General features: G+C 40.2%; 1 protein-coding gene and 1 long non-coding RNA gene across 2 annotated transcripts; one reads left to right on the plus strand and one right to left on the minus strand.

The window, feature by feature from the left end:
• Positions 1–4,476: 4,476 nt before the first annotated feature.
• prdm1a (PR domain containing 1a, with ZNF domain) lies at positions 4,477–18,732 on the minus strand. The gene is made up of 7 exons (XM_086312189.1): positions 18,593–18,732; positions 15,197–15,526; positions 13,159–13,278; positions 11,641–11,893; positions 7,146–8,227; positions 6,903–7,031; positions 4,477–6,785 (listed from the first exon to the last, which is right to left on the minus strand). The coding sequence occupies exons 1-7, from the start codon at positions 18,617–18,619 to the stop codon at positions 6,180–6,182; spliced, it is 2,547 nt and encodes an 848-aa protein (XP_086168315.1). The 5' UTR covers positions 18,620–18,732; the 3' UTR covers positions 4,477–6,179.
• Positions 18,733–22,156: 3,424 nt separating this feature from the next.
• Positions 22,157–26,062, plus strand: LOC147319519 (uncharacterized). Its single transcript, XR_015131418.1, has 5 exons — positions 22,157–22,411; positions 23,265–23,399; positions 23,502–23,591; positions 23,723–24,102; positions 25,998–26,062. It is a non-coding gene; the product is annotated as an uncharacterized LOC147319519 (long non-coding RNA).
• Positions 26,063–72,089: the final 46,027 nt, after the last annotated feature.

Below are 72,089 nucleotides of genomic sequence, written 5' to 3' on the forward strand. Positions count from 1 at the left end.
AGTGGAACTCGCTGTGTCAACGGGTGGCTTGAGAAGTTTCCCTGATAGTAATAATAAGATTGAACAAACAGGAAAGAGCGATGAAGTGTGCAAAAGTGAAAGATGCTTAGTCAAAGGGTGGGGGCGCACCGAGTGTTGTTAGTTGAGTGATGAGGTAATGGATTCATACTGCTTTCTCATACAGTGACTTTTTACTCTCGGTGGGATCCTTAATAATATGGAGGTGGAATTTGTTTTATCACTTGTTTTCTGCTTAAGTCAGCTGGCTGCTGTTCAGATTAATTTCAGAAGAAATTAGTTTGATGAAATGACGCTCCTCACTTTAAATGTTTATTTTTAAGTGTGATTTTTTTTAAAGGATTTTGGCTTTCCTAGAATGTATTTCATAAACGTTTCATTCATATTATTGTTTATTATCGGCCCAAAACTTCATATTCCGCCCTTGTTCAACTACCATTTATGTCAATTGAAAGGAAACATAAACTTTAATCACATTTTACATGGGTCTGTGATCTTTCAGTAAAAGATAAAACTCATTATTTCATCATGCAGAAAATACAGTTTAAACCGTGAGCCTCTGGGTGTATATTTCTGTAAATTGAGTGACTGAAAAACCTACTAGTGTAAAAGTCAGAAAACAGCATTAATCAGTAATAATCCCTTTACAGCATTAAACATGGTGGAGGGCCAAAATGCTCAAGGAATGAAAAATAAAGCCAGTGTGGAGTTGCCAAAACCTGCAAATCCTCTTATGTCCACTTCTGCTTTTCAGCAAAAATTCTCATATGTTTAGCATACTACAAAAAAATGTATTTCCTCTCGCCAGTAACTACTTTACTGTTTAAATGTACAGGGTGTGTATTTTTAACATAAGAAATCACAACTTCTGTGTCATATTTTCAACAGGAATGCCCCTGAATTTCCCACTCTGAATGTCAAAGAAGACCCAACAAAGTGCAATCTCACAGTCCAAGATGGTGGACTTGCAGCTTTTCTGTGCGACCATTGGTCAGTATTTGCGACTCAGTAATTTAGCCATTTACTGACCCGGCATTGTCTGTGAACATGCTGCAGCAGGCATTGCATTGTATTGCTAGCGACGGATGAATGGCTCTGTCTTGAAAAGGAGCAAAACAAACCCTGTTTTTTTTTTTTTCTACTTTCTGATTACTAGTACTCGAACTTGGTCAATTCAGGAGTGATGTCACTGCCAGCTTCAGTTTCCAAAGTAAATGGAAAGCATTATGTGGGTGTTGCTGCTTTGAGTGTCAAGAGGTGCCAGGATAGGCAGCTAGCTGCTAGCTAGCAATGAAGTCTACTGAACCAAAATGGACCTCTCTGCAATGTATTGGGTATTTTGGATTTTAAATGCAGGTGATTTTCAGACCACACAAGACATCTGTGACGTACTATTACAGTTTATGGATTTACTGTGCTGATTAGCATTAGCTAATTAATTAGCAATTTTCCAGCTTAGCTAAATATGGTCACATCTGGAGCCACAAAAAAAGAAAACAAAACAAAAACCGAAAAGCTTCAGTTCCAAACTCCAACGCTCCAGAAACACAAGTCCACACACTTGCTGATGATGTCATGTATACGTTTATCTTTTATATACCAGACCCATTAGGTTTTCCCTTAAGACAGCCAAAACTTGTTGGTTGACCTTACTGCTTTTGTACAGACTGTACTGTCCTTGTCCTGTAACATAAAAATGTTTTCCTTCTTCATTATTTGGTACTAACAGGTAGTCCGTTGTCCTTAGCACTCCACGTGTTACACAGTTATGTGATTTCATACAGTGAGTAAACTTGCTGACTTGGGATGCTCTGACTTATTTTAGTATCACACAGAGATTGCAAAAACCACACTGTACTATCACAACAATGTCACTTGTCACAACATAAAAACGAATATATTAAAACATAAGAATTTTCTTTTTCTAACATGTAGCACATATGGCACTCCAATAAACCATGTACTGAATTTTATTGATTTATTTAACACTATCGTTAGTCACCCTTTCAATAAAACACCTCAAAGAGATTCTCATTACTGGAAATACTCACTCACTTAAATACATGTGATTATCGTGCGGGTTAGCTCCTCCGGACAGGACATATGATCCCCACTCGGCCACTGTAAATTTGTTATGATTATCACATGGGCTTTGTGCTAGAGAGCTGGAAGGTTACAGACTGTTTTTATTGTCTGATCCAGTCCAGATAGTTGCGTTCTCACATGCAGCTCTATGTCTAGAAAAGTTTAAGGCTGTGGTGGATTTCTGAAAACAGCTTTGAGTTTAAGATCTAAAAAAATGACTCACTTGTTTGCCTGTCTCCTGCATGGCAGGATAAAAGACAGACCACAGTTAGTGCAGCCCATAGGGCACTGGGAACTGTGTTCCCATTTCCTGCTCTAGTCTTAAAGCTTGGCATTGCACGGAAATAGACATAAAGATTCATGGCTTTCCACTTTTACTGCAGGTTCAGTGATAAAAGTTCGAATGAGTGAGTTGATATGGTGCAAAAAAACAAAATTATTAAAAACAGTAATGTAGCCTGTGATGATTTTTCAGCTGTTTGCATAACATAATGCTTTTCTTTAGGCTGTCCTTTCCCTTAATGTTCAGACGTCATCTTTTACTGCTCTTACTTGATGGGTTTCATCTATGACTGAGCTCTGCTTGTAATGAAAGTAACAGTCACTCTCACACACACATACACATGCAGGTGTTTTCAGTTAATCTGGATGGTTAGACCTTTACTCAGGTTGAAGTTGAGCAGGGCTGTGGTCGGAAATGTGCAGCGTGAGGTCACCATCTTAAATATACAAACAAGAAAGGGGCTACATCAGCATTATTATGTTTTAAAACAAAAGTGATCTCTGTAATCTCCATATGTCATACTAAGCCACCTGAAAACCATAATGCATGACCAGTCAACAGTCATATACACAATACGTGGTCATACTCATTTAACTGTCCCAAAGAAGCACTGTGACAAATCAAGAAAAGGACACACACTGCTTTAAAAGGCCCACTCAAAACCAAGAACATGGGTGCCTGTGTCATCGTTTCCGAGGTCTCAGCGTCTGCTTTTGCACACGTCAGGACTAAACATTGAGAATAGCTTTATCCTGACTCATTTTTGTAGATTAGATTTTCTTTAAATGCATGTATATAAGTATGTATGAACAGTTATAAGAACATGTATCTGACTGTGTGCTTATGTGTACTGTTTGAGGGAAATGTACTGTAGCAAAGTCCTTCTGAAAATTACAGAAAAGTACCTTTACCGGATATTAAAAGTAAACTGTGCCAGCTCATAGGTGTTAAGGAGTCTGAGGGACCTCGCAGTGCCTTAAGTCACATTGTCACGGTTCTGGGTCATTTTGACCCAGCATTTTCAGTTTCTTGTATTTTGGTATTTTTCTGTATTGTGGTTCATTAGTTGTCCTGTTTTGAATATTATAATCCCAAGTTTCAGTGTTATTCTGGTTAAGAGTTTGCCCTTAAGTTTAGTTCAATGTCTAGTCTGTGCCTGTTTTACTTTGAAGGTCCATGTCTCATGTTAGTGTTTCCAGTGTTACTCTCCACTGTGTTGTCATTATGTTTCATTGGAGCTCACCTCATGTGTGTATTTAAGTCCTCAGTCTTCCTGTGTTCAGTGTCACGTCGTCTGTGTTACCTCGTTCTATCTAGTCAGCATAGTTCCTCTGTATCGTCTCTGTTATCTTAATTTTTTCCCAGTGTAGGTTTTCAGTTAGCTGTCACTCCCGTTTGCCTTCGTTTGAGTTGTATTCATGTTATCAGCCACAATAAAGGCTTGTTTTTGGTTTGCAACTCAAGTTCAGTCTCCTCGCCTCTGTCTGTGCCTGGGTCTCACTCACTCCACAGACATCAGGCAAATAAAGTGATAAAGTATTGGTGATGGGCTTTTACAGCCTCTTGAAAGCTCTAGGGTTTTGCAGTCTCCAGTCATATACATCTATTCAGATATTAAGGAATAGATGTTTGCAATTGCACCTATTTTAACTCAGTCAAGAATTATAATAGATTTTCAATTTCTTATAGACAAAATTGACAAATTTCCAGAAGCTCAGGAGACATTAGATCAAAATTTCAGTTTATACTTTGAAAATAGATTTAAATTTTCAGGTTATACATTAATTTGGCCCATAAAAGCAATTGTAAGTAGCTTTGTCTGCTTCTTTTAGGCAGGAATATAACTTGTAGATATATAGTGATGTACTTTCAAGTAGTGATTGTATGAAGTGTTTTTTGATGATTAAATATATGCTACAATTACAGCACATACAGCTATAAATTCAGATAGTAATATAATTATAAAAGGTAAGCATTGCTATTCACCTTTTATCAGATTTTCTGTACAGTTCATGTATAGTTAATGTTTGTTTTTTTTCAACCCCCAAATTAAAATAAAACACACAGAGCCATATCGTTTAGATTTCAACAGTGAAGATTTATATCATAATTTACACATTTTGACATATTCGCTCATAAATAACTATGTAAACAGAATGTAAACAGAGACAGTTTTCAGGGGTATCTCCTCTGGAGTTAAAGCTCTGAACGAAGAAAGACACGCTTTGGTCAAACATTAGTTAGAGAAAAAGACGATGAAACAGAGGAGGAAGCTATGGAGATCAGGGTGTTGGCGTGTAACTGCTAACGAAAACCACAGTTGCACCGTTGTAGTAACATTAAGTTGGGTCTTAATGCCATGATGACCAGTATCATATATATTGTACAAAGTGTGAATGGTGTGAGCATCGGCACTGAAGATATAAAGTAGGACGAGGGGGCCAGTGCATGAAGGAAGGCCGAGGTGCTTTGGTGTAGGCCAGTTCGGTAACGAGATAGTGGACGGGCAGGGTTGAAGAAATGGGCCATTGTTTCTCAACCAAAGTATTAACAAATAACATTAACAACAATAAAATCAAAAACATGAAACACAACGAAAGACCACAGCTAAAGAGTGAACACCTCACCATGTACACAAAATACATCATCCCTTCCCTTCTTCAGCATTTTGATTTCTCAAGTCCTTCCTTTGTTTGGATATTTCCATTTTTTTTGGTGCGCATTTAAAATGAAAGCCAAGCGAACTTTGGTTTCTGGTGTCAACTGTAAATCCCTAAATGTGAGGACGTTCACACCTCTGTTGGGTGTTGACAACGTTAAATAGAAGATAAAACAAAACAAGAGGAGGGACGAGGGAACGGAGGTGGCTTACCAGCCTCCCAAGTCTGTTATGTGCTACACGTTGAGCAGGCTGTGCCTCTTCTTTGGACCACATGAAGAGCTGCACTCCAGTTCAATTTGGTTCTTCTTCTTCAAGTAGCAAAAGAAAGCAAATAAATACAAAACTCCCATCTTCAGCTGTCCTTTTAAATGCAAACACACACAGACACACACTCATCGCATCCACACTGAGGTAACCGTTGTGAAAAATATACAAAAAAATGCCCTTTCTTGTTTCATTTAAATTAAGTAGGCATCAGAAAAGGGCGTAGAGAAGTTATTAAGCAGGGCTGAGTTAAACGTCTTCTTTCTAAATTAACAAATTGCTCTGCCACGCTTTGGCAAGCTCTCTTAAGCCTTTCAACCTGCTATTATTGATTTCTACATTTAAATAGGTAAAACCCTGAAGAATGGATACCCCTGGTTCTATAGGTCAGAGGTCACAAGACAGATATATGCATAGGGAGAGTGACTATCTACAAAGAAATGGCCACAGGAAAAAAAAAAACTATAGAAAATCAATGTAACCATCCCACATATTGCTTTTGAAGACAACAAATAAAAGTAAAATAAATTAAGTATATAACAACAAAACGATCAAAAAACCCCACGGACATCTGAAATTAAAAATAAAATAATACAAGAACAACAATGATAAAAGCATTATATTAATAACATTACAGGTAAATCCTGTGTACATGATTGTCTCTAAGTATAATAAATGCTGAAACCATTAAGTAGTCATGGGACAGTGCAGCCCTGAGTACGTGAGTCCCTGAAAGGTTTAAACCCTGGAGTGGTCATGATGTCACTACTCATGACAACCAGGTAGACATATTTACAGTTGTTGCTCCTGGCAACCCAGTCCACCATGCAGTCTTGGCTCTATGTCTCTCAGGTGCAAAAAGGTCACTTAAGCGTGATCCTCTGATTCCTGCTTGACAGTTATGTTGGCAGGAAGTGGGGGGATGGGACTGCTGTGCCGCATCTTGATGACCGACGTCTCGTTTGGGGACTCGTACGCACCATAACCTGCAGACCGAAGCTCAGTGGTTTTACTCTTGTGGTGGGGATGGAAGTTTGAGGACTTAATGTCACTCTCCCTCCACAGCATCCCCAAAACCTGCTTCTCCAACATGGCTTCCATCTCCACCCCTCCCTGCAACTGCTCCAGTCGCTCAGCGTGTTCACTGACGTCAAAGCGCTCAATCTCCTCATTGGCGCGGTGCACTTCCTCCAAGGCAATCTGGCTTGAAATGGCTGGGCTTCCAGAGCTGGAGCTTGCAGCCAAACAATAGCCCTTCAGGTGAAGTCGCAGGCTACACAGGTGGATGTAGTGGCGATGGCAGTGGGGGCATTTGTGTGGACGCTCGCGGGAGTGCAGGCGCTTGTGCAGCTTAAGGTGGACAAACTGGGTGAACTTAGCAGGACAGAGTTTGCAGTGGTAGGGCTTCTCCCCTGAGTGAAGGCGCAGGTGAGTTTTCAGGTTGCTGGTGCTGCTGAAGCGCTTGTGACAAACCTGAATGATGAGAAGCAAAAAAAGAAACCCTGTCAGAACCCTGTAGAAACCCACCAGTTAACAGTCATCTATGCTCATTAGCACTCTGGTAAAGCAATAAATGTGATATTTTCTCACCTGACATTCATGTGGCTTCTCCCCAGTGTGGACCAGGTAGTGTTTTTGCAGGTGAGCCAGCTGAGTGAAGCCTTTGCTACAGGTTTGACATTTGAAAGGTCTCTCCCCACTGTGGACGCGAAGATGAACCTGCGTGACAAGAAGAGAAAAAAACCCCGTCTCTACATGCTAAAGATAACATTGTGATTCAAAAAGCATGCAGGACTAATAATAAGCTAAAAACACATGACAGCCAAAACCTACCTTCAGGTTTGACAGCTGTCCGAAGGTCTTGCTGCACACGTTGCACTCATATTTGATTTTGCCATTCTGCTTCTTCAGAGGGTAAGGCAGTGCCTTGTAGCCTGCTGAGCCTGCACCACGCTTCACCTTGGTCAGGTTAATTGCCTCGTCATCGTGACAACGCTCGCTGGTGTTGCCCAGCAGGGCTGAGGTAGGCTTAGTGGGCACCTGCTCACTGGGAGGTGCTGTGCCTGCAGTCGGGGAGCCGCTGGAGGGAGCGTGGGCTGAACCATGAGAGTGAGGGTGCCTGGGATAAGTGCTGTGAGGACCTGTTGTGTCTCTCAGAGAAGTAGCAGCTGAGAAGGCACTTGTGGGCCCTGGAAGGAGGAAGTCTCTGTGGCCAGAAATGGAGGAGGGGTGCACAGGGTCAGGTATTAGGAAGCGCCTCTGTGTTTCAGAAGGCAGGAGGGGCACATGATGGGGCAGGAGGTTGCTGTAGAGGGGATACATCCTGGGAAAGATTCCTCCTACAGTTGGGATGCCACCACCAGGGAGAGGATAGTGATGGGGCATAAGATAACGTGAGTAAGGGGCCCCTGGAGGGTAGAAGGGAGAGGAGAGGGGGGCAGACGGTGGGGAATAACCAGGATAGGTTCCCAGTCCGGTGGGATAGAAGGAAGCAGGCGATGGTGCTGCACCAGAGGGGCTTCCGTGAGGGCTGCTCTCTGGGCTGCTCCTTGCTGATGGGCTAGGTGTGGCTGAGGATTGGTTGCCAGGCGAGTGAGTTGAGGGGTAAGCAAGGCGGGCAGCTTTGTGATTGAGGAAGTCCTCAGATATTTGAGGGTGGGCCCTGAGAGGTGGGTAGAGGGCACGAGGGTACAGGAGACGATCGGGGCTGTCGGCACAGCGTGGACGTGTGGGAAGCGGCCTGTTGGGCTCCCTCTTTGTGGACGACGAAGATGAGGTGCCACGCAGAATAGAAAGAACACTGTGTTCTTTCTTTGGTGGGGTGGGGGTCACTGCGACAGGGGATGGGCTGGATGTTTCTTGCACATGCTCCTCATTGCTCACCTGCTGCTGCTTTACCTCCAAAATAGACTGCTCTGAAGGGACAGACAGAGAAAAAAATGGTCAGGGAGGGGTTTGTCAAATCAAAAAAAATGATTTTAAAAACATTTGGCATTTAAATCACAACTTCTTTATAAGAACATAAAAATCTCTGTAGTAGAGATGTGTGCAACTCTGTGTTAAGAAACACCATTAGTAACTCAGGTTTCCTGCTAAAGATATACTAAGAAAAAACTTGGCCTCCACCTGCCCTCCATAAACACACATACACACACCTACACCATGTGACAAGGTACACACACACAGAGGCGCCTCCAGACAAAGGCCTCTGTCTGATTTGTTGACTCTTCCACTTTTGGACAGCACACACACACGTTTGATCAAGCTCCTGCTCTCCTCATTTTCCTGGCCACTTGCTATTGTTTCCGGGTCAAAGGTTAAATTAAAGCGCTTCCTCCTCACTCACTCGCACCTACTGTCTTCTCAGTATGATGAAAGAGTAGATTAGGAGGCGAGCTCACTCACATACACTCTAAAAGCCCCGGGATGTCAGTTCGCAGCACATCTCGGCTGTTAAATTGCCACAGATGGGCTCTTAAAATGCCGTTGTGTATTACCTATAAGCTCATTTAGTGGGCAGTCAAGTTTTTACTACGAGGTCGCCCAGAGGGACATGCGTGTGTGATATTGCAAGTGTGTGTGTTTGAGAGAGACGGAGCATGTCAAAGTTAATCTTAAGTGCCAGTACTGGTGAAATTTGCTTAACTCCTCCTGATTCAGCCCTTCACTCACAGTTGCACACATAGTCAGTGACCCTTTTGTCAGCAGTATAGCGACAGTGTGTAAACACTGAGGTTATCAGTTAGTCTTACTCCTCCTTCTCTACCTCCTCCCTCCATCCCTCTTCTGAAAAACAAACAGGGCAGCCATCTTGGAGATATCAATCTGTCAACACGGCCCTTCTGCCAGGAAGTTCAAGTAGTCAACAGAGGGGGGTAGGAGGTGCAACTCTACCTCTCTCATTCCCTCCTCCACCTTCTTTCTAGTCTTTTTAAGTGGCAAATATATCAGCGTGATTGGCTGACACGCTCGCACACACATGAGCAGCAAGCTTGTGTGCATGTGTTTGAGGTGAAAAGGGTGGCTATAAATATGGTGGCATGTCACGCTCCTGACTGTGTGCGTGTGTGTGGGAAGAGAGAGTGTCTTTGAACACAACGCATGTACACACACACACACACACACACACACACACACATGGATGACAGGTGCTCTCCAGCGCTAACACTTCAAGAGCGCATATGACGGCGACAAAAAGAGAAAAAGGAGAAAGTGAGGGAGTAAAACTGTGGTGCATGCTCACTCATTTTGCTCACACACTTAAACACATACATATGTCTGGTTTTGCTATGACTGCGCTAGAAAGAGCTAAAACCAGAAAGAAAAATATGATACAAACAACTGTCATCGTTGCGCTCCTCGGGAATATAATACAGGTTGTCGCTCGGTTCGGAACAGAAGCTCTAGTGCCTCCTTAAGGACACATGTAACATTTTACAACGAGCAAAACGCAAAACTTTGATGAGAATCTAGTGGGCGGTATCAGAGATTTTAGTTTTTGCAGTGTAGACTAATTTCTCTAAAAATGAAATGGTTTGAAAGCCCCAAAATAATCTAGTGGGTAGGCTACCAAATTATTGCAAAGAGTTAGTTTATAATGGTTATCTAGTGCCTAGATTTGCATTAGCTAGCTACCCTACCAAAACGTGGAACTTATTTAGTATTTAAGCGGTTCATTTCGGGCGCATCTACTTGCATTAGTAGCGAACAAAATGAGTCCACTTCCTCAAGCAACAAATCGGTGAAAAATAACAATATTTTACAACAGTCGATGCCGGTAAAGCAACGTTAAATAGACTAAAATCACTAATAAACTTCGATGACTTAATGGTATCACATTCGGTGCGCAGCATGACTATTAAAATTCAGCAAAGCAGCTTCCTCTTCTTTTACCTTTTGCCCTTTTAACTGAGTTTCAGTTTAACGTTACTTAGTCAGAAAGATTGTGGTTTTTCTTCTTCGTTTTACTCAGCCAATGACATTATTTCTGACAACGTTTGTAAAGCTTAACTGTAGTGGGCAACACCAACAGTCAAATGTTTTACTCATTTTAGGAATGAAAGATCAGTAGAAGTAAAAAAAAAATAAATGAAAAAGGGCTAGAAACTTGTGTGGTAGCTCCAGGACAAAAATGGAGTCAAATGAAACAACTGTTTCTGCTGCAGGTAAGAATCGGTATTCAAGTCACTGGTAGGTCAACAAAGCCTGTGGGGCTTAACTGACAGGGGAACCTAATTAAAGGCAACACTTCTACTGTATACACGCTGAGTTGCGGGGAGGGGAGGCAGGCAAAGGGATCGTGGGTACCTCCTGCCTCTGTGCCCCAGGTCATGCGCATTTTTCCCTGGGCAGTGGAGTCACTCTGGCTGGGTGTGCTAGTTCCTCTGCCAGCTTAACACTACTATTAGCCTGCTGTCACACCTGGAAACCACTCAGCTCCCACTCTCTGCCTTTGTTTTCCTCTTAGCTCGGTCTCCCTTTGATCAGCTCAACTACAGTGAATGAGCGTAGTTAGTCGGCCGTGTTTAAAGGTTGAGATTAAGCTTTTTTATTGGTTAGACTGATTAGTTAAATACCATTAGTATGAAATAAAGCACAAATATTTGAGAACTCTTTTTAATACTTGTTAATGTGCATTTTGCATATACTCTTATGAGAGCAAGTTTTTCCCGTCAAAAGGTCACCGAAAACACGCAGTCAAGCAAACACACTCTCCGACTCTTCTGCAGAGGTTGAGCAAGGTTTTGTGCGTGCACGTGTGTGCGAGCTTTTATGTTAAAAGCGGGTCTTTAAGCGTGTAAGACTGTGGCATTAGGGGCCGTATCCCCTGTCTGTGTAATTACACTGTCACTAGCACACACACACAAGCAAAAATACAACGCTGATACTGACAGAGATGAAAGGTTGTTGGTCTTGTACTTTTGAGTGTGTGTGTGTGTGTGTGTGTGTGTGTGTGTGTGTGTGTGTGTGTGTGTGTGAGAGAGATAATGACAGGCTAATGTTGAGAGAGGAAGGAGACACAGCTATATTCAAAAACACTGCTAGGGTTTAAGAGCGGCGACAGGACACAGTCAAGACAAACACACCTACACTGACTATTGATTTCATGTTTTTTATGTGCGGTGGTCAGTGCATCAGGCGAGTAATAATGCATGCTGCTCTTTCACAGCAAGTGAATGCTGTAGTAAGTTTTAACCACACGAGATGTCAGATAACAAATTATGTTTAACTTCAGAAAGAAAAATTAATGATTAATGTTCCAGTGAATGTCACTACTTCTACTCATCAACTTTGTGGTTTCAAAAAATGTCAAATCACGGGAACTTACTAAGTTTCTGCATCATCAGCTCCCCAGACGGTGGGTAGTGCAGGCGTCGGGCAAAGTCGTGGCAGTACCAGACAAGCAGCTCGGCACCAGCTGGGACAGGCTTCACAGTATAGAAGTAAATCTCCATGCCATTCTGACACGCCGCCAGGTTCTGCTCTGCTGCCGAGTGGGCCGGGTTCACATACCGCATCCAGTTGGAGCGAGTCTCATCCAGGCCATCGACAAAGTGATGAAATTCTCCGTCCACATAAATCTGAAAAGAGAGAGGAAGAAAAAAATAATAGTGAGTTAATTTACCTGAATGTAAGATTACACTGAAGTTAATTTAACAGAAAAAAGGGAGAATAATATAAATCCCTTGTCCTTTGTTCCTTTTTTATGCTTATTCAGGTCTTATGAGAAGAAACAAAGCAGTAACATGCAAAAAACTTATTTCACTCTTATTTCACCCCCTCCTTCACTTATTACATCTTAATTACAATGCTAGCAATTTGATGAATAAACAGGTTAATTTAAGTAGCTAACAAAGCAAATATCTAAATAAGTAACATTACCGCTTAATTAAAATAGTGAACTAGCAAAATTAGGAGAAGAAGTTAAACAACTGGCTAAAATGCTGGTAAAGAAGCAATTCATTGATTAAAAAAAATCAGTCAGAAAACAACTAAACAAGTAAAAACGGCTGCATGTTTGTCAGAATACTTGATTGAAGTAATAAAGCAAAATAATTTACTTATCATGTAGCAAAGAAGTAGCTGCCACCAAGCAGACACCACTGGTTATAAACTGCATCACATACATACATCTTAAATCTTTTCTCGTCTCTTTCTTAATGGTTTCATTCCTTACCATCTCCCTCTCTTCACTTTCATCTCTTTGAGCCAGAAGAACAGACAGAGACAGACAGAGAGTGGTGAGGAGGAGGAGATCCTCTTTTATATTGAAAAGGGAAAGGAAAGACCAACTCATTTTCTGCCTCTCCTCCCCCTTTCTCTCTCTGTCTCTCTCGTTCTCTGTCTTAATAACTCGTTTTTTTCTTGGCTTGGCGTGTGTGTGTGTGTGAGAAAGTGAGATATGAGCATGAATGGAACTGTGGTTAGGTTCACATACTACACACACAGACACACACACACACACAGACATGCACGCACACACACACACACACACACCACACACTGTGTAGGCGGTGGTCAGGTAGATGGTTTTTGAGTATGTGCAGTCGCATTGTCAGTTACTGGTAGTGATGGAGCGTCTTCTGGCGAACAGTGTGTGTCAGTGTGTGTGGACTTACAGGAACGGCAGCGTGACATGCTATTTGTATACGCTGACATCACATCCTCATCTCCGTTCCTTGAACAGACTCACACACACACTCACACACACACAGAAAACAGCAAACCCAATTTCCTGTTCGGTGACTGACTTTAGATGTGCGTGACGTCACAGGAAGGGGTCTCTCCGGCTTCTGAGGAAGTATGTGTTTCTGCTGTTGTGTGTATCTTTGATGTTTGTGCTCACCCTCCAAAAGTATTTGCGGTTGGCGTCTTTGGGGACGCTGTCAGCCGTGTAGATCTCGCCCACCAGGGGACCGAAGCGAGTTCCTTTGGGGATGTACTCCCTGCTGCACACGCCAGCCACCTGCACGATGACACGCACATATAGACAGGTTAGGGAAAAACACGTCAAGGCCAAACAGGATGTTTGAAGTGGATTGGGTGATGATGATGAAGTCTGAAATGTTTGAAGAGGACGTTCAGGTGTGTGGAATATGTGTTTTCATAATATCTGCACAGCCATCTGTAGTACATATCATTAAGTCTCATTAAGTCTTATTTCAAATACAGACTCAGACACACAGTGTCAACCAGCTGTCAACAGAGACAATGATTAATGAACCAGCTCCACACTTGAGTTCATCTGGAGCGTCTGTGTTGGTGTGTGACTGCAAATGGCTGAAGACATAACTAAAATCTCTTTCTTCGAGTCTCTCCCTCTGTCTCTCTCCTTACACCTCTACTGCTTGCCACATCAAACCAAAACCACCGCCACTTCACATGCTTCAAGAGGAAACATTCAGATACTTGGGTAAAAAAAAACCAACAACCATGTTTCTCCTTTTTTCTCACTCTGTCATCTGATTCAATCAAAGAGCAAGAGGTGAGAAGAAGAAAAGGAAGAAGAAGAAAAGCAAGGGATTATGTGGTGACTAGACGTTTGGCTCCAGCCATGGATGGTAGAGAAATGCACTCACACACATTTTCTTCATGCTTAACCCACACAAACAGAAGTCTTTCCCAAACCCCCTCGTTCCCTGATGACATGGGAAATCCCCATTTTTCCCTCAATAGGACCAGACATGAAAATGTGTTAGCATGTGATTAAAAAACCCCCAACTTATTAACAGGCTTTTACAAAGCTCTCTCTCTCACTTTGAACATAATGTAGCTTTCTTTCTAGAAGCTGCCATCCTCAGCCTTACCTTTTTTCCCTCTCTTAAATATTATCTGATAGAATATCAGCTTGTAAAGTTCTCTTCAGCTTCCCACTGCTAATCGCCTGGTGAAAAAAATCAATGACATCACGCAGCTTTACTGGGAACCTCCCAAGTGCCAAAACTGACATTTTCTGAGCGATAGTCATGCATCTTTAAAATACCTTGAAACACAGCATAGAAGTGCTGTGGCTTTTCTACTTTAAAATATCCTATCTGTGACAATCTCTAAAGTGGAAACAAGCTTTTTTTTAAATTGCTTATTTTTGCTCTTAGTCACTTGGATATCTGATTGTTTTCTGGAACATTATTAAATGCTTTTTAACCCTTTGCTGCTGCAAACCACTCTTATCACTCTAAGAGTCATGGTGGTTCTGTTCACTCTCCCTGTTATCAAGTTTCATCCATTGCCTGTTGACATTTTGACTTTGCCACCCCCAGTTAGATCAGTGAAAAAAAGTCTATTACTTTAAGCTTATCTATAATCATGTAGTGGGCGATTGGTTAGTAAAGAAATATTTACAGTACAGGAAATCGTCAAATGCTTCATATGAAGCATTTGAGTGATCAAAGCTCAAATCACACTCTGACACTTTCTCATTCAGCAGTTTTAAGACGAGCAGATGGAAACAGTCTGATGCACTGTGTTGGATGAGAGGCTTGATGGTGCCCCCTGCCTGCATGGTTCGGTATTTCAAGTAGTTTTATGACTTGAAACAATTGCGATCAAGGCGCCATAATTTTTCTCAGATGACACAATCCTTTTCATGGATAGATACAAGCTGATAAAACAGCACTGTAAGTCAAATCTGTTTCTGATGTTTCACACACCCACGCACACATAAATGCCTCTGTGTGTGTGTGTGTGTGTGTGTGTGTGTGAAGTTTTACGAGACCTGACCCCTTTTTTATTACATGACCCATGTCTGACTCACAGTTGTGTGTATGTACAGATGCCTTTCTCTGCCTCAATGTGTATGAAATATTCTGGCTGGAGAGAAAGTTTGTCTGTCTGCCAGCATGTGCCCGTGTGTGTGCGTTTGTGAGTGTGAGAGAGAGTCTGACCTCCTTGCTGCCAGCCAGGTGTTTGAAGGCCAAGTTACGGGGCAGCGAGGCCTCGGCTCTGGTCGTCGACATCATCATGGCATCACCGTCTGGGCCCGCCTCACATGCCGTGTCTTTGACAATATACGTGCACTTCTCTTCAAACTCTGCCTCTGTCCACTGTGTCATGTCTGCTTCCTCCATGTCGACGTCGTTATCTGTCATCGTGCCCGCTCCACCTGAGCCTGTGCTGGTGGCAGAGGAAGCCATCTTGGCTCCGTGGCGTGCGTCGTCCTGCTCCATGGTGTGCGCCCCCTCACTGGTCAACATGGCCGAGCTATGAGAGGTCGCCTGGACAGGAAAGGCAGGAGCGAAAAAGGTTACTTCTGATCACTTTTATCTAAATATTTCCACTAATGGAAGCTCAGCAAGTGAAAAATAGTTGAAATTAAGAAAGACATTGCAAAAATAGAACAAAAAAAGAAAGAAGTAAGAGAAAGAAAGCCGAGTAGATGGAAGAAAGGAAAAGGAAACTAGATCAATCGAGACAGACAGTAAAAAAGCAACAGAAAGGAAGAAGGGACAGCAAGAGGCAAATAAGAAAAAGAAAAAGTTAAAGAAGAGAAAAAAAGAGAAAGTAGAAACTGGGAGTGGTGGGAAAAACTACCACAAGAGAAGGAGATATGGGAGGAAATGATAAGAGGAAAGAAAGAAAAGGATTGGAATGATGTAAGATAAACTCCGAAAGAAGAGATCAGGAAAGACAAAGAGGAGAGGAAGAGATGTGATTATTATGTGTGGTGATTCAGTGAGAAAGGAGGGGGTCTGACTAATGCTACAGTCACACACACACAGACATACACACATATAGACACACTTACACACACGCGTAAATGAACATGCACACTAAGGGAAAGACAGGAAGCTGCTTGTCTTGTCAACTATTTAGACTAAATGTTAACTAATTTGGGAAACAATTAGGGGAAAGAAATGACAAAATTCCAGTCTTCATTTTGTCATGACTCTAGTAAAGACCAGCTCATTTTAATAATAATAATGATCTAATAATCTAAATGCATACCATTTTCCAAATAAAACTCCTAATCCAGCATTGTAATAATTCATTCCTTTGACTACAGTCCCAATCATTTTAATCACCTGAAATGGCCCTTCTGGTCTTACTGGTGTTTGTATTACAAAGCTTTTTTGTTATCAGAATTGAGTGATGTCTTCAAGGTGAAACTGAACATGACTCAGGCTGATATAGGAGCGTAGGATACCTCAGGAGACAACGATCAAGCGCGGTAACGAAAAGCAACTGATGAGGAACTGAGCTTGTGTTCTCACACATAGTGACGAAATATGATTATGAAAATCCCAAACCATATGAAGAACTGTGTGTAGTTTTTACAAGCTGCGCTGTCGATGAGATTTTCCCCTTTACAAAAGATCAAGCGTAAACGAAGTTCTATGCTTGAGCCTCAAAAAATCGACCCGATGTTTAAAAGAACAATATAACAAAAAGTAATTAACGGTCTGAGCAAACTTTCCAAGTGACCTCTTTGTCTCTAACTTTCTTTCTTTTCCTGAAGCAAAGAAAGTTTTCCTGTTTTGTTTGCGGTCGTTTTCTCCCATGCTTTTACTCAGAAAGACAACGACACTGCAACTTGGAGCTTAACTAGCTTACACATGTAAGAAATTTGGACTTTGCTGGATAATGTGATGAATCTACTCAGATTATGTGACGCTAACATCTTCCGTATTTCCTCCCTCTTAATTCCCCCTCCTCCGTGTCTCTCCCTGGGGTTGAAGACAGAGGAAGGAAATGCTGTCTGTGTCTGAATGAAGCTAAAATTGGAAGCAGAGTGGCACTGCAGCGGAACCGGCAAATCATCCCGACTCCCAGCTTGTGTGTGTGTATGTATGTTAGTAATGGACGGGGGAGTGATGAGGAAGGGAGCGTCAAAACTTTTCCATTTGGGGGGCCACAGCAGCGCAAACAAAACTTCAAACGTGATCCCACCCAAGACAATCCCACACACACATACAGGGACAGGCAGATATCCACAAAGGGACAAACATGCTGCTTGTCCCACGCAGAGCAGCAGAAAGCAGCAGATCTTCAGTGAGCACACTCAGGTCTGCAAATGCTTCTGAAGCCACAAAAAAGAATATTTCCCTCACATTCAACAACTTTGTGCTTAAACAGTCAGCACACAGATACTAAAGTTACACATGAAAATAAACTCTATAAACACCCTTAGTTACTGAAAATGTAGACTTATATTTTCAAATTTTAACACTTTTATAGAAGACAACACTTTTGAGCACTTGCAACCAATGCAACTGACTTTCCTGTTCCAGAATTGCAATCAAAAAGTAGTTTCTAAACCCAGAATCTTAAAGTATGTTGACTGTAACAGTCTGACTTGCCAGGCTGTAACAAAGCAAATCACCCAAAATACATTTAAGTATCTTAAAACCACAAAATCTAATTTTTGACTAGCAAAACAATAAAAACTCCAGTGAGAAAGATTTTTCCCAATCAGCGGCTGGATTTTTTTTTTTTACTACAAAGGATACGCTAAGCGAACAACAGGTTCTGCCCAATTTGTTATTAAAATGAAGATCACTTGAAAGTGATCAGTTATGAAAATACAATATTTGATCTCTCTTGAATTTACTTTGCATAACAGCTGCAACATTGAAAACTAATAGTGAAACCAAGAACCAAGAAACAATTCACTGTTTGCACATGTAGAGCAACTGAAAAATATGTAAAAGGCGAATCTGCATACAGGCAGCCAGATTTCACATTAAAATGACATTAAATAACAACATTAAATTCTAAAAACCTGAAAAAACAGACATGAGGAATCATGCCAAGACTGTTTTTTTCTGAAATTCATGTGGGGGAAAAAACACTACTGTTATAACAAAAATCACATGTTTCCATGAACAAACAATGATTGATTTGTAAAAATATGTAGAAAATACGTCAAATATGTGAAAATAACTGAGCTGCTAAACAAACATTGTAATACCTCAGTTTTTCAAACTAGTAAAAGCATCTGCAGCAGCAGCTAACCATTTTAAGAAAAATCTTATTAGAAAAATGAAGTCACGTTGGCTGCAACCTCAAATTTCTAATTAAAAATCGTCCTAATGTTCAGAAAACAAGGCTGAAAATGAGATTAAAATAAGCTTAAAAGTATATTAAACTGGATTAAAAAGCACACACAAAAAAAACCTCTTAAAGTTTTATTTCTACTCTAAATTCTGAAATTTTTATTTAGTTTCTCTAAAACTAAAAGAAAAAAAAAATACAAAAGCAAAAAATCAATCTTTGTTCTTCTGTATCTTTTAGTAAAAATGTAAAAAAAAAATTGAGCATACGAACGAATGCTCCACACTTACTGTATAACTCTGGTCCCATCCACACATAGGGACGTCCGGTCAGATCCTTTCTCCCTGTATGTCTGTGAAGATAGCGTGTGTGTGTGGGACAGGTGCAGTAGTTCTCCGCTCCTTCTGTCCTTCCAGCTCCGGGTGCTGATATCCACACTAATGCGAGTGTGTGTACTCTGAAGTGAGTGTATGTGCGAGACAGAAGTCTATAGCTCCTCCTCTTGGCTCCACCCCCCTCATTCTCTCCTTCCTAACACACACACCAACTTTTCTTTGGAAGGAAGCAGCATGTGCTTTCACCTGAGGCCATAAGCTATACACACACAGAGACGCCGACATACACACAACACTGAAAACACAGCCTTTTGTCCCCCTGCCTGTTTTGTTTTTTGCAGTGATTATGATTATGTGTGAATATAAGTGTGTTTTTTTTGTGTTTAGGAGTTTCTTTCTCTGTGAGTGTGTCCATTCAAAGCATTTAAGGAGTAAACAACAACAACATATGTGTGCGTGAGAGTGTGTGCATGCGTGTGTGTGCATGTATTGGGGGAGGAAACTTTGAGTCACTGTCACAGGACATCCCTCTCTTCCTCAGCTAAACACACACAGTAACACACGCGCGCACGCACGCATACACACACACGCATACACACACACGCATACACACACACACACACACACACACACACACACACACACACACACACACACACACTTTGCGTATACCTCTAGGGGGCAGGACTGGTTTGCTCTTGCTGCTCTTGCAAAAGAACTTAAAAGTACTCTCTCTCTCTCTCTCTTTTATTGTCTCTCCCCCTTTCTCTGTCGCTCTGCATCTTCCCCTTCAAATAACTTGCTCTCTGTCTCTGTCTTTCTCCATATGCTTCTCCCGCTGTCTTTCTTTCTTTTACGTTTTACAATGACTTCATTTCTGTTTTAATAGAAAATGAATTTTGCCTTATTGGCTCACATGCGATTGCACATGTCTGACAGGGAAGAAGAAGAAAGGGCAAAAAGAACAAACTCAAGCAATTACAACTGGTTTATTTTAAGGACAATACGCTGTATCCACTATATCCTAAATGTAAGGAACTCTTCTTTATCTCCTTAGGGCCGGTCAAAGTAATTCTGGAGGAGATTTGAATGTAAAGACATTAAGGCAAATAAACTAAAGTTAGGGTATGTCACTGGAAACTAAGACACTGAAAGACAACACTGTAGTTACCTTTAAAACACATGGTAATATCTATAAACAGATATCAGCATATGAATATGTATAATCAATCTGCAACTGACAAACACCAACTTTACCACTGGAAGTGGTTTGGTGTTCATTGTTTAGCTCAAGTAACCCTTTACACTTTAGCAGGCTCTGGTTGCATGCAGGTAGATATTTCTTTTGAAGAACAAAGTGTACTAACTGTAACAACTATTGCCTTACAGCCACTTAACTTTTTAATACATCTACATTCCTAAACAACGAGTAGATGACAGAACAGGAAATCTTATCTCTTCTGGCTTCACTGAAAGCACAAAAATATTGGTCTTTGCTTCCGGACGTTAAGTCATCAGACAATAGCTGACAGACTGGATCTACAGCGGCACTGGCTGTAGATTACAAAAGAGAAACTGTTCTGTATAATACCCAAAGGTTCTAAGTAAAACAATACACTCTCTCATCAGGATAATTCTGCTGCTTATTGTAAAATATGCTCTCAATGGCAAGATGTTTCTGGCTATAGTTGACATGGGGAAAAATTAAGCCTATGTGAAAACTGCAGTTATTCTAATGGCCACTTCAGGCTGGCTCTGAAATCAAGTCGGCCCTTGAAGATTGATATATTGAAATGCCCAACTTTGCAGCATTTAAAAAGAACCTGCTACAAAAATGATTTTGGCCTTTGGATAGTTTGATAGATGTTGTAGCTAGTGGACGTCTGCCAGGCCTCACCTTTACTGCTTCTTGGCAGTGTTTGCGGTGCCGGTGCTGTTTTCAAATGAATTAACTAAGACAGCAGCAGCCAGAATAAGTTTTCAAAATGAAGAGTCCAAAATCAACGGGTGATATTACGATGGCTATGCATGCATCATTTATACAGTCCACAGGTGTAAGTAAGACAACGGCTTTCGCTCAGTTCTCTCTTGCTATACATTTTGTATCTACTGTCTTTCTTTTTTCTTCCTATACATCCTCTCTCAGCTACCAGTTCAGTGGCATGCATAATTTAACGCACAGCTCTCACTCATTCGGCTTGTTATAACAAAAGCTCACTCTCTTACTAACACTGGAAATTCCCATCTAATTGTCCCCCTGAGTCCCTCAATTTACCTCCTACTCATTCGCCTCCCTCCTCTCCTCGTTTTCTCCTCATTCCCTTTGATTTCCACATTGTATTTACAAAAATGATTTTCCACACTGACCTCTAACTCTAGTTTTTCCATCACTTTTCCCCTTTTAAAGCCTTTGTTCCTCTCAGGATTTTCACGTTTTTTTGCTCAGGTTGCAGAAGTGTTTTTTTTCCTCTACGACATGAAATTCAGTAGGTAAGTATAAGATCGGAAACTAAATCAACAAGTATATTAGAACTTCACAATATATAAAAATATATGCAGAATGAGTGTGAGAAAGAGACTAAATGAAATAGTTTTTGACTTTGATTTTTCTTTTTGCATAAATGAGAAATTCTCCATTCATACTATGAATTTTTGAGGGCAATAAATTTGATTATTCTCTTGTCTGGAAGCGTATGACTTTATAGTCTAGAATGCAAACTGACATTAAACTGAAAGGAACCGAGTGTACATGATATGAGTACTAGTCTGACAATCATCAGTATCAGCCCTCAGAGGCCTAAATGAGCTTCCTTCTGTTTGTGTTTTTTTTTCCTCTAATGAAGAATGATGATCAGGAAAAGAAAACAAGCAACAGGAAGACGACAAGAAGAAAGCAAGAGAGAGAGAGAAGGAGAGACAGACATCGGACCTCTCTCGCTCTGTCTCTGGTGACAGAGGGTCTGACCACATCACTCGCTGCCTACTGCTTCCTGCCAACGGACGACCCCGGCATAGACACACACACACACACACACACACACACACACACACACACACACACACACACACACACACACACACACACACACACACACACACAGCTGCAAATCTGCCCCACAGCTGTCGGACATGTTGATGCTTTACAACCAAGCAATTCCTCCCTGTGCAAAACAACCGGCGACAGAAAGAGGGAGAGAGCAGATGAGAGACAGAGAAAGCTTGAGGAGAAAGAGATATTAAAAAGAAAACACTCTTTTACTCAAAGGAGTACATTTTTTATCTTCTATCATCATTTTTATGATAGATGATTCACTTAAAAATGACTACTATGTTTCCCTTTCAAGTTTCCTTCACACTCTTTGTGAAGGGGTGAGGACATTTATATAGCTATGGGGTATCTGAAGTTGGTGGGGAGCAGTGTCTGAAGTTACCCTGAAGTCACACTGAAATGTGCTTTTTTAAATTGTATTGTTTCCACAGTGGCCCTGCATGCATACCTGCAGGATACAGAGAGGACAGACAAAAGAGGGTCCAAAGACCTCCTGGGTCTCTGTTGGTTTAACAGAGGGCCTCTATCACAACCATGCTCACACATACAGTAGCGTGAGCACACACATATTCTCCACTTACACAAACTTTCTACTCAGCTTGGCATTTAAACTCTTTGAGTTATCTTGAAATCTGCAATTTGTGAGACGTTTTCAAAACACAAGGAAGTACAAGGAAGAGCAGAGAGAAGAGGAGAGTAGAGAAAGAACAGAGACAAAGAGAAAGGTGGGTTTCAGGACATACATGTGGGATTAACACCTCACGTTCCTTTGAGTAAACCACAACCTCTCTGTCTGTGTTTATCCCCTAATAGCAGTCAGGATCTGGTAGTCTGCATGGCCAAAATATATGTGCACACATAAACATGTATCTCCATCTTTTATGAAAGATTTTCTTCTAACACTAAGTGGTAAGACTTTGCAAGTTTCAATTTACAGAAAAGGTGATAGGAAGTGTTAGGACGACTAAAACTCCACTTGGTTACATTTTTTAGAAAGATGTTAGCTCTTTCATCTCTTAAATAGCTGATCTGGATATGAACAAGATTGTTTGGTAAGAGTGAAAATACACCAAGGTTACAATCCCTTTTCAGTTTCGAGTAAGAACTCAGAGAGGAGACAAGGGTAGTTTTTCAGTTCTGTTCATATAAATTGTTGGCAGCAGTTTAAATTGTTTGGTTCAACAAAGATTTGCCTTGAAAATATTTCATTTTATTTCTAAATTCTAGAAAGAAAAAACACATCACTGTTTGTATTTTGGAAATTGTTTGTGCCAGTAAAAACATCCAAACACGAATGCATAGATGCTAAAGAGAAAGTCCCTATAAAGCGAAACACACACAATCAATGGGTCTATGGGTCCTGGTTGCCACTTGCCTAGAAATTCTGTCCATAAAAATTATGAACAGAATACCAACGCATGACAACTCTGGAAAAGAGCTGGTTTAGCTTTCCATGATCAGAATGAGATCTGTCCTTTTCCTCCCTAACCTGAGGTTTGCCAAATGGTGCAGCGCTTCCCAGAGAGTAGTATGATATCCTTATAATTAAAGCACACCCTCTGGTCTCCCTTCTTAAAGATGAGAACCGCCACCCAATTCTGCCAGTCCGTAAGCATCACCATGGGTCATCATAAAAAATGTTGCAGAGGTGTATCACCCAGACAGCCACACAACATCCAGTCCATCAAAGATGTCAGCGTGAATCTCACTCAGGTAATCAGCTAAATTTACTCTGGGCCCTGCGCAGAAAAATTTGTTGAACTACTTAAGTAATCTCGCCCCCTTGTCCTATTCTCTGCCTTCTCTATGTGTCAGTGGGGTTGAGAAGAACCTTGCAGTCTTCCTTCCACCACCCAACTATACAACTCAGTTGAAGGCAGCAGCATCCCACTCGCACTATAAACCGTGTGAGTATAGCAACACTCTCCCCTCCTGGGTTGCCTTACAGTTTGCCAGTTTTTAGGTGAGCCCAACTATATCCGGACAATATCTTTCAATCTCAAACACTAGTTCAGGCTCTTTTCCATGTGTCAAAGGCTAGTTTCAACAGTCGGGGATCAGACTGCCAGTATCTCTGCCCTTAAATGCTGCCAAACACAGACTGCACCTGACCGACCCCTTGGCACGTGGTGAACACACGAGAGGACAGGCCCAGATCGCCCTTTTGGATTCCAAAAGCTAAAGCCAGCCACCAGTTGCTCAGGAGCTCCCAAAGCCTGAATCCAAGATGAGGTCCCGAAAACCTTGTCCAAGGCAGGATAAACCTGGTCCCTTAAATATTTCCTCATAGGTGTTTTTTAATTGCTCTTTGTCTTGCTCCTCACCAAGGACAAGTTTTCATTGGGAGTCCCTATCAAGGCAAAAGATGACAACATAGCTCCTGGAATGTCAGGAACACACAAGTCCTGCCACAATGGTAAGTTGGTAATTCCTAGAGGGTCAAAGAAAGAGTTTATCCTGATAAAAGTTAAACACTTTCGTCCCCTTTCTCTCAAAATCTTCCCCCCTCCTCTTTTCTTTCTTCTGCCTTCCCATCTTCCCCCATTCTCTCCCCTCAAGTCCTTCCTTGAGTTCTAAACATTTTAATTGAAGCCCACAGGCCATTTGATGCCTTGCCAAATTACTGCAGAGATCAGCTATTGTCCATTTCCTTTGTATTTGTGTGTGTATGTGTGTGTGTGTGAGAGAGAGAGAGAGGGAGAGAGAGAGGGAGAGAGAGAGAGAGACAGTGTGCTACTATGACCGTTACACTGTAGGCCAGTATATCGTAGACCCTCTAAAAGTGTGTGTGGGTTATAGGGAGTTAATCCCTGAATAGAGAAGCCATTAGAGAGAATTAGGCAGGTTAGACCTAACCATGATCCCCTCCTCTTTATTTGTGTGTCTTCTTGTGTGTGGGACAACCACGAACGCGTGGCATGCAGCAGGTTGAGGGCCTCAAAAAGTAGGTGGAGGTCCATCAGGGATGGAAGGGGGAGGGGTGTGAGGTAGCCACCTCTCCTAATCTTGCCAATCCACCCCTGCTGTGTGTACAAGCACACACACATAAATGGGCTCATCTTGACACCATCAACAGATGGCTATAGCAGAGAGGCCGAGGGTAAACTTGAGCAATATCCAAACCAGACAGTAACCCTCCACATTATCCCCTCCCCCAGAGTCTATAGCTAATCAGACTGCACGCAACCAAATACACTCTACTCATCAAGAGACAGCTAAACAATCATTCAGGAGTGTGTTCAGAGGTCATTCATGGTCAGGCAACAAAAGCTATGTGGCTAAGGTTAGAAAAAGGCGCGTGTCTGAAGTCTGTGTAAGCAAACTGTTCTTCCAAACTTTGAGTAAGTACTGCCAGTGCCTGAATATATCCATGAAAAATGTTACTCTGGCTAATTATTTGTGTATATGAATAATTTATAATGGTACAGCCCATTTCGCCTTTGAGATCCATTCAATGTGTAACCCCCCCCCAAAAAAACAAAACAAAACCCAAATGAAAACTCAGAGTTCATTATTTTCATGAAATCTGTTGCATAAGCCACAACCATTATTTAAAGTATGAGCACCACTTTCTTCCTTATAACAAATTAGATGACCAATGTAACACCACTAAGGTGACTAAGCCAACAAGGAGCTTGCTATTGCAAAAAGAAACAGATGGAAACAGTCATACTGGTTGTTGTCAAAACTCTGAAGTCCAAATATCGGCAAACAATAGCCAGACACGATAACTGAATCTTGAAGTAATTTCTCCTTGTTGCTTTTTCTCAAGAAATAGCATAACGGGACATTTTTGTATACAGATTAAGTAACCACATGCATTGTCTTCATTAGCAAGTTTTCGAGGGCTTTTCTTTCATCTTTGTAAGAGGCTAGTATAGTTGTTTTCCCCAACTTCCAATCTTAGTACTAAGCTAAGCTAATCATCTCCTAGATCAAGCTTAATGCTTAATACACAGACTTTGGCGAGGTATTGATCTTACCATGGTGTTAAGGCACAGGACGCAAATTACAGACTGTTCTTCTGTCACTTTCAGTGGTAGCTACCCTGGTAAAATATTTCCATTTTGTTTTCACCCTGTTTAACATTAGTTACCTGATTTCTCTTTCTGTTTGGAAAATCAAAGAAAATTCCTTCCAATCAAATAAAGATATCATAAAACATCTGGAATAAATGATTTTGATTAATCTGGATGCAAAAAACAACCAACAATAAACACAACAAAGCTTTTTTAGTGACTTTGATAAGTTAACAGAGCTTACAACCCCTAATTGTTGTGTTTGTTCTTCTACTTGTCATTCATTTTCCAGACTCCAGTCCAGGCATGTGAGTCAGTTTCACTGCTCCGTACGTCACTTGCAGACAACAACAAACGTCAGCACTGAGATGAGCTGAAAAAAACCTTCTAAGAAACAAAAATAAATCAACTTTTATGAAGCACTTTTGCAAGAAAAAGGGACACAGAGTCTTTCTGCAATCACTCTCAGGTAGCCATTAAAACTTGAGGACATAAACATGTTCCAGCAATATTCCAGTGAACAGCGGAAACTTGAAGTGAGTCACGACATGAGAAAAGCGCCACTGAGATAACGCTCACAAATACACATGCCTCATGCAACACCAACCTACATCCTGGTAGTTTCAACTAGAACAAGCCTCAGGAAAAACCACTTTAGTCCAATAGTTGGGCTAAACTGGTTGATGAAATCTAATTAATAGTCACTTTTAGAGTCTAAACTACCTCACTGGTCTTAACTGGAGAAGACTCATGGATTGCCAAAACTGACTGAATTAGCAGAATGCCAGAATCCTGTGTGATATGAATTGTGACTGTTGGTTTTGTTTGATATCTGAAGGCATTTTGACTCCTTGTACAGTAGGAGAAAACTGTAGGCTTGGTTTAAGTGGACACTTATAACCAGCAACTGTGAGCACTTTTAGTTGACCAAATACTTCAAATCTATCAGGACAGAAGAGCTAAAAACACAGTTGTGACATGTTTGGAAATTTCTTCATCCATAAGCCTTTTCCCATTTCTCATCGACTGTAAGCTGTAAAGCTAACGTCACTCCCCCTGGAAATCAAAACTAAAAGCTGTGTAGGCAGACATTTTTTATGCTCTTGGCTCTTAGATATGGCAGCTTGGTCATGATACCGCTGGAGTGCAAGGCCGATTGCTCTAGTCATACTATTTATTAAATATTTAGGACTTTTAAAACAATGAAACTAGGGCCCACAGGATGAAATAGTCCGGATTCCTTTTAAAGCACTTAAAGATTATTGCATTAAAAATTACATTAGGTTTTTCATACTAAGTTATTTTGTATTTTGATCATTTCTTTGACATATCATGGACTTGAGAAGACCTAAAGTAAAATGAAACGAGTGTTAGTTGACACAGTTGTGCAGAAAAAGCCCTTTTTGAATCTGTCTGTGTGGAATTAGCATGTTCTCCCTGTATCCATGTGGGAAATTTGTGCAGAAAAAGCCCTTTTTGAATCCGTCTGTGTGGAATTAGCATGTTCTCCCTGTATCCATGTGGACTCTCCTTGTACTTTGGCTTCCTCCCACAATTCAAAAATCTGCAAATTAGTTCAAGTGGCAATTTGTTGGTGTGAATGGTGTGTTGGCCCTGCAACAGACTAGCAACCTGTCTAGGGTATACCCTGTATTTTGCCCCATGACTGTTGGGATATGCTCCAGTGGAAGCAGCATGTGAAGGCTGTATCAGAGTTGGGAAGCCTCACATTACTGGGCTTATCTTCAGAGAAGGAGGGAATATACACATGTGAGATTAGTAATGTTGAGGAGATGCTGATTAATTACACCATTATTCGAATAAGTCAAGGAAATATTGTTAGTAAACAAGGCATTTTTAGTTGGGAAATTTTCTGTCAGAATGATTATGAATAATATTGTATATTCAGGCATGTACCTATCTACCCATCATTCACATCCTTCCCGTAAAGCTCTTCCAGGGCACAATCTGTTTAGACTTTCCATTCCTCTCTGAACCATAACAGGGTTTACACTTGTCATTGGTGTTTATGCTTTTAAATTAAGACCAAGCCTCCTCAAAATCCGGGAGAAAGGAATGAGAGGAAGTTATAACTTCTTGGAAATGAAGAATTACTCTGTGGAATAAAAAACTAGCACCCAAAAGTCTAACCTGTTGTACATGTGTGACAAACGGCAAAATAACAGATTTATTAATCTAACAACTTCTAACCGAGATAACTCGAGGGTGTGTAAACTCCAGGAATCGGACTATTATAGAACTACAGTAATATATCAAAGCAACCTGTTACACTTCAGTGGAATTAAACTCACAGCTAGTGATGGGAGGATGAGTGAAAACGTGGCTCTTATCTGCGGACTACGACCGTGGCAAAATCTTCAATAAACTGATAACAAACTCGCCAATTTCATTACAGTAATCGCAAAACAGACTCACACCACACTTCACGCGCGCCTCCCCCTCCCCCGCGTGCCTCGGCGCTCACCTGTTACGCGGAGATGCCCTCCCTCCTCGTCGTCTGCAGGATTCTTTTGATTATATCAAACAGATATATTCCTTACCACAGCGCTATCTCGGGCTGCAATATGTTGCTAAAAATGCTAAATGTTGTTTCGTGTGTTTTTCAATTTTCAATGACAACAAACAATCTGGCTTAACCCCGCCCCCTTGCCTTTTTCAAAATCCTTCCTTCCACCGTCCATAGAGGGATAGATGATTCATGTGTGGTGATATTTTTCTTTTCATCTGTTTATTGATATTTCTTGTCTGGCTTTTAAAGTGAATGGCTTCCCTAGGCTAACTGCTGTTTGCAACTCTTGTTTCCCACTTTCCTTTTTCTCCTTTATCCTGTTTCTTCCTCCTCATCGAGTCCTTCCTTTGACTATAATTCCTCCTCATTCCTCTCTCAGGCCCATTTTATCCTCATGCCTTCCTGTTTCAGTTTACTACACTGGCATGTGTCTTAATTCATCACTGATCATTTATTTTATTGTAGGAGACAACTTATCATTTAGCTGCCAATGCTCAAACCAGGGACATTGCTGATGGGGCTTGGTGCTTCAAATTAAGCCAAAGAGATGACCCAGTTGTGACTAGTTTTTATACAAGAGTTAAATAATCTTGTATTGTACCTATTGAACCCTCATGAAACCTTTCTTTTGTAGGGAGCGTAGGATTTGTCTGCTAATTAGCTTTAAAGAAACAATCTAGTGAGTCTATCTGGAAGACTAGCATGCAGCAAACATTAGTGTCAGTGGGAGGGAAATGTAAATTTAGGCTGGTCGCTAATGCAGAATGTATTTCTTGCTCTCAAGTGTGTGTGTGTGTGTGCTGGCTTAAATGAAAACAAACACTCAATACACAAGTTTTACACTTAACATGTTATGTTAATTAGTGCTCACACCTCAGAGTTTAACTGTCCACTTAACACTTTCTACTTTCACTAATGTGATCACCCTGGGCACACACATTTCCTAACAGGAGGGAGAAAAACTGTTGACACTTCGTTCACACCCTGCATCTTTTTTCTGCTAAAACCTGAAATGAGACAAAGTGGCTGAACCTTTTTATTATCTGATTCACAAGGTGATAAAAGGAAGTCCTATTAATGGACTTTTTCTTCTGAGTAATGATCAGTGGGAAAAAATGCAATTACAAAACCAGCAATTCCAGCGTTTAATCTTTTATGACTGGGCTGCATATTGTTTTAAAAATTTATTGCATTATGAGACTGATCTGATCTATTAATCTTGTTTGTGCTCTAACAAATAAACTGGCTGCTTTGGAAAGAAATATCAAAACATTATTAACAGAAGAAAAATGTTTCCGTACAGCTGACCTTTTTGTTGTTAAAAAATGTGATTGCAGTGTATAATTTCGCACAACAATTGACTCCAAACCTAGTGACACACAGACACATGGGGCAGGGACACTGTTTTGTTAAATCAAGCAGAATGATCTGAGACAATGACTACGCTGACAGAAAGTGGGTCACTGTGGATGGAGTATGCTAAAGTGACAAATGTGCAGCTCAACACACACACACACACACACACACACACACACACACACACACACACACACACACACACACACACACACACACACACACACATTTTTCAAATCTAAACACAGACGCAACTACAAATTAGGAAACGGGCTTACATTTATTGAGCGTTTGATATTTAGAAGTTGATAACTGTTGCTTCACTGATTGCAACTAATCACTGTTGCAATGTAAATAGTGACTAGATTAGATGTGTCAGAGCCTGCAGCAGGTCAGTGCACTCAGCTGTGAAGTCTTAATTACATTATCTGTTGCAACAACCAGCGCGTCAATCGTTCCTAAGTCCATGAACAAGAAATCAATAAAGGGATGAATGGGAGACCAGCGGGGAGCAATGATTACGTGTGTGTTCATGTCTTTGTGTTCGTTCAGCACGAGATCTTTAAGTGTGCTCGTGTCAGCTTTTATTTTTGTGTGTCTATTTTTGTATTTTAGTCATTTTATTTCGTTTCCTCATTTCACACTGGCTAAGTGTAGCCCCCCTCTGCATTTGTGTGAGTCTGTGTGTGTGTTCACACTGATGACCAGTCATTAGGAGGTTAAATGGACTCTCTTGTCAGAGGGCTCTGCTGATTAAGCTAGACTGGTCAGAAATGGTGGGCACCTGCCATAACCAGGCTCAATCTCATCCATCACCCGCTGACCTGGCCGTAGCCTGGCCCCTGGACACTGCTGAGGCCCGAAGGCATCAATGCCCCCTCTCCACTGAACTGACCACCACCATTACCCTCTGGACCTGGAGCCAGGATGACCCACAGGCCCCTTCTTCTTTCTAACCTCAGCCACAACCCTAGCTGTGACCCTCCAAGATGACCAGTTGGGTAGAAATGCCCCACAGAGACAAGGAACTCCAAATGCTGACAGTGATGACACAACTAGTCATAGTTACAGCCAGGACCCTCTCTGGCGCCAAACTTTCTGGCTCTAAACTAAACTGCTTGATGCCATTAACCCCAGAGTGAGCAGAGCATTTCTAAAATGCTGTGTCCTCTCACTAACCTCTAAGACTTGCCTCTAAGGATGGCTATATAAACCTAACCAGTGATATCTAACCCGACACAACCAATTTGCAACATTCAGATGCCCCACATAGTCTGACACAAAATCCCAAACTCCTTGAAGTGGAAAAAAGTTATACCCTGAAATGACTTCCTCCATGTGGTTCTAACCAGGTACTTACCCAGCCCTCAAACCAAATCTGAAGAATGCTATAACCCCGCTTTGGGGCATCTTTGTCTAGTTGCTGAAGTTCTAAATGAGCTCATTTCTTCCTTCAAATGTGTACAATTATTCAGAAGTCTTGTTTTGTGTTTGGTAGACAGAGTCACCTAATGACTTTAATACCACCAGGCATTAAGGTTTAAGTCTCTACTTCCACTCTTCTAGAACAAAGCCGTACCCAGACAAAATAAGCTCAAGTAACTCACCTAGCCCAAACTCAATGCTTTAATATCACTCGCATTAACTAAAAAAATCAATAAAAATAATCAGTATCTCTCACAGCTCCAGCTGTCAGCTAGAATCAGAATCAGACTAATAACCTGATTAATTACATCTAAATTAAACAGACTCTAATAGTGTTCAGTTTGCAATTAGGCCAAAAGACACTGGGGGGCTTCTCCAAAAATAGCCTGCAAGAGCTATGCTGACAAGAGCTGGATGTCCCATCATAATAATTCAAAACTGGTCACGAGTACAGTAGCAGTAATTGCCTGTGTGATTGTGAGCTACCTTTGACTGGTTCATAGTCCATTGAGGTCTGATAAAAGTTTAGTTCAGTTCTGTTTCGGGTAAGTGTATGTGGCTTCTTATCAGGAACCTGTACGGCAGCAACTGGTAATACCGATCCAGTTACCTGCTGGCCTTGAAAAGTGAAATGCATTTATTACTGTTATATATCAGCCTTTCCCTGCTTTGATTGCTTCACTGTTGTCATTTTGAGATTTTATTGTATAGCAAGTAATGTTTTGCATGTGTATGTATGTCAGCTGTAGAATATGCAGTGAGGTTAATGGGGTTTTCAAGGCCAGAGTCGAAGCTTATAGCAGTGTGGGTCCCGAAAGAAACCATGATAAGTGTCATAACATGATTAAAACTTACACTGTGGCTGCATTGAACCAGTTTATTTTGTTAGTAGAACCATTCATGAAGCAGCTGGTCCAAAGCTATGCTTCCACTAAACGGCTTCATACAGTCCACACAACCAGGAGCCAGAATGTTACAAAGCCCTTGAATCTCGACCATCACTTCTTAAAAAGTATGTGGTTGTTATTGTATCAAACTTGGCTGTTGAGTTTTTGCCCTGGTTTGAAACCAATCACACCAGAGGCCAGTTTCAGCAGCTGGATGGAAGCTCTAGGTCAGGCTAGCTATCCAGCACAGTGAAAATTGTTTTAACTGTTGCATCATCCAACATCTGGAAGCTGCCTGACACCCTCCAATGGATAGTTGCCATTGTTCTTTATGTTAATAACATTGCAAACTTAATTTTCACCAACAGTACCACTTAATAGAAATGTATGGAATTTTTTTCTGCACAAAGCTGCTAATCTCAGGGGTCATCTAATGTTTCATGTGATGCAGTATCACACAAGAATATAAGTGGGCATGGAAACACCAGCGCAATTACAGTTGCAGTTCACATGCACACTTTATAACTGTGAGGGGTTTTATTAGCTTTTGCAGATTAACAAAAAAACAAAAAAACCTGTGGGAGAGCAGCTATTAGAAGGTGGGTATACTTTTGTCATAAAGAGATGGACAGGCTCAACAGCGGCAAACAGGCTGTGGTGTTTAAACATTTAGTACTTAGAGACCCAAAGTGTGCCAGAAAATTTCCCCTGACTCCATTACACCACCACTAGCATGAATAACTGAAACAGAACAGATGGATAAATTTTTTTCATGTTTTTTATACCAAATTTTGACTCTAACATCTGACTCTTATAGCAGCAATCGCGATTCATCAGACCATAAGACAAGGCAGCATTTTCCAATATTTTCTTGCCCAATTGTGACGAGTCCATGCATATTGTAGCCTCAGTTTCTTAGCTGACACGAGTCAGTAGCAGGTGTGATCTTCTGCTGCTGTAGCCTATCTGCTTCAAGGGTCAACTTGTTGTTCAGAGATGGTCTTCTGCATACCTTGGTTATAACAAGTAGTTATTTGAGTTACTGTGCACTCAGCTCAGAGCACTCTGACCAGCCTCCTCTAACTTCTGTAATCAACAAGGCCTTTTGACCCAGAAATCTGCCAGTGACTGGATATTTTCGCTCCTCCAGAATATTCTTTTACACCCCAGAGATGTTTATGTGGGAAAATTCCAGTAGATCAGCAGTTTACATGTACACCTGTACATAACCATAAAAAATAATTTCTTGCAGATATTATTTAAAACAAATCCTCTATTATTATGATGGAAAAAATTTACCTCAGGTATATTTGTTTCTTTAGTATAATTGTACTAGTGGGTAGTGCAAATAACATCACCTAATGCAATGAGTTTTACAGCTTCAGTTCACCCAAAAGATAATTCCAAAGATGATTACCTCATAATCAAGGCATGACAAAAAAGAACAAAAGCACACTAACAAAAAAAATATCTGTGTGTCCAGCTAAAATGAAAGACCATTGCATTGTTTATTAAGCAGTAACAGATATTTGGGTTTCCCTTTGGCACGTGGAACAATAACTCAGTTGTCCGTAAAAATGCTCACTGTGAAACTGACTGGGAAAACTGACAGTAGCAGGTGTGATGTTGCTCATCCTCACCATCTCTAACTGGAAGCTAGAGTCAAAGTATCAGTTTGCTCCAATTAGATTGGTTTACTAAAGGAAATATAATGTATGGTTATGTTGTTACAAACCAATAAAATGTAAATGAAGACAATATTAGAAAGTAAAGAAGAAAAAAGAGTTTTGCCATATGTGTTGGGACAATCTATAACATAAATATCAAGATAGAAACACACACATGCACATAGACACTAACACAGCAGGCTCTGGCACGTGGCTGCTATTCCAGGGAGAAGTTTGGCTTCAGTCCGATTTCCCTGGCAGCCTGCCAAGCTAAACATATACATGCACCCCCGGAACACACACACATACACACACACACACACACACACACACACACACACACACACACAAAACCATTCACAACTTAGCGCCAGGCTCAGATAAAGGCTTCCCTCGATCTGGCTGGGTGGTTGTATGTGTGTGGACAGAGAGAGTGGAAAGAGGAGGTAAGTTTAAGTACAGTGAGACAGGAGAGAGTAAACACTGATATGTCCCAGCTGTGTAGCTGTGTGTGTGTCCATGCGACCATGTGTGTATGCCACCCCCAATGAGTGCACACACTAAAACACTTCCGAGCCCCCCACCTTTCCATCAAGCCCATCGTCCCACACACACTTCCACCACTTTGATGAGGTGAAAGAGTGTGTGTCCATGTTCTGTGTGTGTGTGTGTGTGTTTGTGAGGGACAGCCTGATCTGTTTCATGTAAAGATCAGAAGATTCAGCTCATGGGCATGACGGAAGTAAAACCCACATAAAGAAACAGAGAAAAAGAGGAAAACGAGGAAGAAGATGAGGAGGAGGATGAAGAGGAGGAAAAAATAGCAGCTTAGTTATCAATGGATCAGTCACATTGATGACGTTATCATCAAAATCCTTTTTGCTGCTAAACTAAATACATTCCAAGCAATATGTCCTTAATTAAATGAATTTTTTTGTTCATTCAGTTCAATTTTAAAATTATTTATTGTCAGTTGGAGTCCTGTGGTACAGCTCACAATACTGCCTCTATAATTAACCCAGTCATTCAGTTTGTTTGAACTTTAGCTTGCAAAAAACCCATGTCGGTATTCTTCTTGCTCAGCAGTCCAAACACATATAAAATTTTAATTTCTTTTCCAAATAAATCCAACTCTCCAAACTCTTCTTACAATCAAAATGGCAAATCCAGGATGGACAGGAACGATAGAGGAACGATGAAGGAAACTAAGGGAGAAACACAGAAAACTTGGAAACTCTTAAATGAAGGCAAAAAAAGGTATGAAGGTATTGAGGTAAACCATAACTGATGATTTGTTTTGAAAATGCTGTCACCACTAATTTACAACACACATGATTAAATATTGATGGGAGAATAAAGACTTGGTGATGCTGTTTGGCCCTGTGTCATAAAAGCTGACAGTGATCACACGTGCGTTCATCACACACAGTATTTCAAAGTGTTTATCTCTTTTCAGGCTGAAGCTGGATTTTCGGCTCCATGGTGGTTGGCCTGATGACACACAGCTCTGTCTGGCCTGTGGTTTCCTCTCAAGTGGTCAACAGACCCCCCCACAGCAAGGCACATGCACACACTCCCATATAAGAGAGAAAAAGACATAATGCATGTGCCTATGCGTGCGTATACATAGAAACACATTTAACATGTACACAGACTGCTGCAAGCACACACAGGATGAAAACATGGTGATCAGGAGCACACTAAAACACACATGCACACACCCACGCACACGAATGCACAAACACACACATGCACCAATGAACACACGCACAAACAGCTGTTTCCAACATGCTGAGGCAGTCTGGAAAACCACTTCCTCTCAGTGGGTCAAACACATTTTATTCATTTACTGTTCACTCAAACAGGCAAGCAGAGGACTTTCACTGCACACACATGTTTTCTGTGTGTGTGTGTGTCTGTGCGCAGAGAGACAGAGAGAGAAATCTGTTCTTCCATGTTTGGATAAAAACCAAGTGCACTTTCAGAAGAGTTAATCTGTGCACTTGTAAGTTGCAGGAAACCTTTTATGATGTGTTTGTGTCTGTTTATATATGTGTGTGAACATGTGCCCGAGTACCAGAGCTAATGATTGGTCTGATACTATTTGTAAAAAGTTTTTAAGTGAGTGTCAAGTTTTAAAACCGATGTGCCTTAACTTTGTGAGTCCATTGTGATGGAGAAATAGTGTGCAATCAGTCCAAACTCACACAAAGACAAAAACACATAAAGACCCATGCCCGATGCACTTCTGCATGCCGTGGCTGGTGGCCAGTCTCTGCTTGGTTCTGATTGGCCAGTCCTTTGTAAATATTTAGAGGAAGCGGAAGGGTCCATGGTCTTGCCTGTCGCCATGGGAGACGGATCATCCCTCAGCCCCTCCCCAAACACACACACACACACTCACGCATATAAAGACATGCACACAATCATCTCCGGTCGTTGGGATCTATAGCTATGGCCACCGGGTTGAACGGATCAATCACACACGCGTACACACACACATATGTAAACTGCAAGGTAGATACGGGACAAGGTGTTGATATGCTCCCCCTACAACCCCTGCATGACCTCTCACCTCACCTCTGAGTCACTCCGGCCAATCAGAGGTCACCTCTCCCTCCTTCAGTCTGTCACATCCACACACATGAGAACCAGTTGTTCCTTTATTCGGAATACAAACACCCACATGAACCCCAGTGTTTACAGGCTGCAGAATGAATTTGTGTTGCAACAAAGGAGGACATATTACAGGGACATGCCAGTTTTTAAGTGGGTGATCTACAAACTGCTTAAGATTACTGAGCAAACAAAGCGTTCGTCTTTCCAGAATCAAGGATATGAAATTTTGAACAATGTGAACGAGACAAAAGAAGCAAATCCTCACATTTCTGTCCTAAAAAAATGTAGTGTAAATGATATAACTGGAAAAGATTTAACCAATATATTTTTATTGTTTTGGAGCACTTCATTTTCTAAGATAGCCTAAACTTGCATGCGAGAAGACAGCTGGGATAAGCTCCTGCATCCCTGAACTGGTTAATTAGTTAGGGAGATGGATGGATGGAAGCACATACATATATAGTTACAGACAAGATGGAACACAGCAGGAAGTCTAAGAGCAGGGCAAACAGGTGATACAAAATAATATAATATTAAATAGTATTTTCCAGATAAAAATATCTAAAAATGTTCAAAAAACCCAACAGAGCTTTTTTAAAATTGAAATTTGTCGTTCAGGAACTGAAATCAGAGCAGCACAAAGACACACACAAACACACGAAAGAAACCACGCCCACATCAACACCATTATCCCTCTACCTTCCGTTGCAATCTCCCTCTGTCTTTTTCTCTTCTGTCAACCAGCCATACATCTTCTGATCCCCACCACACACACACTTCCATTACTGCTTCATCATGCTGACCCCACATCAACCCCCCAGCCTCTGCTCTGACCCTGTTCTACCCTTCCTCCACTCATTTCTCTTTTCTTCTCTCCTCCTCCTCTCCCACAGTACCTTTATCTCTTCTTCATCCTTAGCCTAGTTCTCTCTTTTGCTTCTCCACTTTTTCCTCTTTTCAACTCCCACCTAATGCTCTTCCTCCCTTCGTCACTTGTATATTCTCTTTTCCATGCCTGAGTCACTGTGTAGTCATATTAAAGGACAGAAGGGGAACAGTGAGGCAGAGCAGATACTTCAAAGATGGAGGTGCAGGAAGAGGATAGGTAACACAGGGAATGAGTGAAGGAGTAGTGGCGTAAAGGAGGGATGAGGAAGTGAAGGAACAAGTAGATGCCTGAGAAAAGAAGGAGAACAACTTGATAACTTAATGTCCATCTGTTGTGTCATCTTTTAGCATTTTATACAGATACTGCAACACAATTCATATCTCCCCAGATTTCCATATAGAAAACTAACCTACACAAAGATAGTTTCTCATTACTTTCTCCATCTCTGTGTCAGTTCCCACCTTCACCTATATATTCATCATCCTACACTGTATGTGGAGGGAGGTTGAACCTCTTTGTCAGCATCTACAGGAGTTTGATGTCATCTTTACGAGCTTGCCTGGGCATTCCTGAACGCTGTTCACAGAGTTTAACACACTCCTAATTAGAGACACGAAAAAGGACAGGGAGGAGAAAAAGAGAAAGACAGGAGGTGGGGTGAAGGGAAGAGAAGAGAGTGCGAATAAAAGGGCGGGGAGGAGAAGAGTGAGTGTAATAGCTCCTATTAGCACATATCTTTAAAGAGCAACATGTTTTACAGACTCACTGTACTTTATAATGTCTGATGAGGCATGGAAAGGGGAAGAGAAACAATGTTCTACTAAATATTTCCTGTTCAGGTTTTTAGTTTAATCGGAAATGTGAGTTTTTTTGGGGGGGATCAACACCAGAAAGTTTTGACTTATGGTATTCTCGATTATTTACTTACCAGCTATCATCAGGTTAAATTTATTTTCTATTAAATTCCACTCTGATCATATGGGTTCACAAATAAATAAACAACCAGTTTTCTGTTTAAACAAGCTGGAAACAAGAAGGTCACACTGTCACAGCTTTTACTAACACATCCAATGTCCTTTGTCAAAAACCTGCTCAGATATCAAGATGATTATTTTGTAGTCTGGAAAAATGAAAATATGGAAGAAAGGCAGTTGGTGCTGAAAGGGTGGTGATGAACAAAGGGACAGAAATGGGTCTGCGAGCAGATGACGTGATGGAAAAAAGCGGTGCAGAGTTTCTTTTCCGTGTTATCTGTCACATGGTGCAAAAAACCAAACTGCAACTGCTGTCGCTCCTGGACCCTGACATGACCTCGTCTATAATGTTTAAGCACACGCTTTGAAAAGTTAAAGGGTCAAGAAGAGCTTTCATGAGTGATTACTCATGCCAGAGAGCATTTTTTAATAAATCCTGCCACTAATGTGTCCAGTTCATGTGCTTCGAAAATGAAGGATGTAATTCATACAGTGCAGCTGTAGTCACACTTTTAATATCACTCAATCCTGCAGGATAGTCCCACAGAGCCAAACTGGAATATCCCATGTGAAGGTCATAAAATTTTTTACTCTATGTACTGGTTATTGTGACCATTTAGATATCACTGGAACAATATAAACCTTGTGGCCTGTAATCTTGGGCTCTTGATAATTAAGACAGTATTGATTATGGCTTTCAAGGAACCCTGAAGTGTTAATGTTACCAACTGACAAAATTAAGTTGTTAAGCCTAAGAAAATCAATCACATTCAATGCCCCATGATTTGGCAGACAGGTGAAAAGGTGGACACCTCCGACATCTCTGGTCTCAGCTGACGTTAAGTTAATCATCTGAAAACCAAGACAAAGTGCTGCATGGATTACATAAATAAAATCACAGGAAATACAAACAAAACGAATTAGTCCTCTCACAGATTGACTCTCACTTTGGGTATAAAGTCTAAAAAGATATGCTGTTGTCATTCAACACCTATTTGTGCATTGTATTATGTTTATTTGGTTTTCGTTTGGGGAGATGACACAGATTTTTAGTAACTCGCTAATGTACAGTTTCACTTATCTCACATCAACCTTAAGACACCTTTCAACACCAGTAGCGTGCTTACACTGACTACTTCCTCCTATCTTCCTCTTCCTACCGACCTGTCATCAGGTGATTCCTCGTCCCCTGCTACCTCCCCCAACTCCATTTCCCAGCAGACAGTCCTTATCTGACCTCTGACCTATGATGAGCAGGGATAGAGGAGACAGTCCACACTCTCTCACTTTAAAAACAACAACTGTGTAGCCTCGGGGGATAGCTTACTCACCGTGTTCATGGTTATGGTCAGTTGGCTTTCAAGCATTAACTGGAACTTTTTAAATATTACTTAAAAAAAACTAGACTAAGTGATCAAGTACTGCAGTATTCTGTGGACATGGATGCTAGATCTTAGATTTTAGATTTTAAAAACCTCTGCAATTTTGCAGGCTAGTCTCCACTCGACAAACCTCATCCAGGCTGTTATTATGTTTTATTATCAAAATTAGTATTATCATAAATAAATAGACATTTCCTGTTCTCGACAGAAAAAACGTGATTGCAGCCTTTTGTAGCGTGCCGAGTCATTTAAAATGGATTCAGAAAATAATAAAGGAAATCTACATTGGAAACAAATTAAATAACCTTAACATGCTTGAACATTTTCACTTTGGTTAGCAGAAAATAAGATTTTATGAGTCATTACAAGACTAAATGACTTGCCAGGGATATTTTTCTGTGGCAGTGTTTCTTAACTCGAGAGGAGCAGTGGGTGTGTGTCTCTACGTCCGTGTGCGTGTGACGAGTGTATTTTGTTATGGTCTGACCTGACTGAGCTCTTAGTGTTAAGCAAGAGGTTGAAAGGGTGGAGAGAAAAAGAGAGGTAGAGGTAGCAACATAGAGTTTGTATGTATGTATGTGTGTGTGAGTCTGTGTGTGATCCTCTGTAATTTGTCCGGGCCTTACACTGAGCCTGTAATTACCCCCCTGGCATACACACTCACACACACAAACACACTCACACACTTGGAGCACCACCGCAGGATGTGTCTCACGATAGGCCAGGCGAAAGAGATAAGTGCAAAACAAAGATACCCTGTACTGCAGATAGCAAAAGTGACAAACAAGCACAGCCAATCAGGTAAAGGTGAAAACCGCAGCTCTTGTGACATACACATACCCACTGTCACGGTGGTGAATAACTGCTGTGTTAGACATAGTCACACAGTGGACTGACTGCCTTTTCGTTCACCAATATTTGGTTAAACTAGCAAGTCACATGATAAGATACGCACGGTGGGAGGCAAGACTGATGGATTTACAACAGCTGACAAACTGTGAGTGAGTGCGAGAGAATGAGCTGAAGGGGGAAAAAAGACAAATTCAAATAACCATAGTTGGGATGAAGTGAGCAATAAACACTAATTTGTCTTGGTGTTTATTATCCATGTGTGTGAGGTAATCTCTGCCTGCTCATTCTTAAGAAAGCAGTCATCCATGACAAGGCAAACAGGTGTGTTAGACTGGCTCCAGACAAGCACACTTGTATGGCATTACTCAGGTATTACATTTACTATAAAAGATGTATTCAGACACAGATTAAAGCACTTTTTTTTCTATTGTCAAACCTGGGCTGAAATTTTCCACCCACTTTTTGAAATCTAAATGAAACAACAAAGACTTCAAAATTTCGCCTTCTTGATTACAGGTCAAGCATGAGGCTGCATGATCTGTTCATGATGATGGGAGCTTTGTTTGATTTGTTAAAGTCTAGCTGAAAATTGCAGTTAAAATACATGCCTATAAAGCTATCTCTACTTTCTCTGTTTAGTTTAAAAGTTTTGTATCACTTTGATCAAAGCAAATTCACACATTTGTGAATTACCAACCTCACAATATGAACCTCAGCACCACGGCTAGGATTTGAAATCTTTCAGGTGGGGTTTTTCTAAGCTCAGAGTGCTCTTTCAGGAAATGATTACACACAGCAGTAAACATGATCCCTGTATACATACAGGCAACCAGTCTGTGTTACCTTATTTGATTGGAAACTTTGCATAATCTTGTTATTTTGAGCAGTTTGGCTTGATTAAATTAAACCGGTATCGTCAAAACTGGTTAAGAAATGTTCCTATCATAACATAGATGCGTAAGGTTTGGTCATTTTTTGTATTTTTCATATTGACCATGAACCAAGGCAGTGCAGTGGCTCAGTAGATTGAAGTGTGTCCTCACAGCAGGATGGTCGTGAGTTTGAAGTTGGGCACGACTCTTTCATATGAAGTTTGCTTGTTGTCTGTGTGATTATCCTGGTTTCTTCACCAAATCCTACTAAGTTAAGGCTCCTATCTTGAATCAACTGTTAAAAAATTAAACAAAGCCTAAAAAGAGGCCATTTAAAAAAGGGTCTAACAACCTAGACTGTTTTTAAAAAAATATCAGTGACCAACACAGTGGATGTGGGTGACATTTTACTTTATTACCAAGAGCACACGCAGTAGAGTTTATTGTGGATTCAGCCATGGCTTAAAACAGTCTCCTACAAATTCACTATTAGCTGGGGCTTAGTAGGTAGACCGGGTCATTTGCTAATCATAAGACTGGCGGTTCGATCCCTGGCTTCCTTAGTCTGCGTATTGAAGTATTGTTAGGCAAGACCAACAATAATTCATCATGAGTTTCCTCTACTGCATTTACTGCAGTATGAGTGTTAGGCAATGCGCTTAGGTGAAGAAAAAAGTGCTTGTGTGAATGAGAGTTGCAGCAATTAATGGCTTTGAGTGCTATGTAAGTACAGACCATTTAACTTCTCTTAAAGCAATTTTTAAAGACACCAACAATATATTTAAGACCTTATTTTTTGTCTCAGATGGCTGAGAATGAAAACACATGGTTTGCCTTAGCCTTTTCATAGTGTTATTTGAGAAATAAAACCACACATCCTTGCCTTCTGTTGTAACACTTTGAGAAGACAGTGCAGTTAGTGGAAAATCTGACCTCTGAGTTCAGAGAACAGCTATTCGAGGAAAAGTTCACTTCAGTTTCACTTTGTTACTCTGCTGTGAGCATGTATTTTTGTGTGAGAGTCTGTGAGGAAGCCACACATACACCAAACCATGCAATCATTAACCTGCATCACACACATGCACACTGACACAGAGTGACATACACACAAACCCACATACCTATGCCAGCTCACAAAACTGCTGCACACACGCACTGAGGCATGCACAAACAGATACACAGGTTTATATGCAGACACATAAAAAGACCAACACAACTGGGCATGTGACAGACACCATCAAAATATCAGCACAGGTAGTGCAGGCTTTCGACAAAACAACACAGAGTCATGCAGCCGACCAAACAACCGCGAGTAGTCATCGGCTCATCAGCGAACACACGCTCCTCACGCATGTGCGCACAAGCACGCACGCACATGCTCAGCAGTTAGGACCTGGAGATATGGAAGCTGCTAAAGTCGCGGTTGAGGCCCGAGCAATCCATCACTGATAAAACACAGCAGCTTTATGGTCTCGGAACAAGGTGAGCACTGTTTACACTCACACACTCACACAGACAGATAGAGAGTTTGTGAAATAGAAAGTATGGAGGCCAAGGGCCGGTCCTGCAACACCCTGATAAAATATGTCACCAGGTCACCACGAACCACCACAAACACACAGCTAACAAGGGAAGAGTTTTATTCTCGTGAAGCCCTCCTTACTGCTCGTATCAGCCCTGTTGAGCAAACCTGGTAAGCTCTTACCTTTAACCTTTAGTGAGAGGCATGCAGTGGCCTTGTTACCAGAGATGAGCGTCATATATATGTACATATTTATATATACATATATATTTATTAAATCTACTCAACATAGACCATAGTCAATCTCTTTATGTTAGCTGGATACCCTGTCTAAACTATGCTTTAAAACAAGGCCCGTTAGTCTAGGGGTATGACTCACATGCATACCTTCAGTCTTATATAGGCAGTCAGGGCTACTGATAAAGGGTTCAAGTCCTACCATCCAGAAAAGCTCCCTTTAATGCGCCATTGAGCAAGGCTGTATATCCATTCTGCTACAGAAAAAGTATGTTGTGATACATACGTGACAAATCTTTTTAGAGATTGAGCCACTTCCGCATTGTGCTTCATTATGGTGCTTTTCATCACAAGTAAGGTGTTGTTAATCCATGTTATAGCCTCTTCACTCAACAGTTTATTCATCCATCAGCCTGCTTTTCTCCTGAAGTGACAGAACACAGAAAACAAAGAATTGTTACTGACATCCGCAGGCACTGATACTTTTGTAGACTTTTCCTGGTCTAACAGAGGACTCAAAGCGTTTTTTACTAAAAGCTACATTTACGCATTCACACACAGATTTATACCGTGCGTTATTTTATGCATGTAAGTGGGGACTATTCAGTGATCAGTATCTTGTGCAGCAACATTTTCCCTCTACTACAGTTTTGAACAAGTGAGATCATGTCTGTATTTTTTCATTCTATGTGTGTAACGTGCAGGCGGTACAGATTTCAGTAGTTGTAACATATTGTGTTTGTTTATAGAGTGTGTTTGTGTGGCAGCTCTGACTCACTTCAAATCAAATCAAATCACTTTTATTGTCACATCACATGTGCAGGTACATTGATACAGCACATGTGAGTGAAATTCTTGTGTGCGAGCTTCACAAGCAACAGAGTTGTGCAAAATACAATAATGTAAACAAGCAAAATACAAGAATGGCTACATCTGAAACTAATAAATATATGTACAATATATAATAGTATATGCATTTCTGGATGTGTATACTAAATATTTTTCTACGTGTGTGTGTGTGTGTACACATATTTTACAAATTAAATAGAGTAAACAATAAGTAGAATATTTAAAATAAATAAAATAAAATATACAGAGTGAGACATGTGCAAAACAGTGGCATTACTGTACAGTATGGAGTGCATAATGTTGAAGTTCCAGTAGTGAAGCTGAGGTGTCTATGACGTGTTCAGCAGTCTGATGGCCTGATGGAAAAAGCTGTCTCTCAGTCTGCTGGTACGGGACCCGATGCTGCAGAACCTCCTTCCTGATGGAAGCAGTCTGAACAGTTTATGGCTGGGGTGACTGGAGTCCTTGATGATCCTCCCCGCTTTCCTCAGGCACTGCTTCCTGTAGATGTCTTGGAGGGAGGGAAGCTCACCTCCAATTATCCGTTCAGAGCACCGCACTACTCGCTGGAGAGCTTTGCAGTTGTAGGCGGTGCTGTTGTACCAGGTGGTGATGCATCCAGTGAGGATGCTCTCAATGGCACAGTGATAGACTGTGCCACTTCCGACCTCACCAAGAAATCCGGTTCTGTAGTTTCTTTGGGTCATTTGGATTTTCTAGTCTTCTCAAAGCACTTAACACTAGAAGCCATATTTCACTATTCACTTACTAACATTCAGTCCTTTGATTTTTTTGCTACACGTACAGCAGTTACACTCTCTCACACACTAACACTGATGACACATTCTCACAGTTTTAGTGCCTCGGAAAAGATGCTGACCTACTACATGGACTGAATGAGGTGGCAATCAAAAAAACTAAATCCTAGTTAATGGACTATTGGATGAAAACAATCCAAAATATCAATATTAAATATTGACAAAAATATCAAAAAAGTAGGGGGCATGGTTAAAAAATATACATGCAATTATAATTGTTTTACCCCAGATTTATCAGCAAAATTCCCGTATCCTCCCCAATACCTACAAAGCATTCAAAATGTGCAACTAAAAACTAAATAACGTTTTTTTGGGGGGAATATTTAAAAAACATAGCAGTTTCTGTTAAATAGAAACTGTGTGGACCATAGACTGTGATAACAGATCAGTAGTGGAGAAGTGGATGCAGGAATGGTTCGAGAAAGGTAGGTGGAACTTTTGCTATGTTCTTTTTATTTGACTCTTTCATTTGTAAACCTAAATAGATCTAAACTATTACTAGCTATTTTCAAGACTACAGAGGGCTCTATTTTATTTCAGACAGAAAGGTCAATGATCAAATTCCCCAAAAATCGCCAGAATCTGACTTTTAATGGTAATTCAAATGAGTAAATGAAACAAGTAAGGCTGAACTTTTATTAGGGATTTCTGCTTGACCAACCCCATCCCCTCACCCCTACCTCCAATCTACCACACACTCTGCAAACACATCATACACACTTTGACCAAACTGACCCACACACAGTGACCAAAGGGACCCACCAGCACTGCAATAACAAGGTAACAAGGTGACAGACAGACACACAGACAGAGGCATGGAGAAGATGGGTGGGAAGGAGGGTGAAACAGCTGAGGGTCCAAATTGATTCTAATCTTTTGCACATACACACACATGGAGGGACACACACACTTAAGTGAGAACACACACAGCCACACCCTGACCCCCCACCCCAATTACAAACAGGTAATGAACAGAGTTACACACAGTAGAAATGACAGAGCTGTACGGAGACAGGGTGTCTGGCTCCATATGTAAAGTCCACTTTGTCACTTTGTGTTTGTGTATCGCGCAGCCTCTTTGCTTTATTACTCTGTTATTTATCAACAGTAATGAGCCCAGAACTTCATGGCCTCACCCAGCTTTTATCAACAGGCAGACTGAGGAAGAAGACAAATATTTCCATCAGTCTTTTTTTTTATCACCTATAGAATAGCAAAGTGAGAGACGTGGCTGCTTATATGAACATTATCTTCTGTTATAAATATTCTTTTAATATTATTCTGAACAAAGAAACTTGAGCATGTCCTCATTGATGAAACTTCTCTGATGGTGCCATTAATTTGACATTTCTTTCTGCTGAAGGAAACTGAGTGGATGAAAAACCTTTTGCTCCCAGCTTTTCAAGCACTGAGTACGGCAATGGATTCTAAATATAACATCATGTAAGCAGCCCTAATGGTGCTCCAAGTGGGGCCTTGTTTTATATTTGAGTCCATTTGGGCATCCTCTTATGTCTTGTATTCACCTCAGATAAAGTACCTTCTAAAACTTACAATGTATTATCTGTATTTTTCTCCATTTTAAAAAAATCATTAGCACAGAAATTAAATTCAGGGGAGTTGAGGCATATTTTCTGTTTAGTCTAAACACACACACTGAAACTATTTATATGAAATATAGACCCTAAAATGATAAAGAACTAAGTGATGCTCTGTTTCTAAGGGGAACAGATTCTTACAATAAGTAAAACTTCTTTAGAACTTACAAACTGATGGGCACTGCAACATAAAAAGCTGGTAAAAGACACGCTTGGTCTCATGCGCTTTGTATGGAAAACCAGAGCAGAAACTTTCCAGGTGTGGCACTTGGATAACCTATTTACTCCTTAAAAACTGGACTTTAAGGATTTTACATTTAAAAATGGGAAAGTTCTTATACAATTACCAAGAGGATCAATTGGAAAAAATACAACACAAATAAACAAAGAAGAACTGTTATTTAACATTTTATTGATCAGTCTTTTGAGACTGAAGAAACATGTGTTTTGATATTTGATGACTTTAGACTGAACAACTCAACGCTGCCAAGGTATTTTATTAGTAAGATTTTTTAATAACATCAGAGTAATTACCCACCATCTGAAAACACTTTGCGTAAAGTGTTCAAAAGACCAGTGTTTTTTCCTTTTCCTTTTCCCCCCAGAAGCCTGACTAAACCCTTAGTGACCTTTATATTGTACAGTGCACACACACACACACACACACACACACACACACACACACACACACACACACACACACACACACACACACACACACACACACACACACTATCTGTTTGGTATCATGCCAGCAGCTCTGCAACATTATCATTCATTTATTCATTACATCAGGCTGTAATATTTACTGGAAAGCTGCCAACAGCCTGCTGTGTGTTAGTTTGTTGTACAATGAAAGAAGGAAATGCCACCATATTGTCTGACTTAATCCTTAAGAAGCATAACACCATGTTCAAACATATTTTTTTCAAAGAACTGTTAAACAGTAAGCTCTTCTCAACCATGTGACAGATGTGTTTTATCTGGCGTTGGGATTTCCTGCTTGTTTGAAGTACTTACCTTAAATGTTGTGCAGGTAAACTAAAATGAGGTGAAAACAGGTAGAAACACCCAAAAAGAATGAAGCAAATAAAGAAAAAGAAAAGAACAAATCTGAAACGTGGCTAAAATAAACAGTAACTATACTAAACAAATGATTAGACAGCAAATCAGAGAGCTCTCTGTTGCTTCCTGTCCTGGATGATGAAGCGCTGAGTGCCGCCTCAGTGTGCGAAGGCTGGTTTTGTGTAAACATCTGATTGAAGGTTATATTTAAAATATATCTGGTAAATTTACAAATGAATATAAAACATCTTTCGTAAAGGTAGCTTTATGTAGTGTCTTTGTGTTTATACCTTTCTGGCGTGTTTATATGTTGTCCTCTTTTTTTAACCGCAGCTAAATCCATTGATGGTGGATCAGTGTGTGTCACAGTGAGAGTGACAAAGAGGTGCTAGCCTTTTAATTACACAACTGACACACGCAGGAATGCAGGGAGTGGTGTGTGTGGGTTCGTGTCGGCCCCGACCCGGCCCTGGCCTTGTGCCACTGTGTATGAATGTACACATGAATGCTTTAAACCCTCTTTGTCGGTGTGGGTGAGTGTGTGTTTGTGTAATGCGATGCGTCCCAGCTATCCCAAACGGCCGTCAGTTAGCTAGCTCACCTGTCGTGCGGCATGAAGCCCAAAGCAAGCACGACGGCAGCTGAAGGGGTCAAAGTGCATCCAAGAGTATGTGTGAGTATCAGCTATTGTTGTTCTTTCTCCTTTTTTTTCACCCCACCTTGTGTTCAGTAACTCTAGTCTTTTTATAGCTGCTTCTTTACCACACACACGCGCGCACACTGATGTTGGCAGTGAAAGCTATGCTACTGCTGTCGATTTTCAATTCTCCCTCCTTCTCCCTGCCTCTCCCTCGATCAGCCACAGTGCAGATCGGCTTTCACACCCATCTGTTCTCTGCTTAGCACTAAAGCACCTTCACTTCACACACGTACACACACGTACACACACACACACACACACACACACACACACACACACACACACACACACACACACACACACACACACACACACACACACACATTAATTAGACAAGCTCTTTGAGTGATGTGTCTTAATGAGAGTGGATGTGCTTCATCTTGTAGCCTGAACTATTTCAAAGATTTATATTCCAGTAGTCATCAGGCATCAGTCTTCTAGGATTTCACTGAACTTAAACCTTGAGTTTATCAGCTATCGCTAAGCATTACGGACCAGGTAGCAGAGCTCAAAGTGATGTCTCCAAACAGCTATAGAAAATTTAGAATGTTGTGAATTATGTTTTGATGAAAATAATTGTCTTTATATATCCAAATCAAAAATTCTGAGGTTAATTTCTCTCAATAACATTTTTTAATAATGATCCTACTCATACTTTATACTTTTAGGTAGCACACACTCATGAACACACAGAAGTGAGGACATGAAAGAACTTGGCGTGTGCAAACTCTGATGGTGTCTCTATTCCTGTCTTGTAGCAGGGGTCAAAGGTGACAGCGGTCCTCACCCTGCTTTTACAGGCAAGAAAAATCTGCAACTGAATACACAAGTCAAGGTGATGGGAGAGGGGGCGAGTGTGGGCTGTGTAGCATGTCTTCAGACTCCAGTTTAAAGGCTAAAGAGATAATTAATTTAAATTAATATCAGGCAATAACATGATGATTGTAAAGGTCTGATCTTGACTTACTTATTCACAGAAATCTAAGGTTTGGCAAATGCATACTAAAATAAAATTGCCCATCTCCTGAGCAATCCTAACATCCTTCTTCGTTGACAACTCTCTTAAGCTCTTTGAGATTTCATGGTCTTTTGGCATAGATGTTAGTCTTTCGTTTAACCAACATATTTATAATTCAAATCAGGACTTTGTGCAGGCCAAACAACATCGTGCACTTTGTTCTTCACCAGGAGCGACAAATGTTTTAGGCCGTTGTTGTACTGAAAGACAAAACAATGAACCAGACCTGGTTCTTGCTGCTGACTTCTTGAACTTTTCTTTCAGAATCCTACCATATCCTTCTTTCTTTGTGATTGCTTCCACCTTTGTTGCTCTGTACCTGTGCATGTGCAATTACAATAAAGTTGAATTCTATTCTATTCTATTCTATTCTATTCTATTCTATTCTATTCACCTTGACTAGTTTCCCAGTTCCGGACGCACTGGCGCACAAAATCTTTTACCAAGTTGTTCTCAGCATACTTCAGTCTGGCTTGTCTCTTCTGCAGAAGTAAAATTGTTCACTAGTTCACTAGTGTCATGGCAGTTGGTAGGTGGGTGGTAATCCTGTCACCTTCTGTAATTGGAAAATGGGAAGCATAAATGTAAAATGAAGTTAAACAACACTTACACCACTGAAGCTGTATACACAAACATTTCATAAATACTTAAAAGAAAACTTGAGAAACAACAACGATAAGCCATGGACTAATTTAACTAAAAGAAACATAATAAATAAAAAACATTCCATTCTTTACAATTCAAACTGGAAACACAAAATCCTAGAGAGACAGACTGAAATGAAGAAGAGAGGAATAAAGAGGAAGAGAAAATTCTCTGAGTGCTTGTCTTTCTTTTTAAGTGTGAAACGAGGAACATCTCGCATGCACGCACACGCACACACACACACACACACACACACACACACACACACACACACACACACACACACACACACACACACACACACACCTGTCTGAGCAGCAGCTGTACTGGGAATCGATCTGTCACTCTCGGAGTGTGAAGAGGATGATTTGTCTTTCTGTGTTTGTAAAAAGAGCCTGTTGCTGTCTTAGTCTGTGCGTGTTCGTGCGTAAGTCTATATCAATGCATGCTAATTTGTAACTAGTGAAAAAGAGTGTGCATTTATACTCTATTTATGTTCTGTATCCGTGTGTGTTTCCGCTCTGGCATTCGACTCTCATTGGAGTGTGAAGTTCTGAGTGGGCCAACATAACAACTGACAAAATCACATCTGTATCTGTGAAAAACTCAGCGCATGTATGTATGTTTTCTCAACCTGATGAACTACATGAGTGTGTGACTACATGGCATAAATACTGGATTAACTATGGCAGTCAGTGAATGAGCAACGCCAAAGGATAAGCAAAAAACAGAGACTGTTGAACAGTTGCTGGATGTTACTTACAGCAATCCCCGGAGTCTGTCTATTTAATGGAAACCACAACAGCAGAAATGAGTAACAACCAGACTAATTGTGACTCTGAAGTCTACCACATTTTTCCTTAATGTGATAGTCACAGCTGAGCAAGTGCAGAACCGCTGAAGAAGTTCTTCAGCGGTCGCTGGGATAACTAATTCCCAGTGAAGCTTTAAGTGAACGAGGCAGCATATGCTTTATAGTTTAGTTAAAACCAATAAATTGACATGCACTTTATATATACTACTATTTCTTATAGCCGTCTCACAAGCATACTTCACCGTGGCTCAGGTGGGATAGCGGTGGTTAAATAATGGGTTGATACCCCAGTTTTTTTGCCTTTTCTTTCAACTGTTCATTCACTGACTGTCATTGTTAATCTAAAATTATCCGCAAATTTTAAAGGTTGGTGATTTAATACTGCTCTCTTATAGTCTGCAAAATGGTCCCTAATGTGTCACCGCTGTGAGTAATAGACACATAGATACAGTGTTTTCGTTCTGCTTTGCTGTATGTGGCCTTTAAAATAACAGTAACATATAAATGTGTTATTATATGACTTGAAGTGTAAAGACATTTGAGTGAAGGTTAAAATGCTCCATATAAATGCAATCTATGCAGACAGATGTATTATGACCGCACGTAAGTCTGCACTCGATGCCTCATCTTTTTGGGCTTTAGCACCACCGCACTTAGTATTTCCAGATGTATCTCAGGAAACATGCCTCATTTGTTCACATGATGATAAATATTGAAATCACCCGGACTCCAGTAAATGTCTTTCAATTTCCAAATAAATCTCTTTTGCATTTCATCAAACAGTCATAAACAGTGCCAGTAAACTTAGATTTCATTTCCAGAGAAAAATCTGCATTCCTGTATATAAATCACCATAAATTAGTTATTCCTCTAAAAGCACACAAATATACAGAGTGTACGTGTAAATCCATCATGTCAGCTTTTTCATGGTGAACCTGTTCTTTCCTTTTTTTAAACCCATACACTCACCTGGTGAGGAATAATATTTAGCAGAAGAGATGATACATACAGTATGTGTATCATTTGTAATGGAGCTGTCATTCACACAAGGTCGCACACATACACACACAAGTATAACCTGCTGTTTAACTGACAACCTGCAGCATTTAAACGGATGACAGATGTGTCATCTGACCTGATGAGTGTGTTAGTGTGTGTGTGTGTGTGTGTGTGTGTCATGGGGTCTGATTGGGCCTCTGATCACTACACATACTCAGCTGGGCCCCAGCAGTAAATCACATATACACATACACGCACAAGCGCACACACAGACGGCTTCCCTAAATCTCTAACAGTAACACACCCTGATTAGTCTCATCCGACAGTTGCTAATGAAGTCTAATTAATGTGCACAGTGTGTGTCTACGTGTACGGCTCTTAGCGGCCAGCTGCCCCTACCCTGTCCCGCACCCCCTGGGAAATCTGTCCCCTATCTCGCTCTTTCTCTTTCCTTGTTTTCATTTCTTCCTTGCTCATTGTTTTCATTCTCTCCCCCTTTCAATTGTGCCAAGCCTTCATTTTTCTATGAATGTATATATCACTCTATTCCACTTTTCTTTACTCTCCAAGATACACTCCTCCCTCTTTACTTCTCTATTTTTGTGGTTCATTTCAGTCGAGCCAGACAAATTACAAGCAAACTAGGACTGTAAACGTCTGTCTCTCTGTCTGGGACAAAAATATCCACAAAACTAGAGCCAGATTCATGTGAAATTTGCTGTGCATGCTTTCACTCTTAAGAGGAAGAGATCTTTTTTTTTTTTTTTTTTTAGCCATTCTCTTTATAACATCGTTAAGGCAAACTTGGGTTAGATATACATTTACAGTGTGATGAAACCATAAATTTCTTCATGCACTGACACACACTAAAGTCGATGCTGGACCAAGTCATTTCGAGGCTGTGTCAGTTTTGTTGATGGTCAGAGGATAAAAAGATCAAGTGGAGGTTAAAGGACCTATTAAACATGTCGTACTGGAAATGATACTCCCAACATCATGTGCAAACAGGAAGCAAAAAAAACAAACATTGTTATGAGCAGACTATATGTGCTTATAATAAGAGAATAGATGTTATTTTTGTGTTGATTCAGTCAGTTATATCATTCACATTAAATGTCTTTCCTCTGTTACTCAACCCCCTTTCAGTGTGGACTCAAGAGTAAATTGTTTGAAAATGAAAGGATAGAGGATGTATGTAGAAGGAGGATGTTGACCAGTGCAACTGTTAATACATGTTTTTACTGGAAGGTATTGCCTAGATTACAAGAAATGTGATGTTTATATTGTTGTAAACTGAACGTGACTTTCCATTTCAGGAAGAGATAATCATGTTTACAATCTTGAAAAGCAGGAAAAAAGAGTTGGAATGGAAGGAGGACATGATGTGTGAGTGTGTGTGTGTGTATGATTGTATCTGGTTAACCTTGGAGGGTTTCATCAGTGGCCCAAGGCCAGCAGACTCACGATGAAATAGGAGGCCAGGGGCCACAAATTTATCCCAGACAAGGCCTTCTCTGATTAATCCTTTTGGACACACCCACAGACACACGCACACACACACACACACACACACACACACACACACACACACACACACACACACACACACACACACACACACACACACACACAGACACACACACACACACACACACACAAAGAAGTAAACACATTTACACATGGACTGTGCTAGATAAAATCAGCCATGTAAAAACATATGTACAAACATATGTAACAATGTATTCAGCAAAAAAAATCAACATAGACCTAGATCTGGTGTGGAACCCTAATTTCTTTATTTCCCTTGGAAAATATTGAAACATGTTGATGGCTTTATCAAAGTATGTGTATGTGTATATCTTACAGAGCATCAGGCTAACTGATGACTCAAAGTCTATGCATTATATATGTCACCAGCATTTTAGAAGGTAATTGTAATTTATTGACTAAGTAAGTCTGACTATATTTATTTTCCTTTTTGATTATGTAGCTTTTACTACAGTGATGAACAAAAACTATTCAAAGTTGGAAATTATCCTCTGGTTGCAGGTAACTCCAGCCCCCAACCCCAAAGTAGATGCCAGTTACACTTCAGTGTAACTGTGTGAAGAGTAAAGAGTTCAGTGTGGACATGTTTTGCTCTGTGAAATCAAATCAATTCTTTATTTGGTTAAAATGTGTTAAAACATGCTTTTGCTTTATATGCATTGTTTTATCTGCTCTACTTGCATTACTCTTTGTTAGTTTAACTGATTCAGGAGGTTGGACTGCTGACTTTGGCTGTCAGCCGCGTGCCTCCGTGACTGCCATGTTGATCTCCAAAGGAACAAAACTCCACTGACGCTCTTTTTGCCTCGATCTTCGCCTGCGGATCCATAAGACAGGCTTTGTAGTCACAACATAACTCTCCTACTGGATGAACCTGGATGTGGGAGTACCCAGAGAGAACCCACAGAGACATAGGGAGAACATGCAAATCAATCAAACCCCACACAACTCCTGGCCCTGGCCAGGTGGTGGAGTGAAACTCAGGAGTGTGCTTGGTGTGAGGAATCAGTCTTAACTACACCACCGTGCTGCCAAGTTAGTGTATAATAATTGAAATATATAAAGCTGGGTATTGACCAAAATAACAGCCTAACAACCTTACATCTTTCGCAAAGATTGGGAGGTTACAAAACAAATTAGTAAACATCATGTGAGATCGTCTTGGCCACCACTCCCCCAGTCATCCAATGTAATCTGGCTGATGAGGGGTCAACAGGTTCTTTGTACAGTTTGGAACGTGACCGAGGTCACTCCTCTCTGTGTGATATTAGCCTACTTTTACCCAAGCTAGAGCCTAAACCCTGTAAGTAAAGGATGACTATCAATCTCTGTACACACGTACACATACACTGAGGTTGCTGAAGGTCACTTTACATTGGCTTCTTCTCCCAGGTTAAGCAGATAATGGTCGGTGTTGTGATCCGAACTCGGTTGAGATGAAGGTAACCTTAAACCTTAAAACCTTTAAGTAGAACTTAGTGAATGCATCCCTACACAACTTCTTCTTCCTATATAAAAAGAATATTAATCATTGGTTAAGAGGGAATTTATCAAATCAAAGAGGGTCAAGAGGAGCTTCCCGTCACCAAACCCATAAACAATGGAAAAATAATTTCTGTAATCACAAAAGTGAAGAGTACAGGAAACCTTTGAGGATTCTAGTGAAATACGTGTCTTAGGTCTTGTTTATGAATCAGGCATGTTCTTCAGTTACAGTCTGAAGAGCACTGAACTTTGCTTAATAAATAAAGAGAGAGTCGTTTACACTGCACTTGGTCTAGCCCCTCCATCTTAAGGACTACAGTGATTTTATTATGACCCGTTTTAACCCTTTCATTGTTTTTGCTAAAAATAAATGGTGACTGATAAACGTATATACAGAGCAGTGCAAAAGCTTGAGTCAACGCTTTGTATTTTCCTATGAAAATGGGAACTGGAGCAGGAGTTTGTGGAAACTAAGACAAAAACAGTTTGTACAATTCTGTTGAACTTGAAAATCAGTATTTGGTCTGACCACCTTTATTCTTCAGTGCAGGTTGAACTCTGTCTTGACATTTCTTTCAGTAGACTTCAGGAATAGTTCTACTGGCTTTTTGAAGCTCAGGCTCTAGGGAGGCTAGTGCATGACTGGTAGTCTTCAACTCTGTGTTTTTCTATCCAGCTTTTACTGCAGTGTCAAAGATTTGATTCTTTCCAGATCTGATCTGATTTTTAGCTTAGTTCTTTTTGGCCTTTTCTCCCTGTTTCCCTTCTTCACCAATGGCTTCTTGACAACCACCCTTTCACTGAGACCATTTCTGATGAGACTTCAGTGACTGGAAATGGCTCCACTTTTGCTCAGATTTTTGGACATGACTTTCAGATATTCCCTTTTAGGCTCTCCACTTCTTTTTTGTCCTCCATTTGTCCAGTTTCCCCATTTTTTAAGGATACATTGCACAGGAAAATAAGACATGCTGAGTTTCTTTTGGCTAAGAGAACTTTGGGAAATAAATTGTTGGCGCAAAACTTAAATTTTATGTCTCTCAAACTGTGTTATCTTGGGTGTCTGAAGACAGTGGTTCTTTGCTCAGTCATTCTAATGCTCCATATGCACAGTTTCCATATCCTTAAACAGTATGGCATGTTCGTTTTTGTGACAAAATGTGCAAAACTACCGTAACTTTCTTTGTGAGAAAGAGCTCGTTGATCAAACATCAACCAACTCTGGAGCCTAAAGGTAATATCTCTGACCCACTCTAGTTCTTGTCCCATGTGCATGTGGATTTACAGCCCCTTCCAGACTTTGTTGCAACATCAAAAGAGGAAAAACCCCATCAATCTTACACACTTTCCCTCTGTGTCTCTTTTTATTAGTTTTCTTCTCTTTTACCTTCTCTCTCACACATACAAAGTGAAAGACATTGCATAGGTTGGGTGCATTTGATTTATCCCGCTGTGTTTCCTCCATGGCTCATTTCCATAAATCACATGTCAGTGTGTTTGTAGCCAGAGGGACGTTAACAAGAGGCCACAGTCCAAACACAGAGTGCATAAAACCCTGAAAACACTTCCGACACACAGTGCTGACCAGCTCCATGGCTACATCCATCAACGCAGAGAGGAGGTCGGAAAATTTCATGTGGAGACAGTGAGGAAATGTTTTGTCATCTGAAGAGCGCTGTTGAAAGAAAGCGTGTGTGCGTTTGAAGTGTGTTTGTGTCTTCCACTTTCTCAAGTTGGACCACATGCTGAGCTGGGAGAGGTCCTGTGAGTTCATCCGAAATCTGCGCCAAAGTGAATTTCCTTACTGTGTGCTGCAAACACGCACACAATCACAAATTCTGAGGTAAAAGTTCACATACAACCAGGGTTATGGCTCGGGCGGCGGTCCTTGCTTCTATGGTAACGACCACTTAGATGATCCTTCCTGTGTTTTTGTCTTGAAGGCAAAGTGGCTGTTTGTGTGTGTTTCCCACGATGCAGTGATTGAATCAGCTTTAGCTACTATCTACTGTCCCTCCTCCCTTGTCTATTTACTAAGCACTTCCTCTTTGGCCTCGGGGGTTAAAGTTCACAGTCTAAAATGGGGCTGGATTTTGGCCTTGAGTTTGGCCTGGACTGGCTTTACATGGTTCTACAAATCACTCATTGCTTTTGAAGAGGCGGCCACTCTAAACATCTTATTCTTGTTCTGCCTCATTCCTGCAGTAAATCAGCTGACTGAATGCTTTTGAAGCCATTTAGCCAAGTACTTACTAGCCTCTTCTGCTTTAGCCACCTAAAACAAAGTAGCCTGTTCTTTCTGTCCGTTATAACAAGTAAAAGCAAGGAAGAGAGGAAAGTCTAAACACATTTTCACCACTTTGCGAAGCAGAAACAAGACCCCTCAAAATTTATCTCAAGAATTGCTGCATCATTCTTGCTCTCTTTTACACCTTTGCATGCCTGGCCAGAGTGATGGTTAATTTACAGTGCAGCAATTGTGACTGTTTGTGGAAATATTTGCCAGTGGAGAGTTTATTGAGAGAGGATTCCAACAAGTGCTCTTGTGCAGTTCTCAAAAATCTACCCATGGCTTGACGTGGATGATGCTGTAAATGTTGACTTTGCGACAAATGGGCCAGAACAGTTATGAAGGCAACGGTGGAGTTCATGAGGAATGGGTGAAGCTCACAAAAAATATCAAAGATTGAAAACTAAATAAAAATTGAAATATGGAAAATACAGAGGGTGGATACTTTTCATTGTTTTTAAGACTGAGTTTCACTTAAGCGCTTTGTAGGTTACATCGTCATTCTTCTACAACAGCAGCCCACAGATCTGTTATACCACATATTTTTTGACACTGATTCCATCTGACAACAGACACTCTGTAAAGATACACAGGCAGTCCTTAGCTGCCCACACACTGCCAAAACTGAACCATAGTTTCCCCAGAAAGCTAACTTGATTTCTGGTCAATTAATTGGTAGTTATATAACACTTTCTGCTCTATTAGAGCAACTGAGGGTTAAGCATCATGCCCAAAGATACGTTGATATACAAACTAAAGGAGCTGGGGACCAAAATACTGACCTTCTAATTAGTAGATGACCTGTTCTTCTCCTGAGCCATGGCAGCTTAATTTGGTAAACTTTGGAAATTTACAGGCACTCTTAATTGCGGGGTCAGTTTCCACAACTTATTTGAAGATTAAGTAAACATGCATCTTTGTATCTTTAGTCATACTAAATAAACTAATAGCATTTCCTAGCAGTTATCACCTGAATTACTGTATGGAAAAGACACCTAAAAATTGGAAACTTTAAGTTGTGCGTGATTTGATATCATCACTTCAAAGTGATTAAGGTAAGACTACACAGACTGGCAGATAACTATTTGTGTTTCTTTAAAATTGATTACGCACTATCACAAACTGTTCCTCACAGGGGTACATGTGTGGCCCTGAGCAATGTCAACATATTGACTTATTAACTGCCTCTGTGACAGATGCGTGTGTATGTGCTGATTGTAATCCATGTTGCTCTGATTAGTATTACACAATCCCCGCATTCCCAAGAGACAAGCTGTCAAAGCAAGAGAAAAGTGGAGAAAGAGGAAAAAGGTTTAAAGAAAGAGTAAGAGGTAAGGGAAAGTGGGGAAAGAAGGAAGAAGGAAGAAAGAAGACTTTGCATGGGATTGTTCTGCATTACAATATCACAGAATTCTTCTTACTAATATATTTTCATTTTAATATACAACCATTTAAAGCAATATAACACAATGGAAATAAAAAAAAAGACTAAATATAAACTAGGAATTAAAATGGTTACATTGTAGTGAAAGATATGAATGAATAGACTCGAGCTTAATTTAATATGAATATTAAAATTACAGTGACAAGTTTTTATCATGATGATGATAATTATAATAAATAAGAGCCTCTGTGCTTTCTCTGATGGAAGTCATTGCAAATTTTAGATGAACATCAAAGACATACTAAGAATGGAAAAGAAACAACACATGGAGATATTAATAAATCATTTGGATAAAAAAATGAATAGAAAGAGGAAGCGATACCGTTTTGACTGCAATGACGACTCAAATAAAAATCTTTAAATATGAGATTCCCCTTAAAACCTTTGTTCAAATATCATTTTCTCACAGTTCACAGTGGACGTGTGGAAGTAAAAATGTGGAAGTAGTGCAAGATCACTAAGGATGTCTAAAAACAATTAACAGTAAACGTCATACAAAATACAATAAATGGCATTTCGAGTAGCATAACCCACTCATGTCGCATGACATTTGGCAAGAAGGTTCCTTTCATACACTGTGGAGAAATTGTCACATTTCAATTTAAGCTGTCTAAGCCATCTTTACACATGTTCTGTATACCTGAACTTTTTAAAGATGTCACCAAATTGGAGGTGCTTGATAGAATGTAAACACATATATGATGGATAAAAATACAACCAACTTCAATGCCTAACACCGTCATACAATATACTCTACATTTAAGAAAATAAAACAAAACAGCTGCCACAAAGGTTTTACTATAATTACAGCATGCTATATGTCAAGACTGAGCAATTAATTTTCCCAAGGGGTCACACAGTTCTGCTCATGATTCATTTTATCTCTTTATAGCCTTATTGGGGTGGCCCTTCACAACAGTCCCAGTTTCTCACATGGGCCCTTGGGAAAGTTAATTACTCATGCTGGCTTAATTACTGTAAGCCAGCATGAAAAAAAGGCTATCTACTCTCAAGGTAGGTGTAGGGGAATTTAAATTTAAAAATGGCATGACATTAAAAAAAATTAAATCATTGCAGCAATCGTGTTTTTTTCCTTTGAAGATAGATAGACAAGATTTTCAAAGGTTAAACGTCATATGACTCATATTCTAAGTCTTTTGTACACTGCTACGTTTTTCTGATGTTGTGTTTGTGTAACATCTGATGTAGACTGGTTGTATTGTAAAATCTGAGATGTTCAGAATGTTTATAGTTTACTGTTTGTTCTCTGATTAAAGAGCTACAGGACAAGTGAATGAACCATAACAGACTGGTGGTAAAGTACACTCAGATCCTATAACTGGTCCTGCACTCATGTTCGCTCCCCTTCTCTCCCAAGAAGGGTTCTTGACCTGCTGTCTTAACTCACTGGCCTGTTTGCCCTCAACGATGTCACTTTCTTGCTTGATTTCGGTATTCTACACTTCTATCACGCCTCCAAACCAGTTAGAGGCAATTTAGAGCCTCATTCAGGACCAATTCAGGAAGGGAGGGTGGGAGAGAAAGAGGAAAAGAAATCTAATGAAAGCTCGTTCATATAACACAACCTCATGTGATTGTTGAAAATGCTTCAAATTTTAATTTAGCCCTGCTCATAGCTGGTCTTTCAGTTAATCTCACAGGTGTTTGACATGCTTGTGGTTTGGGCTGTGCGCCAGTGATTTTCCACACTTGGGACACAATTTATGGATCTGTTTTGACGCACACAACTGCACCATCATGTTGAAACAGGAAATGGCCCATGCAGCACACACACACACACACACACACACACACACACACACACACACACACACACACACACACACACACACACACACACAGAAAGACTCGAAATCACCTAAGGAAAAATTACAGATAGGGGTGTTCACATGCTTTCGAAACTGTGGTTAGAAAGAGAAAGACGGAAAGACGGGAGGGTAAAAAAAAGGGTGGCAAGAGGAGGACAGCACAGTCCAGACACCAAAAGCTAAAACAAAAACAAGAACAGAGAGAGCAAGCCAGTCCAGGTGATAGTTACCTGCCCATCAAGTCTGTAATTTATTCCTTGACGACAGGGCTGCGCTGGCGACTTTTCCTCAGGGACTGTCTCCCACGGCAACCTAATGGAGCCATGGGACCACACCCCCTCTTTGATCATTGATGCCCTGGTCCTTGTAAATTGAGGTTTTGTTTGCAAGCTTGGAAAACCCCCATTTCTAAGTGTGTGCCACCTAAACAGGTAAAGATTGGTGACTCAGGCTTAGGTAACAGGAGCTGTTCAACCGCACTGACTGTGTTGTTTCTAAAATTAGCCACGGTGAAAATACAAAAAGGCTTTGAACTACTAAAAGACACATTCAGTATTTAAAAGGAAAGGGTAATCTTCCTCAAATGTCCTTATTTACAAGAAGAGTGGGTTGGAAAAATGAAATAAATATTAAATGATAAACCATACAATGAAAAGCAATATGCATATAACCTGCCTAAAGAGAATATGTAGCTTTTGTAATCATCATCAAAACAGCAGTGAAATCAAAACTGCACCTAACATTTTATTTAAGTAAATTGTCCTGTCAAGAGTAATCAGATAAGATAATCATGATGACTTGCTATTTTGAAGCTGGCACCAAAGTATTTAAGTGCTTTGTTGCTATTGTGCAGAGGAGGGAGAGTGGATATATTGGACAAACAGTACAAGAATGTTGAAGATGGAGTTTCCAGTCCAGAGGAAAAGAGGAAGACCTCAGAGGAGGCCATCCAGAGGGTTGGTGTGACAGAAGAGGAGGCAAGGGATAGGGTGAGATGGAAGTAGGCGATCCACTGTGGTGACCTCTAAGGGATCAGCCAAAAGAAGAAGATATACGAGGTCTATGTTAAAGTTTTGAGCTAGGGTTTGGTTTTGACAAGAAATCACTGTGGTTCTTTTAATGTGCAGTCTTGTTAATGCAAGGGAATGTGCTGAAGTTGGATGTGACAGTGGTGCACTGTTATTGGCACTATATGTGCTGATGTGGGGTGGCTGCAGGTGAGGTACTAACTGGAAGGTTGGTGGTTTGATCCCAGGCTCCTCCAGTCTGCATCCTTGGGCAAGATACTAACCCCATGTTGCATCCATCGGAGTGTGAATGTGTATGAATGTTAGATATTAAGCACTTCACAACCTAGAAAACGTGCTGCTGTGATTGGGTGAATGAATTAGTTGCATAAAGCGCTTTGAGTGCTCAGATAGAGTAAAAAAGTGCTATATAAGAATCATTTAGTTACATATTTTGATTATTTCATCCAAACAACAGTGAAATGAAAACTATTCTTTGGACCAGTCTGTACCATTTGTTATCAAATAATCATGTTAAGGAGCAAACTGCAAAAATTGTCTGTTTAACCAAGTCTTACAATCTTATATCCAACCAAAAAGTCTTTTTGATTTTGTTTTGAGAGTGATATAATAACAAAGAGTCCAATGAATACAATTTTTAATCTTGCTTTGAGAATATATGACTTTTATTTTATATTTAGTTTAAAAATCTTATGAGGCTACTTTATATCACCAAGACACCGTCTGAGATCACATTGTATTTTAAAACCATTTTTACCTGTGAAATCTTGTTTCAAGACCTCTCAGTAACAATTTGCACACTTAGACTTCTGTTTAGCACACGGGTGAGAAAGTAGCACAGTGGTTAGCACTACTCCTTCACAGCACAAAGGTCCTCAGTTAAACTCCACCATCTGGTGTGGCTCTCGTCCACAGTCCAAAGGCATGTAATTACTGGAGTTAAGTTAACTGGTGATTCCAAATTGTCTGTGGTTGATAGACTGGTGACCCAAAGAAGCTGACTGTTTTAAGATCTTTTCTCTCAGAGAGAGAAAAAAACCAATGCTAAATGAAGCATGACTTTATTTGACTTAAAAAAGATTTCTTGAAACACTCATTCCAAGTAACTTATTAAGATTTTTCCCACTTTCCCCCCAAGTCTAGATATTTTTTTTTTATATCAAGAAATTTCAAGAAATTTGGCAGATTATTTCACTTGATTATAGTCTGTGTCTTCTCAAATTAAATACTTTTCCCCTTATATTTAACTACCCAATTCTTGCAATGCATGTTAAAGAGAGTTTGAGAGCTTTCTACTTCTTCTCTGTTGCAGGTATATATATCTCTGTTTTTTTTTTATGGATTTACTTGCCTATATATTCCACATTTCTTTATTCAGTTCATGAGGTTTTATATAAGTAAAACTGTATACGTGCAAACAAGGTCTGCTTTGATCTCTTTTAATCAAGGAAGGGAATGATGATGCTTGAGCAAACAAAGAAAAAAGAAAAGGACTTGTTATTTCTTCATAATATTGGACACTGAAAGTAGCTTTAGCAGAACAGCTCTGTCAATGCTCTGCAGTCCACCCAAATTGTTAGTGTGTCCGAGGGTGGAAATAATCTGTTTAGCAACTTTCCTGGGAAGTTGCAGAGTTAGACCTACCACAGAGGCAAGAGAGTGAATAAGCATATTTCCAAAAGTATTGAAACATTTATTTAAGTCCAGTGTGGACTGCACATAAAATGTAGATACATGATAACTGTGTGGCTCTGAAACAGGGTTGCTTAAATAATTAATCATTTGTGTGACATCATTGTGATTGCATCCATAATTCGACTGACAAGAAAACCACAAGAAAAAAATCACATGCAGTATTTCAAAGACGTTTTCAATACTGCCCACACAGTGTGTTGGAAATGCTGTTTCTGAGAAGCGCAGTGCAGAAAGCACATAACCACTGGACACAGCGCAGTCACATGAGCACTTCATATTAAACTTTAAGGTGAAATATTTGTTCACCTGACAGCGGTAGCAGTTTCACCTTCAGTCCAGTTTAAACTGTGAACAATCTCAGTCAGATATTTAGCAACAGTGTCTGAGTATGTGTGCGTGTGCATGATTGTGTGTCAGTGTGAAGAGAAGGTCTGGCATCCCCCTTTCCCCTCCAGGGGCTAAAACCAAGCTGTCACCTCATTCATCCCTCAGTGACAACCGAGAAAGAGGGGAGGAGTGAAGAGAGTGGATTTTTTTTAAAATTCACTTGTAAAAAAAAAATTGACTGTGGCACAAGAGGAAGAAAGGAAGGAGTGAAAATGGAAATGGAGATAGGTGAGGCAGAGAAATAAAGTAAGAAATATGGGGGCAGGGGGGATTGAATAGCTAAAAAAAGAGAGGAGATATTTGAGCTTGATGATGGGAAGAGACACAATATTGCAAAAATGGAGATGAGAGAACGGGGAGAAGGAGGCAGGCAGAAAGAATGGAAGTGCAGAGAAGAGTTGAGCAACAAACAAAGATAAAAAAGAGGGAAAAAAAGGTGAAATCAGAGGAAATAGCAGAGATTGTGAAAGCAAGATGACGAGATGGGAGTTATTGACAGAAAAGGGATGTGAACATGTGGATTTGTTTGCTGCTGACAGAACAAGACAGTGGTGGTCATGTGATTAAACAGGGCCGTGAAAATGAGGAAAAACTTCTATGTATTTCTCCATTCTATGAATATCCTCATCTGTCGACAGATGTCTTTGTTCCACTGAAGATTAAGATCCAAACCATGTGCTAGCACTCTATAAAGGACTATAAGAGTGCTGTGAGATGTTTAACATAGAAAGCAGAAGTAGGAAAAATGTGCTCAATCAAACCAAGATCAAGGAAAATGTATCACTGTGATCACAGCAGGCAAACAAGGATTGTATCTGCCCACAATTTGCAAGTGGAAAGGCTGATTATCGTGGAAATTCAGATTGTGATTAAATTCATGTTTAGTACTCTAGATAATATAATTAAACTTACTGACTTACTGTCCCATGATCTTTTATGTCCCTATCCCAAATCCAGGAAATACCAAAGGAAAGAAGACAAAACTTGTAAAAACAAGAAAAATTTCTCCTTGCTGATTTGTGCTTATTTTGCGATTTTTGAGCTAATCTGCCTTCTTGAAAAGCATGAGGTAACGCGCTTCAGAACTGACCTGCAAAAAAAAATCTCCAAGAAGCAAAGTTTGTACAAAAATCAAACAAACAAGCAAACTGGAATGTCAAACATGTTGACAGACAGGCAGAGTGGCAACACCTCCTACTGTCCTCTCTGCCCAGAAGGGAGAATTTACACGCACATCTTGGGGGTCCTCCTCCCCTCCATATTGCTGCCGTGCCTCTGGCAAGCTGTAAAGCAGCAGGTTTGTGAGTTTTTGGGGTGTGGATGATCCAAACTATTGACCACTGCATTGCAATCACTACCATAGCTGAATCAGCAAGATGGCCTCTCCCTGGGAGCAACATATGTTTTACTGTCTGTCTGTCTCAGTCGTCCTCCTACACACACACACACATGCACGCACGCACACACCACACACACACATACACCGTGTCCCCTGCTAACACCTCCTCGGGTCAAACAAATCCCTTTCAAATCTGGGCCCGCAGCCGCCACGCAGGGGGTAAGGCGGGGTGACTCTCAGTTAGTGAAGCTCAGTTTGCGTGCGTTTGTGTGGGTCTGGGTGTGTTCACATGACTTACTATGTGTGTATGAATTCCTGGATGTTCACGTAAACCATATCATAAGAGTCATAAGATTCTCAAAGAATTTTTTGAACCTTTCATTTTCATTTCCTCATATGTAAATGCAATAGGAGGAACTTGTTTGTTTTGAAATTAAAGTAAAATTAAAGGGCAAATTATTATTTCTGCAATTTGAATATCATTGTTTTTTATTCATCCTTCTTCACAAATACAAGACGTCACATGTGTTAACAGCCGGTCAAGTCAACATAACTAAAGCTGTCTCATTGAGATGCATTCAAAATAACAGTTGGCTTCGTCCACACATCGTGAAGATAAAAATGAGGTGTCTATTTAATACATGAACTAAAATTCAATCCTAATTTAAGTAGTTTAAAGTAAGCGCTTCCTGTCAAGATTAATTTAACTGAAAGGAAAACTTGTTAAAAGGAAAGCGTGACATTCCCCACAACGCTCATGGAGTGTGTGTGTGAGCTTACCTCAGATAATCATCAGGAGAGAATGGGGAAATGGCCTGCAGGGTGAAGCGACATATCCCACATGCTTCTGCCACCAAAAAAGACTCAGTAATACTTTCCATTCTGTGTGTGTGTGTGTGTGTGTGTGTGTGTGTGTGTGTGTATGCCTCTGCAGCTGTGTGTTCATGCACACTTGCATAGACTCAAGTGCACAGGAGCTCTGGCTTTGGCTATTTTGACTGTTTTTTTTATTAGTTAAAGCAATTTACTAAAAAGTATTATGCATCTGCTATAGGAAGGAAAGATCTAGTGACTTGAATACAATGACAAATGACCTCAGACTTCAGTGGATTAGACTGAATTTACCAAAATAAATAAAGCTGGGAAACTCCCGTCCAGGTTTTCATTGCCTTGTTGTCTTAGAGCTGCCATTTTCATTGCTATAAGAGAATTGGTGTTGAGGATTTTGGGTGGAGTTTGCTACATCTGTAGATTCGGTTGTTTGACTAAATCGACAGAATGGGGCTGCCACTGGGGGATTTTTTGGGGCTGGGTGGAGGATTTGGGTTGCGGTTTGGTTTTTCTGCAAGCTCTCTATCAAAACTTGGAGAAGTTTAACAAAGATTACATGAAAAGATATGGGAGGTAGGATAAGAGGCCTTTTTGTGGTATCTTAGGTAGATTTTTTACTACATGGCTGCATTACTGGACACTTCTGGATCTTATACACTTGTGTGTCTTTTCTCCAAGTTATCAATACTGTAAAAAAAAAAGAAACAAAGAAACAAACATCAGAACATATATGGGGATCTGTTTGTCCAAGGTTTTCCTGTTACCTTCTTTAACAGTAACAGGGAGAGTCATCTTTGTTTTGGCGAGTCCCGCTCTCCTTGTTTATAATCCTCTAAGGCCAATTCACTGTGTCAGACATGGGAATTAGACCAGTAGATTAAACTAAAAAGAATTAGCCTGTTGAGTTTTCTCAGCAAACACAACAGCCCCTAAACTCCCCCAACATATAAGCTGCTCACAGGCTCTTTAGGTCTGAGACACACACTAAAAGACATGAATATATACACACAACCAATTAGAGCCACAAACATACACATAATGAGCCTCACTCACAGACACCCAGCCTTCTGTGTTTGCATGTATGTATGTAAACATGTTATGTGAACAGTCATGTGAAAAAGAGTTTTTCACAGGACTCTGGCAGTCCAGAGAACAGAATCTTTCCCTTGGCAACCCTTGCGAACAATGGATATTTAGTCAGTCTTTTTCTAATTGTAGAGGCGTGAACTTAGGTTAGCAAGCTAACCAACGGCTGTAGAGTCTGTGATGTAGCTCTTGGGATTATTGCAATGATGATCTGACTCTTGGATGCTGCAACATCTACTCCTTAAAAGACTGAAGATCGCATTGTGCTTAAAAACACCTTGAATGCCCCAGACCCATAAACTGCCAAAACCTGTGGTTTTATAGAGGTGGTCACAGTTGCTGATGATCAGTTAATAAAGTATATTTAATTAGCAACACCTGGCTACTAGGTACCCTCTTATTTTTCTCACATTTTTCCTCAACCTAACGGTAAAGACGTATGGATAAAATTTACGTGTACCAACGCTAATGTGACAAAGCTTTGTATCAGTAGGATTTTTCATTTATCTTGAATGTGACTTTTTTTGTTCTTCCAGTGTCAACACAACACCGATTGACAACAGCAAAGCAAACAACGATAGGCAACACTGCTGCTTGGTGTGTTAACATCCCCTGAACAACTGCATTCTTGAGTAATCGGAGCTCTGTTAGCAAGTGCTAATTGACTTGGCAAATGTTAGTTCACTGTCATTTAGTTGACACTTAATTTCCTCAGTTACATTAGTTACCAGAAACACTCCACACTCTTATCCACTTGATTAAAAATGTTCATCATTTCGTCACACTTTAATTGTCTGTCAGTTCTCCGGTGACTTTTGTTGGAAAGCATATATGTACTTGTTACAAAGAGACAACTGATATAACTCGAGAGGAATTTTATCTTAGGAATGTGTTTAAATTTTTTTTTTTATCTCTATTAATTGCTATTACGCCCACATTTAACTGCATGCTTTTAGAGACTCTTTCTGTTTTAAGGTTTCCATAGTTCTGCAGAAAGTTTCAGAACATCAAGAATGATAAGATCTCTTTTTATTATTAAATACCAACCGTTTCAAGGAAATCAAGAAAAGGAAACTCCACAGCTTATGCAGAACAATAACAGCGTGTAATTAGAAAATTAAACTGGGATTTTAGAGTGATTCTAGTGAATTTTGCTTAAAAATAATGTGTCGACTAGTTCCATGCAGATACAACTAAAACTGATTACATTGTGCTTTACATCAATCAGGTTTGGACAACAAGCATAACACAGGGTTCTACTGCTGAACTGTTACCTCTCATTTGCCAGTATCTTTATGTTAGGACACATCATTTGTCACCTGTACTTTTAAGTGCAACTTTAAAAAAATCCACTTGAACATTCAGGCAGCGATGTTCCTTCTCTGACATCGGATTGATCCTGAGGGGCTCTTTTGCTCCCCAAATTGCATTGCAAGTTTTTATTTATTAAATTCTTTTAAATAAGGGATAAACTGAAACCTCTGTTGAATTAGTGACTCTAACTCAGGTGACTTTTAGCTTGTATCACTAGACAGTTCAGAGAATGCTAGTACTGGCTCATTCCCTGGCTTTGTTCTTTAGCTTGTTGATGCTAATGCTAGTGGTTTTGGGACATTGGCTACATAAACAAACAATGGAGGGAAGCTGATTGCATTTATCTATGTATGGTTGACTTTGTGTGTGTGTGTGTTTGAGCTGTAAAACTAAAGTTCTCTTTAGTTAATTCTCATAAGCATACACATTCAAACCTCAGTCTAAGCAACAAAAAGAACCGATGGTCATTAGTATAAGGTACTCTTTTGGCAAAGCTAGGATAGTTGAGTAAAGCTTTGATCCAGAATTTCTGCACATCTGAATTCTATAAAGCAAGTTATTTTCATAAATAAGATTGATTTAACTGTTATGGAAATGATCCCACTTAATATTCCTTCCTGTTACAGTGGTGTCTATTTTTTTTTTTACGTTTGGCTAGGGATTTAGTTTTTGTTTAATAATTACTGTTTGTTTTGAAACTACAGTTAATAACAGTGGGCTATAATGCAAATGAATAGTTTTCTCTGAGAAGAAAAGTTTGCATATTGTGTACCATTTGGTTATTATCTGATAAAAAAAACAATTGCGTTCTGAAAAGACTACATTAACCTCTATCAATTCAAATCTTGTGAAACCCGATTTCAGCTTCCAATGCAAATCAGTTTTAGAACTTGCTGTTACATCAACCATACAGTCTTACTTTCTCTGTCAATAATGTGTGAAGTGACAGTGAAGAGGCCAAGGGTCAAAGTCACAAGGCCTCGACAGTACAACCTCACAAAAGATATTCACAGCTTTTTTTCACAATGATGGGCGAGCTCTTAATGATGATGGACATTGCTGTCGTGGAGAGTCACAGCATTGTTCCGCTGACATTCCTGCCAGTCATTTGGGGCTGCGTTTGCCTGCCCACCTCTTTCCATAACAAAGACCTGGGTCACCTGACGCCCCAACTTCACCCATTTCACTCAGCAGCCTCCCAGCTAAAGTAAACACACTGTTAATTCAGGATAATTCACCATAACCTATAGCCCCGGTCATATAAATTCCTCACCTCTGTACCTCCTCTCTTTATCTTTATCTCCTTTCCTTCTCTAGAATGTGGATATTATGTAGCTTTCAAAGAAAATCCAATAATCTCCAACGTCACAAATTAGCAACATTAGAGAGTTAACAGTTTTCTAACTTGCATAATTACATTTCTGATAATACTGTGTCTTTACTGTTTTGGGGTTTTCACATTAGTTGATGAATTCACTCAACTTTTATTTGAAGCCATGCATTTTCACATCACTTTGTTACACTGTGGAAAATTGTAATTGGAGTTGATCACCACCAGGTAAAGGTAAACTGACATAACATGGCTTTTTTCCATAATCAATAGGCAACTATTGGAAGGGTTGCCATGAAATTGTGGGCATTCAAATATCCAACATGAATTATCCTGTTACATTTTTTAAAGCCTAATCATCCGATCAAATTTGTTTATGAATGTTCTACACCTGCTTCTTTAATAATACTTTAATACTTAAATAATACTCATTAGGCTCAGTGTAAGGTGTGTATAAGGAAATAATTCCTCATTAACTTGGCGTGCATCATATTAGCATAACATAAGTAGCTAGCACAGTCGTGAATATAGTATTCGAATCAAGTATTAGCAACCTCAAAGTTTTTACGCTTCAATTACACCTCGTGTGTCTGTTAGTCCGCTAGGGTCTGCTCAGGTCCTAAATAAAGTTTTTTCTGAACTTGTCCATAGAGAATTGAGGTTACAACACCAACTACACATGTGGCCCAAGCAGGTATAAGAAATATAACAGGTATTACTCTTCCTGTTGGGAAGCACTGTTGGGTGTAACATCTAATCACGTTACATTTTTCAGTAATTACCAATTTCAGTTACAATAATATTGTGACTTGAATTAGGTTCTTCAGTTATTTACTCACTGGGCAGATAGAGAGATAGAGAGGAGTGTGTAGGAGAATATAAATGGTGGAGCGCTCAACAGTGGAGATATAAACATTCCTTTTATTTTAATTGCATAAAAGGACAAGAGAGTGATGGTAACGTTTAAACTGCGTCCAGGACAGAAACAATTGCATTACACAGAAAATTCGGCTCTTTGCAAAACAACAAGCTAATACAAAGCTAGCCAATAATAACTAGTTGGCTGTTCTAGCTTATTGTGTTGTTACTTATTGTTTGTTGTCCTGTTTTATTGTTTGTTTTAATTGTCGCATGTTTTTACTGACTGTGAAGCACTATGGTCAACACTGTTGTTATAATATCTGCTATATAAATAAATTTTGATTTGATTTGATTTGATTTGAATAATGCAGACTCAGTACAAGGGATGGGAATCGAGAATCGGTTCTTGTCGAATACTAAGGGTAAATACTAAGAGAGAAATTATATGTGTGTCCTCATTGGGATAAGGATTTGTGTTGTTGTGTGGGACTGTAGACTATATTATTAACTGGTAATTATGAGGCAATACGTTTCAGGTCAGTTTATGGAGTAACAAGAAAATAATATACTGAGTAGTGTGATGAATTGTCTCTGGGGAGTAATTAAGTAACAAGTAATGTGCAATAACCTTTTTTGAGTACCAAATTCAACACTGGGAATTTGCCTTATCCTTATCTCTATCGATGCACTGAGCTATGGGTAAGTTCAACATTACATAGGCACTCTTTTAAAAGCCACCTCTAAGACCTGTACCTAATTGGGAACTGGTTGCTCACATTACCACTTAAAACAACAAAAACAAAAAAGCATGCAACATTGTCCTCAAATTTGCCAGTCCCAAAAAAAACCTGGAACCACTTATAACACAATCGGTAGGATCGGGAGTTCCACTATGTTGATAAAACATGAAAGAAGTAGCAGCTTCTGCTATGTACAATAAATAGTTTGACTCTCAGTACAGCTGAACTGCTGGTTCTCAAAAAGCATTTGGCACCAGCCCCATCTTGAAAGACAAGAAAGGTATTTTGGATTTTTCATATCTTTATTAAACATTGTAGGTTTTTGTGTTGTGAATTTGGTTTAATTTGAATTTGATTTCCAAAAAAAAAAAAAGGAAAACATTTCTAAAAGGATTTTGCAACAAACATGTGTGAAAGTACAGCACCAGACAGTACTCATTACTGCATGCTGTTAAACACTGTAGCTAGTAGGCACGAAATACCAAATGAAAGTCTTAGGTGAGCAGTGGAAGTTGAAATACAAAGCAGCCACAAATATGATAACAACACAACCATGAAAGAAAACAAAAGCAAAAAAGCTTTGTATTCCTTAAAAGGCTTAAAGACAACTGTTTACTGTCCTGCATCTTATTTAATGGGTTACTAGTTTGAGATCTCCAGTGACTTTCCACTGGACTCTGATTCATGCTCTGCCTCATAAAAGTGGCTCCAGCAGTGTTTGTCGTCTACCTATTAGCTTCAGCAATAGGGTAAAAAGATCCAATGAAAAACAAATGGAACGATCCATAAAAAAGCAGAGGAAACACACACAGAAAGCCTCTTGTTTTGATGTCCGTTCAGGTGTAAAATGTGGAGAAAAGCATTTGTAAAAGGAAAATCCAATTGCCTGCAAGGAAATGTGGCAAGTTTGTATTTCACAAGTTTCATATTCTCCTTGTCTGTTCACAGACAATCGAATCGCAGTGAAATAATCAGCAGAAAATGCTGAACGTTACAGCAATTAATGACAAAGTCGTAGGTCAGAGAAGGTACTTTTTAAAGTTTCCTCTTCCAAGCTGTTTCCAATTTACATTTTTTGTGCAATACCTTTATTTCCCTTAAAGATAAATATTTATTTATTTCCCTTCAGCTACATTTTCTCTTTTCTTTTCTGCAGAATCTCTTTCAAGTTTTGCTTCCATGACCTCACTTAAACCCCGACTTTTTGTTTGTTTTGGAATTTGATACTAAAATAGAAATTTGAGATAGGTTTTAATGTGACAGTTTAAAAGTGCAGGGAAAATATGGATATATGTTGGCTGTTTTTCTGTAAGAGGAGATGCACTTCATTCCCTTTTCTTTTCTCCTCCTCATGCCACAGTGAACGGATCATTCATCCTCTTATCAGGTGAATCCTCCCCCCCCCCCCACACACACACCTACCTTCGACCCCCATTTACCTCTCTCTTTCTCGAGGCCT

This window comes from Aulonocara sp. 'chitande type north' Nkhata Bay, linkage group LG11 (genome assembly GCF_057382095.1).
Source record: "Aulonocara sp. 'chitande type north' Nkhata Bay isolate Kocher_YH1m ecotype deep benthic linkage group LG11, A_spYH_male_GT1.1, whole genome shotgun sequence".
Taxonomy (NCBI): domain Eukaryota; kingdom Metazoa; phylum Chordata; class Actinopteri; order Cichliformes; family Cichlidae; genus Aulonocara; species Aulonocara sp. 'chitande type north' Nkhata Bay.

Excerpts from the sequence above, each read along its gene's own strand:
- prdm1a (XM_086312189.1), bottom strand. The coding sequence starts at position 18,619 with ATGTGTGGATGGGACCAGAGTTATACA. Across the intron at positions 7,032-7,145 it reads GACAGCTGTCAAACCTGAAG|GTTCATCTTCGCGTCCACAG; the intron begins GTAGGTTTTGGC and ends CTTGTCACGCAG. Across the intron at positions 6,786-6,902 it reads AGAAGCCACATGAATGTCAG|GTTTGTCACAAGCGCTTCAG; the intron begins GTGAGAAAATAT and ends CTCATCATTCAG.